Source organism: Nicotiana sylvestris, chromosome 2, assembly GCF_000393655.2.
Source record: "Nicotiana sylvestris chromosome 2, ASM39365v2, whole genome shotgun sequence".
Lineage (NCBI taxonomy): Eukaryota > Viridiplantae > Streptophyta > Magnoliopsida > Solanales > Solanaceae > Nicotiana > Nicotiana sylvestris.
The window spans coordinates 29,369,132-29,441,220 of NC_091058.1; the positions used below are offsets into that span (position 1 = coordinate 29,369,132).

General features: G+C 39.0%; 2 protein-coding genes across 3 annotated transcripts; both read right to left on the reverse strand.

Annotated features, from left to right (window-relative positions):
* Positions 1-19,589: 19,589 nt before the first annotated feature.
* Positions 19,590-20,687, reverse strand: LOC104231643 (F-box/kelch-repeat protein At1g16250-like). The gene has a single exon (XM_009784673.1). The coding sequence runs from the start codon at positions 20,685-20,687 to the stop codon at positions 19,590-19,592; it is 1,098 nt and encodes a 365-aa protein (XP_009782975.1).
* Positions 20,688-27,722: 7,035 nt separating this feature from the next.
* LOC104231642 (protein GID8 homolog) lies at positions 27,723-31,832 on the reverse strand. 2 transcript variants are annotated; one of them, XR_712122.2, is made up of 7 exons: positions 31,684-31,832; positions 31,176-31,335; positions 30,966-31,072; positions 28,816-28,947; positions 28,404-28,560; positions 27,966-28,141; positions 27,723-27,884 (listed from the first exon to the last, which is right to left on the reverse strand). XR_712122.2 is itself a non-coding variant. In XM_009784672.2 (6 exons), the coding sequence occupies exons 1-6, from the start codon at positions 31,735-31,737 to the stop codon at positions 28,020-28,022; spliced, it is 732 nt and encodes a 243-aa protein (XP_009782974.1). In that variant the 5' UTR covers positions 31,738-31,832; the 3' UTR covers positions 27,723-28,019. The 2 variants fall into 2 exon arrangements, 1 of the variants encoding a protein (XP_009782974.1); XM_009784672.2 differs by having other exon boundaries at positions 27,723-28,141.
* Between the last annotated feature and the right edge of the window lie 40,257 nt (positions 31,833-72,089).

Sequence of the window (72,089 nt, forward strand, 5' to 3'; positions counted from 1 at the left end):
ATAATACCGTATTTTAGGTAGAAAAGTAACCTTTCTTTACACCATAGAAATGTGTTTTGAGTCCAAAAAGTTGGCATTTAGGTTTCTGACTCACCATAGTATTTCTTAATTTCATATCAACTGTAAGAAAGAGGAAGAGAATCTTTTGCTTGAATTACGTGTGAATTTGTACAACTTCAAATTTGATTTCTTATTCACTGAATGTTTTGTCAGCAGGAATAACTATTAGCTTGTGCAGGCAGTATTGTTGCTGAAATAATTAATATTTATACTGTTATATTTTCCAACGGAGAAAATACTTATTCCCTCCCTATTTTATTTGTGTTGAAAGTCATTTTACGTTATTTTCTTTCAATTTCATTGAAAATGCTACAATTTATCTTGAACCAGCATAAAAATACAATATTTTACATATATTACTTTTCTTTTATAAAAACGCAATATTTTTCTTGAATGTTCCTACTTGAATTGCTACACATTTGTCTAATTTTATATATCTTCCAATCATACTCAAAATATAATTTAAGTATGATTACTCAAAGAAAACATTAACGTTTTTACTTAAAAGATTTGTGTCTTATTATGTTAACACAATGCTGTATATCTATATTTCAATTCGAAAATTAAAGATGATGATTTCAAAACCCATATTAAACTCAAGTCGTATGTTTTTTATTTTGGATATTATCACTTTTAGCCCGCGCCATAAACTATTTTCATCTGGTAGCTAAAAAAGTATATAAAATTTGTATAATTTTTGTATATAACATACAAAATGTATATATATACAAATTTTATATAATTTTTCAGTTATCATCTTTACTGCGGCTATCCAATGTCATTTTTCTTTTTAATTTTGAGGCGGAGGGAGTAAAAGAGATTGACATGTGATACAGATTAAAACAGCAAGGAAACTGAAAGGTACAAGCAATGGAACCGCAGAGTACAACGTTTCAGAGGAGGCCCATTAAATAAGCAGAGCAACTAGTAATGTCATGGGCCCTGGGCAGCTCCCTGGTTTGCTTTACTTTTTCCGAATAAAAACTGGGTCCAGCCCAATAACTCTTTTGCTTCTGTCTAATTTGGAATAGCCTCTTGTCTTGTCTTTCTTTATCTCAAAAAAAGTTTCACTATTCTTCTTGCAACTTTATACTTTTCAAAAGTAGTAAATTCTACCTAATATATATATATATATATTTAAATACTTCAGTTTTCATTTTCTTTTTTTAGGGTGTGGTTAGACTGTGATTAATTGAAGAGAAGGTAGAACAAAAGAATTCTGTCTATGTGAGTTCGATAATGATTTTGACCATTGTACTTCAATTACACAGTAAAGCTGTAACTTCAATCCTAGAATATATACTTCATTTCAGGGACAGAAACGAAAGTGGAGGGAATAAGGGGAAAGATGAAAGAGCTCTGACATAGAGATAGAGGTGTCTGCTTACAAATTTACAACATATTTAGCAGAGTTAGCCCTAATCTGTGTTAGTAAAAAGTAGTGGATTAATAATCTAATAAATGCTCAATAAATAAATTGACTCGAACACCATTGTTATCTTAGGGTCGTTAGGTTATAAGTGATAGAGATAATAATCTGGAGATAGAGTTTTAGATTATAGGTGTTAGCTAATTCCAAGATAAGTTTTACACAAAAATGATAAAATTAACCAAACGAACCGTACGTTATGGTATGTTGCATATAAAAATTAGTTATGAAAGAAAAGAATATATTTAGTGGAGAGGATGAGTTGTGGTATCATCACAAAATCTCATATATGAAGAAGACATGTCAGTGGTCCCTTATTGTGAATACCAAAAGCTTTCCTTTTGAATCTTCCACTACATGAAGATGACCTGCACCTCTGACTTGTATCAAATTATAGCCAAGAGAAAATTGAAAATTGAAAATTGAAAATTGTCATACTTACTGAATTTTCCAAAATTTTGTACTTCATTCTTGTTTTTATTATTATTGTTACCTTGCACATAGAAGCGCTAGACTATATTTTCACATTTATTTACCTTTCCCATGCAATGTCACACGGGGAGAAGAGTAGAAAAGTTAAATTTCTTATTTGTTCATCACATCGCTAAGACTCAATTAAAAACAAATTACAGTGAAATGTTAGATCATCTCTGTGGTCCCGGAAAAGCTTTTTTATCATACACGTCAGCAAAGGTTTTCCAGCTCATTATTCTTTATTTTCTGCTAACCTAGGGCCTAGCAGTAGCCGACATGTCAGCTCTAAAAATTGTCGGACTTGCCATATTTCCCACCAACAAAATGGGAGGCTCGCTGTCCCCACCTGTCAACGGCTACGATTTCATCTCATACTCTATTCGATTCTGTTTGTAGATATGATAATGTTGTAGTTAGATAAAATTATTAGAAAATGATATTAGGAAAAAGAAGATTTAAAAAAACGAGTTATAGTAAGTTTAAGTTTTTACTAATAACGAACATTAATATATGAGCTATAAATGAAATATTGATTTGAGTGTATATCTGAGGTGAGATGTAGATTTTCACAAACAAACTTTCTTCCTTAATATCCTTTTTAAGTCTCAATTTTAAAGTGTCAAATATTTTCCAAAAATATACTTAATTTTTTTATAATAATTTTGTGAAAGTAGAAAAAGGATTCATAAGTGTTAGAAAATTTGAACCACCAATGAATCAATAATATTGAGGTGCAGTTGAATCAATATATATTTGAAGTTGTCACGACCCAAATTTCCTACTGTCGGGATCGTGATGACGCCTAACCTTTCAGTTGCTAGGCAAGCCAACAATTAGAGATTAATACGCTAACTCTTAAACAGTTCAGTAAATAACAACGATTAAACCATAACAGATTTAAAGTAGTGTAGAATTTTATAATAACCCAAGTAATTATACACAACTACCCAGAATCCGGTATCACAATTCACAAACATTTAAGAGTCACTACAAATAACTGGTTGAAGGAAAGTACAACTATTTTCGAGTTAAAAGAAACATTAAACTGAAATAACTGGAAGGGGACTCTAGGGTCTGCGAACGCCGACAGATCTACCTTGGGTCTCCTGTGGGATTGAAGTCAGCAGCTCAACTCGGGTAAACACGGTCCAGTACCAAAATCTGCACAGAAAGTGCAGACTACAATAATAGTACAACCGACCCCATGTACTGGTAAGTGCCGAGCCTAACCTCGGCAAAGTAGTGACGAAGCTAGGACAAAACACATACATAAACATGTGCAGTTAAATAATATGCGAGCACAATAACAACTAATAGAAGCTAAACAAATAATAACGGGATGGGAAACATGCTGAGGGGATTACGAGATAAAGAATCACAGTTGTAGAGAAATTTAAACAGCTAGTACACATTGAGCCAGTAACAAAAAGTAAATACAGTAACGGAAAATGCACGACATCACTCTTCGTACTTTTACTCTCAACCTCACCATATAAACCAAATAAGAATGGCACGACATCACCCTTCGTGCTTTTACTCTCGACCTCACCATATGAATCAAATAAGAATGACACAGCATCACCCTTCGTGCTTTTATTCTCAATGATGTTCTAAACGTCAATACCACACAAGAGAGGGGGCGGTGATTTGTGTGGTACCCAATTTTCGCTCTAGAAGAACCTAGTTCTTCTAGGTGTTCTAACTACTACTGTTTGCGGAATAAAAAATACATAAAATAAAGAACACATAGATTTTTACGTGGAAAACACCTGGCTCAAAAGGTGAAAAAACCACGACCTACTACTCAGTAGGATTTTCCCAAACTTCCACTAAAATCACTGAGCCAAAACAGCATTTACAAAAACTCTTTGTAAACCTAAGGATTAACTTTAATCCCTTGTAGCACACAACCTCAATTGTTGCGACATCTTCAAGTTATCTTATAACTTGAACACTCAAAGTACCTAATACAATTGCTTCTATGAAAGCTGAAAGGTACAACTTTAAACCACCTACTACAATTGAACTAGAATAAGAAAAAACACAATGGACCTGGTTCTTCTATCTCATTCAAGTAGCTTCAGAAGTGCACACTTAAATCTCACAAAAATTGCTTGCAAAATCGTCTTGCTCTTTTGCTTTCAATTTAGTTTAACTTCTGCGTTTGTGCAATCCCTGTAAAAGAGAACAATCACTGTCATTTAATAGGTTAGAAATCAGAGTTTGATTGGGACTCAATTTATGATCTTCTATCGTAGTTGAGCCCTTGAAGATATCAAACTCTAACACTCTCTTTATCCGGATTGTGTTCTCTTCATGTAAGAAGACTTTCTCCCATTATCCAACATGCAACCTTTTCGATCAGATCAGGAGATATTGCTGCTTGATCAGTAGGACTTATCTTCTTCACGTGCATCTCACATGTGTAGGTTGATCATGACAGTGCTTCACAAGATGGACCTGGTCCATGACTGAGTTCATTTGTCATTCTTCAAAACTTCACCTGTTCTTGGGCCAACACTCAACCTCACCATATGAATCAAATAAGAATGGCACGGCATCACTCTTCATGCTTTTAACACTTTCCCTCACCAAAACAAGGAAAAATAATAATAGGAAGATAGAAATGACAACAACAAGTCTTATTTCAATAATTACTTCCACAATATCAACCTCAACTTTGAGTTAATACTCAATCATTAAAAAATCCGTACATATGATAAGAACAATCAACATAACAATAAACTAGTCTAAACATGGATAATATGATCACAGAAAGCTACAATTTTATGAATAAGACACACTAGCATGCTATGACTCAACAACAACGCATAGATACTCGTCACCTCACCTATGCGTTGTACTCAACATTCAAACACATAGAAAATAGGCAAATAAGACCTAATCCCTCAAGCTAAGGTTAACCACGGCACTAGCCTCGCTCCAATAGCCACTTCAACCACAGGAGACAGAAACTAGGAGTCCTAAGGCTTGGAGAAACTGGAGGGTTGAGTTTGGAGAAGATTCAACATGTTCTAAAGAATTCCATCATTCTTCTCCTTTTCTTTTGCAAGCTCAATTCTGAGATCATCCCTCTCAACTTCCACTTCAACCACATGAGCCTTGAGTCTAGAAATTTCAGCATCCTTAGTTGCACATTCCTGAACCAAAGTCCTAACCTTGCTGTTGATGGGTGTCCTCAAGGATGAACCAGGTTCAACTAGGATGGAATTGACTGGATAGTCACAAGCAAGAAGAGTTTTGATGCCAAAATGTTATTTGCTCGAGGCCATTTCCCATTTCTTCAGAGGCACATTGAGCCTGTCCAGAACTGTGGTTAGTATGAAGCCATATGGGGTAGCATGAGTCTTAAAACCATTTTTGACCATGTCTAGCAGTTTGACTATGAGGGCAGGCCAGTTCATTTGCTTTCCTCTCTCCAGGCATTCCATAAGAACCAGATCCATGTAGTTGGCAGTGTGCCTTCTCTCCTATCTTGGCAATAAGCACTTGTTGACAAACTCAAACACCACCTTGTGCTGAGGCCTCATCTCACATTTCTGCAGAGTTCTAGATTCATTCACATTCTCTGAATCACATAACCTTTTGGTAATTTCAAGGGCAGTGGGGAGGGAGTCCAGGCATGGCCACCTTTGCCTGGTATAGTCATCAAACCCTTTAGAGGGTATGTTCAGAATCTCTCCCAGTTCACAGCATCAAACTGCACTTGAACTCCCTTCACCTGGCTACTGACAACTCCATCCTTAACAACAACATTTGCCATAAATTCAATCAACTCATTTCTAGCTAGCCTACCTTCCATCTGAAGGACCATGTCCTTCCATCCCTGAGCAACCAGATAGTCTACCAATCTCATCATCCTTGGTTCCACCAGGTCCTTCAACAATCTACCTTTTAAGATTTTTCTTCTGCCAAAAATGGCAAGCTTATCTTGTTCCTTCTTCTTCTTCTTCCTCTTCTTCTTCTTCTCCACTCCAATCATCATCATCAGAAACTTTTGGTTTGTTTAGCTTTCACTGCAGATCTTGTCCTCTTGGCTAGTGTGGGTTCAACAGCTACAGACACAGAGGAGGACTTCTTGGAGGAAGTCTTAGATTTCTTAGACTTGGGTGTAGGAACCTCCATTGTTGTACCCCTCTCTTGATGGACCAGTTCCATCTCTTCTTCCTCAATAGCCTCTGATGATTCTGCAACCTTTCCCTTTCCCTTATCCTTTTTCCTTTTCTTGCTTTCTTCTAAAGCCTTTTGTAGATCAGCTTCACTCTGTTTTACCTTACTTCTCGTGGCTCTACCCCTAGGCACTGAAGAGGCAGTAGGTGTTGGGGATGAGGCTTTTATTTTTTTGGATGGCTTGGGAACATTTGGGGCTTTTGGTGTAGTAGCTTTGCGTTTCTTTGGGTCATAACTTGCCCTAACCTTTTTCAGTGGGTCAACCAAGATTTCTTTAGTAGATGAAACAGGTTCATCTCTTTGTTTGCTTAGATGAACCAACCCCTCAGCTGCTTTCCCAGAACCACTTCCCCTAACTTCATGCCACTCTCATCTAACCTATCTTGTGCAACCCCACATATAGCAAGAACTGCTCCCTTCCCTTTTCCCCTCTCTTCACCACATGCACCCTCTCTCTCTTTTTATTTTTAAGACTTCTTTTTACCTCCACTCCTACTCATCTCAAGCAACTCAACATCCCTAATGGGTCCAAACAGAACAAACCTAGTTTCTAAGTTTTCAACCACAGAAGAACTTACCTCAGAAGGAGATTCTAGAGTCTTTTCAGAGTTAGAAGACCCATGTCCATCTCCCTTAGTCGTGAATTAAAAGGATTCAGACTTAGAGCTAGAATCAGACTTTGAAACTGGGCTTTATTTCACTTGGCTAGCTTTCAACCTTTCATTTAAAACCTTCCTCAGAGCCTCAGATGCTATAGTTTTTCGAGCAAGCATTTTCTGCCTTCGAAACCTAGGTTTTGGAGATACACTAGGTGGAGTAGATGAGATGAATTTGAGGGAGATGGTGGTGGAGGAGTGTTAGGATGATCTTGTGGGTTAGACATGATTCTTCGTTTCTTGAGAGAATTTGGGAATTTTGGAGAAGAGGGCAATTAGAATTGAAGAGGAATTTTTGACGGTTTTAGAATTATGAAGAAGACTGGAGATGTGGTGTGTATTTAAAGCGAATTAGACATAAATAAGTAACAGAAGCCTTTTCAGGGGTCAAATAGAAGTCTAATCAAACTGAAGTTCCAGAATTTTAATGATAGATTTGGCTTCCCAAGATATTAGGCAAAAATTACGGTTTAGAGTTCTAGATGGACAGAACTGGTTCAATGCTCAACGGATAGAATTTTCTAGGAATTTGACAGGTATAGGACTTCTGCTCATGATTGAATTATTAATCTTTCTAATTGTGCAGAGTATAGAAAACATACCTGAGCTTTTATATGAACCCATAATGATGAACTAAGTTCTTCATATAGAACTCGCTTGAACAAGCTTCAAATGCCATAATAGAGAAAATGTTGTAAGAGATCAATGAGTCATATATACACATATCACAGGAGTATACTAATTAAAGTATGTTACTGAGTATGAATTAATCTAGATATTTACACAAGGTTAGAATTTCTAGCCAATTTTTTTTTCATTTTTTTGTGCATTCTTAGCTGGATCTATTAGGTGATCTTAATCATCCATAATTCCAACCTATTCCTCTCAAATTTTTCTCTACTCAGTGCTTTAGTGAAGATGTCAGCAATTTCCTTATCAATAGCACAGAATTCTATGGATATCAAACATTTCTCATAGTTGTCTCTTAGGAAATAGTGTCTAACGTCTATGTGCTTAGTCCTCTTATGATGAACATGGTTCTTTGTCATACTTATATCACTAGTGTTATCACAGAATATAGGAATGCAACTAACTTCAATGCTAAAGTCTACTAGCTGTTGTTTGATCCATAGCAATTGAGCACAACAAGAGGCAGCAACAACATACTCAGCTTCAGCAGTAGATAAGGTCATTGGATTTTGCTTTTTAGTAGCCCATGACACTAGACATGAACCAAAGAAGTGTGCCATACTTGAGGTACTCTTCCTATCCACTAGGAAACCTACATAATCAACATCAGAATATCCTACTAGATTGAATTACTACCTTTGGGGTACCAAAGACATAGATCAGTGATGCCTTTCAGATATCTTAGTATCCTCTTGACAACAGTCAAGTGAGACACTTTTGGATTTTCCTGAAAACGAGCACAAAGCCCTACACTGAAAACAATGTCAGGTCTGCTAGCAGTAAGATACAAAAGTGAACCAATCATACCCCTATACAACTTTTGATCAACTGATGAACCAGGTTCATCAATGTCTAATTTAGTGGAAGTTGCAATGGGTGTGTCTATTTCTTTTGATTCTTCCATTTTAAACTTTTTGATAAGCTCTTTTGCATATTTCTGCTGATGGATCATGGTTCCATTTGGACTTTGTTTGATCTGCAAGCCTAAGAAGAAGTTAAGCTCACCCATCATATTCATTTCAAACTCACTCCCCATTAATTTGGCAAAGTCCTTACTTAGCTTATCAGTGGTGGCCCCAAAGATTATGTCATCAACATATATTTTGTACCACAAGGAGATCCTTACCTTTTTCCCTTAAGAATAAGGTACTTTCAATTTTTACCTCTTTTGTAACCATGCTCCAGTAGGAATTTGGACAGTCATTCATACCATGCTCTTGGGGCCTGCTTGAGTCCATAGAGAACCTTGTCTAACTTGTACACATGCTCAGGACATTCTTTGCTCTCAAACCCAGGAGGTTGTTTTACAAACACTTCTTCTTTCAGGTAGCCATTCAGGAAGGCACTTTTAACATCCATCTGATGAAGAGTGAATTCCATGTGTGCTGCAAAGGCTATGAGGAGTCTGATTGCCTCTAGTTTTGCAACTGAAGCAAAAGTCTCATCATAATCTATGCCTTTCTCTTGACTGTAAGCTTGGACCACCAGTCTTGCCTTGTTTTTTGTAACTGTTCCATCTTCATCAAGGTTGTTTCTGAAGACCCATTTTGTACCAATAACTAATCTATCCTTAGGTCTTGGAACTAGATGCCAAACTTGGCTTCTCTCAAACTGATTGAGTTCATCTTGCATTGCATTCACCCAATATGCATCTTGCAAAGCCTCAACAACATTTTTAGGTTCAATAAGAGATAAAAAAGTATCAAAAACACACAGATTCTTTAATTGTGATCTAGTTTTGACTCTAGATGTTGGATCAGTGATAATGTTCTCAATAGGATGAGAACTTTGATACTTGTGAGGTTTTATAACCAACTGGTTTCTACTAGATGTTTCTCCCATGTTCTGTTGTTGAGGAATAGGGTTATGAACAGGTTCTTTTAGGGGATTTATTTCAATTCCTCTTTGATCAGTTCCCGATGTTAGGTTTCCCTGGATGGAAGAACCTGTTCCATCACCTGTTCCTTCTTTTGGTGCCACTTTGACTTGTGCTGAGGCTTCAGTCAAATCCTTTACCAATCCAATGACTTCATCTTCATGTTCCTGTCTCTCAGAAAGAATGTTAGTTTCATCAAATACTACATGTACACTTTCTTCTACACACAAATTTCTTTTGTTGAACACTTTATATGCTTTACTATGTGAAGAATATCCCAAGAATACTCCCTCATCACTTCTGAGATCAAACTTACCTAGGGAGTCTTTTCCATTATTGTGCACAAAACACTTGCATCCAAATGCCCTAAGATGGGATATATTTGGTTTTCTCCCTTTAAGTAACTCATAGGGACTCTTCTCTACAAGAGGTTTAATCATGCATCTATTGATAATGTAACATCCAGTGTTTACAGCCTCTGCCCAGAAGCTATGAGGCAGTTTACTAGAAAGAATCATACTCCTAGCCATGTCTTCAAGAGTCCTGTTCTTTCTTTCAACTACTCCATTTTGTTGAGGGGTCCTAGGGGCAGAGAAGTTATGAACTATACCATTTTCATCACAAAATTCAGCAAACTTAGCATTTTCAAATTCAGTTCCATGATCAGACCTAATTGATGCAAGTTGATTTCCTAATTATTTCTGAGTTTTTCTAACAAAGGTAGTAAACATGTCAAATGCTTCATCTTTAGATGTTAGAAATAGTACCCAGGTAAATCTAGAATAATCATCAACAAGTACCATTACATATTTCTTTCCTCCTCTTATCATGGTTCTCATTGGACCACAAAGATCCATATGGACCAGTTCCAACGACTTGGTTATGCTTACCATTTTCTTGTTTTTGAAAGATGATCTTACCTGCTTCCCCCCTGCACATGCCTCACAAACTTTGTCTTGTTTGAACTTGATGTTGGGTAACCCTATCACCAAGTCCTTAGAAACCAATTTGTTTAGCTGATTCAAACTGGCATGACCAAGTTTTTTATGCCACAGGAGGGGATCATTATCCAGCACACTTAGGCAGGTTAGTTCATTTTCTAAGAGAGTAGACAAATCTACAATGTAAATATTGTTAACACTTTTTCCCTGCAAAATAATCTTGTCAGTGGTAAGGTTAATCACAAAGCATTTAGTAGAGGTGAATGCTACAAGGTTACCTCTGTCACATAGTTGTGACACACTGATCAGGCTGTATTTCAAGCCATCTATCAAGTAGACATTCTCAATGGAGTGAGATTTTATCTTACCTACCTTTCCAACCCCAATGATCTCACCTTTCTTCCCATTTCCAAAGGAGACATTGCCTCCCCTTAAGTCCTCAAGTGAAATTGCTTCCAGTCATATGTTTTGAGCAACCACTATCTATGTATCATGTTTGGTTGCTTCCCTTCACTTGGACCTGCAAAAAGAAATCAGGGGTTAGTCTTAGGAACCCAAACTAGTTTGGGTCCCTTTATATGGGCAAAAAGATTAACCAGATTCCTTCTAGACCACCCAGGCAGCCTATTTTTTTTTTGAACAAAAGTTTTGTTCTTTTGACGGGCCTTTTATTTTGCATTACATTCATTTTTGTAATGGTCAGTCTTGCCACAGTGTGTGCAAATTTTGTTCTTAGGAAGAGTGAGGTACTTGCTTTTAGGATCCCACTTAGGTGCTTGATTCCCATAACCAAGTCCTCTTTTGTTGCTACTGTGATGTTCTTGTAGCCAGGAGAGTGCATCAGAAGCCTTGTTCCATTTGCAAGTTCTGTCTAGTTCATGTTTTACCTTCCCTAGATCTTCTTTTAATACTCTTATCTGCTCATCTTTCCTGTACAGCTCATCTTTCATTTATTCTAAGTTTTCTTCTAGGGTGAGATGTGTGTGATCAGCTTTCTTCTTTCATGTTCCTAGTTTCAGTTTTAAGTTCTCAGACCTAAGTTCTAGGACACTAGTGTCAAGTTCAAGAACCTGGTTCTTCAATTCAGTATTTTCACTTTCACTCTCATTAGCCCTAGACTCTAGATTTTTTCACTTGGCTTTTAGGATCATACATTCCCTAGACGACTCTTCCTTCTCATTGTTAATTATCTCAAACTCATCAATGAAGTCTAGCAGTAGCTCAGACAACCTTTCTTTAGACAAGAATTTAATCTTGTCTTTGAGATGAAGAATACTTACCTCTTGTTCATCATCTGATCCTCCGATGGCCATAAGTGCTTGTTCATCTCCAGCTTCATCTTCTGAGTCCTCATCTGATGTTTCTCCCCAGGCAGCAGCCATAGCCTTTGTTGATCTTTTGTTACTTTTTGGTTGAACCTGTTTCTTCTTCCTGTTCCTTTGTTCAGCTCTTTCCTTCTTCCACTCAATTTCCCATTGAGGGCAATTCTTAATCATGTGATCAGTCTTACCACACTTGTAGCAACCTTCATTGGTCTGTTTCTCAGGAGCCCTTGGTTTGTTGAAGATTTTACCTCTTGAAGAACTCTTTCCTCTCATCAGGTACTTTTTAAAATCTCGTGTGATCATAGCCATTTCATCATCCTCCAGATCCGAACCTTCAGCAATTCTGCAAGCTAGACTTCTTTCCTTCTTTGGTGCATCCATTTTCATGGTTTGCCTTCTCAGTTCATAGGCAGTAAGGTTTCCAATTAGTTCATCCGGCTTGAGGGTAGCAATGTTCTTTGATTCCTGAATAGCAGTGATTTTGCTTTCCCAAGAGACTGGCAGAACCCTTGTCAAAATCTTCTCAACTTTATCTTCTTCAAGAATAATCCTTCCAAGAGACTTAAGTTCATTTGTTAGTGTGGTGAACCTTGTATACATCTCTTGGATGATTTCTCCTTCCTTCATGGTAAAATTCTCATACTGAGAATACAACATTGTTCCTCTGGACCTCTTCACTTGAGGTGTTCCTTCATGAGCCACTTGCAAAGTGTCCTAGATTTCCTTAGCAGTGGTACAACTTTGAATTCTACTGTACTCATCTGGACCTAGTCCATACACAAGCCATTTCTTGGCCTTGGCATTCTTCTCCCACTTCTTCAGGTCTTCAGCAGTGCAGTCAGCTCTTGTCTTTGGCACATCTACTCCTTCAGCATTCTTCTTAGTAGTTACTAGAGGACTATCAATGACTATGTCCCAGAGTTCATAGTCTTCTCCTATGATGTGATCCCTCATCCTGTTCTTCCACCAAGAATAATACTGGCCATTGAAAAGTGGAGGCCTAGTAGTGGATTGCCCTTCCCAGTTCCCAGGTGGTGCACCCATGTTGATCTTTTCCTAAGGTGTTAACCTCTTCAAGGATAACCCGCTCTGATACCAATTGCTGTTCTAAATGTCAATACCATATAGGGGGGGGGGGGTAATTGTGTGGTACCCAATTTTTGCTCTAGAAGAACCTGGTTCTTCTAGGTGTTCTAACTACTACTGTTTGCAGAATAAAAAGTACATAAAATAAAGAACCGGTAGTCCTCTTTGTGAGTGATAAGAAGATATTTATCAAAAAATAACTGAGAGAACTGATCCCAAGTAAGATCCGGCGACCCAGTTGGTCTGGACAACATATAATCTCTCCACCATTTCTTGGCAGAACCCGACAGATGAAATGCAGCAAAGTCGATCCCATTGGTCTCCACTATCCCCATGTTCCGTAAAACCTCATGACAACTGTCCAAATAGTTCTGGGGATCCTCTGAAGATGTACCGCCATGTAAACTGGGAAAAGCTTGGTAAACCTATCCAATCTCCACAAAGCCTCAAAAGACATAGTTGATCCGTCACTGGTCTATGCTACAACACCTGGTAGAACTGCCCCAACTGGCTGAGCTACTGGAGTCTGAAACTGGGGAGCTATATGCTCCAGAGTATGAGTAGCGAGAGTCTGGACTCCTCCCCCAGCCCGAGAGACAGCTGGTGCTACAGGAAATGTGCCGGTCTGAGCAACACACTCCATAAGGCCCACTAGACGGACCAAAGCATCCTGAAGCACTAGGTGGCTATGAAACCCTCTATAACCTGAGCTGGTCCGGCAGGAACAGTCTAGGCTGGAACCTCATCATCAAACTCCACCTGAGGCTCCGCTACTGGTGTTGTTGCTCGAGCTCTAGGCTGAGTCCTGCCTCGTCCTCTAGCCCTGCCTCGGCCTGGACCTCTGCCCCTCCTTGGAGCTGTCACTAAGGGCTCTGGCTGCTGCTCAGCTGAAGATGCGGTGCATGTTCTCGCCATCTGCGAGAGAATAGAATAGAAGAGTTCAATTAGAATTGATAGAATAAAATCGCAAGACAGAGAAGAATAGAAGTGAAACTGTTCCTAACTCCATAGCTTCTGGAAGATTAAGTACATACGTCTCCGTACCGATCTTACAGACTCTACTAAGTTTGCTTGTGAATTGTGAGACCTAGGCAACCTAGTGCTCTGATACTAACTTGTCACGACCCGGATTTTCCACTGTCAGGACCGTGATGGCGCCTAACCTTACAGTTGCTAGGCAAGCCAACAATTAGAGATTAATATACTAACTCTTAAATAGTTTAGTAAATAACAACGATTAAACTATAACAGATTTAAAGGAGTGTAGAATTTTATAATAACCCAAGTAATTATACACAACTACTCAACATCTGGTGTCACAATTCACGAACTTCTAATAGTCACTACAAATAACTGGCTGAAGAAAAGTACAACTATTTTCGAGTTAAAAGAAATAATAAACTTAAATAACTAGAAGGGGACTCTAGGGTCTACAAACGCCGGCAGATCTACCTTGGGTCTCCTGTGGGATTGAAGTCAGCAGCTCAACTCGGGTCAACACGATCCAGTACCAAAACCTGCACAGAAAGTGTAGTGTGCAGTATTAGTACAACCAACCCCATGTACTGGTAAGTGTCGAGCCTAACATCGACGAAATAGTGACGAGGCTAGGACAAAACACATGCATAAACGTGTGCAGTTAAACAATTTACGAGCATAATAACAACTAATAGAAGCAAAACAGATAATAACGGGAGGGAAAACATGCCGAGGGGATTACGAGATAAAGAATCACAGTAGTAGTGAAATTTAAACATCTAGTACACCTTGAGCCAGTAACAACAAGTAAATATAGTAATGAAAAATACATGGCATCACCCTTCGTGCTTTTACTCTCAACCTCACCATATGAATGAAATAAGAATGGCATGGCATCACCCTTCGTGCTTTTTCTCTCAACCTCACCATATGAATCAAATAAGAATGACACGGCATCACCCTTCGTGCTTTTAATACTCTTCCTCACCAAAACAAGGAACAATAATAATATGGAGATAGAAATGACAATAACAAGTTTTATTTTAATAATTACTTCCAAAATATCAACCTCGACTTTGAGTCAATACTCAATCATTACCAAAATCCGTACATATGATAAGAACAATCAACATAACAATAAACTAGTCTAAGCATGGATAATATGATCACAGAAAACTATAATTTTATGAAAGACTCACTAGCATGCTATAACTCAACAACAACGCATAGATACTCGTCACTTCACCTATGCATTGTAGTCAACATTCAAACATATAGTAAATAAGCAAATAAGACCTAATCCCTCAAGCCAAGGTTAACCACGACATTTACCTCGCTCCAATGGCCAAACTCAAAGCACAATCACCGCCTTTCCCTTCACACAAGCCTCCGGACCAATAGAATCTAGCAAATTACCGACCAAACAATTTAATTTATGTCTTAGAAACTACCCACGATTGCAAAGAATTCAATTTAGGCCTTTTGAAAAAGTCAACAAAAGTAACACGCGGGCCCGCTTGGTCCAAACTCGCAATTCAGATCAAAACCCGATTACCCATTCACCCCCGAGCCCGGATATATAATTGGTTTTGGTATCCAACCTCAATTTGAGTTCTATATCCCTAAATTTCGAAATCTCTATTTTCTACTAAAAAATCCCCAATTCCACCATGAAAATCTTAGATTCTACGTTGAAATCTTGTAAATTGAAGTGAAATATTGAAAGAAATGAGTTAAGAATCACTTACCTATAATTTGGGAAAGAAGTGGTCTTTGGAAAATCGCCTGGAGGGTTTCTTGTTTTGAAAATTTTAAGAAATGAGCAAAAATTCCGTCTAAGTTAGGTTTTACACAGCTGCAGATGTCGCAATTGCGACCTGAGCTTCACAATTGCGAAGCTCGCAAATGCGAGAAAACCATCGTGTTTGTGAGGTCTCTTACACTCCTGCTTGCTTCGCAAAAGCGAAGAAATTCTCACAATTGTGAGCTGAGCTGATCGCAAATGTGATCGAATGGTCGCAAATGCGAAGTCTACCTTTCCCTTGTCCCCATCGCAAATGCGAAGGATTGTTCGCATTTGCGAACATAGGCTGACCCAGCTTCTCTTCGCATTTGCAATGAAATGCGAAGGATTGTTCGCATTTGCGAACATAGGCTGACCCAGCTTCTCTTCGCATTTGCAATGAAATGCGAAGAGAAGCTTGCAAATACGAACTAAACAATGGTCGCAAATGCAAAGCTTGACCTCGCATTTGCGAGGTCTGAGGCCTGCTACAAGACTAAACAACACCAGAAATTTTCTAAGTTTCAAATCACCCTGTGGCCTATCCGAAACTCAACGGAGCCCTCGAGGCTCCAAACCAAACATGCACACAAGTCTAAAAATTCATACAAACTTGCTCGTGAGATCAAATCGCCAAAATAACAACTAGAACTATGAATTTAGCATCAAATCGAATGAAATTCTCAAGAACACTTTGAAATTTCTTTTTCTCAAGCGGACGTCCAAATCACGTCAAACCAACTCCGTTTCTCACCAAATTTTACAGACATGACTTAAATATTATATTGAACCTGTACCGGGCTCCGAAACCAAAATACGGACCCGATACCAACACGATCATACATTAACCAAATTCTTAAAACCATTAGATTTTCAGATTTTTAATTTTCATCAAAAATTGATTTCTCAAGCTTGGGACCTCAGAATTCGATTCCGGGCATATGCCCAAGTCCCATATTTCGATACGGACCCACCAGGACTGTCAAGACGCGAGTCCGGGTCCGTTTACTCAAAATGTTGACCGAAGTCAACTAAATCAACTTTTAAAGGCAAAAATTATTATTTTCATCAACTTTCAACATTAAAGATTTCCTGAAACTCGCTCGAACTGCGCACGCAAATCGAGGAGGAATAAAATGAGGTTTCAAAGATCTCGGAACCCAGAATCGAGTTCTAAAACATATGATGACTCTACAGAAGTTGAAATTGATAAAAAGTTAGTGATTTTTTTTTTGTTTGGACATTAAATTCTGTAGAGGTTTATTAATAAAAATTAAAGATTTCACTTGAAATTAAATAGCATGTCCAAGCGAAGTTCGCAAATACACAAAAAATATCAAGTTGCAAAGGTGAATTTATCTTTTTCCTTTTGAAGTGAAATAGGTTGGTAAAGATTATAAGTTAAATGAGTCAAAAGAGCGAAGACGCATGCGCAAGAACAAGAGCACACGTGAGATAGCGTGCGGCAGTGAATAAAACTTTTACGTGCGCTTATATAAATTTCACCGATTGGGATGTGGTCAAACATCTCGTGGTACCAGTGGCTCGTGAGAGACTCAGCCAATGAGCTTTTAAGTCAGGGTTAAGTTGAATCTACTCCTTTTAGTGGTTGTGTTTACGGCTTGTTTGGATGGTCGTTATACGTGGTATTGTATCGTATTGTTACTTTAAATATAATATTTGTTTTGATTATTACTTTAAATACAATGTTTGTTTTGATTGTTACTTAAATTTTATTATATCGTATCGTTAAATTTATCGTTACATAACGACGAAATGTGCCAATTTATGTAACGACCGATTTGGTGTGATCGCGTTGTTACCTTGTCTTTTTCTCTCAATATCACCCTTTATTATTATTAAATTATTTTATTTTATCATTTACCCTACTTTTTTATATAGTAATTTTACCTTGTATCATAATTTTTCTTTATAATATTGCAAGCTTATTCTTCACATTGCTGGTGCGTGATATCATGAAATGATGGCAAACGACACAATTTATCCAAACATTGTATTTATCAAACGATACAGTACAATACAATACAATACAATACAATACAATACGATACGATACATTATGAAACGATGCGTAACAACCATCCAAACAAGCTGGGGGCAAAGGGAAAGTGTTACCTACGAGTTCAGACGAATTCAGTAGTTTGTTGCTTAGATATTACTCTCTTCGGTCCACAATAAATGATCAATTTTCTTTGGGCACACCAATTAAAGAAATACTAAATTCTAGACGAAAATAATTAGTGTGACTAAACTACCCTTAATTAAATATTGCATCATAGTTATAATAGCACTTATTTCTCTTCTCAAATGTGAGGATTGGACCAAAAGAAAAAAGCAAATGGTCACTTGTTGTGTACCGGATGAAGCATATTTGTATTAGAAAATCTATTAAATAAGTATAAATAATTAATTGCGAACCCAATAACTAACAAACTATGAGTTCAATTGCAAATTCTGAACCCATAAACTAAATTCTGCCTCCGCTTTTGATTGTGTTTTGATTTTTTTTCTTTTGGCGAAAAGTTATACAAAAAATTTATTTATTTTTCTTGAAGAAGTTCTTTTTTTCTTAAAAAAATTATTAATTTTTTGATGATATTATTGCCAGTTGAGGTCAGGAAACATGTCAAAACTGAATGAAAAACATTGTACATAGAGTATCTTAAAAAATGGTGATAGCTACAGCGCGAACGATTGGGAAAAATTCTCACTGTTTGTCCCTTGGCACCCTGGCAAGTGGTCATCGATTGGCCGATTCTGAGAAAAAAGGGATAAAATGCTTCAGTCTTTTCTCTTCTTTTAATGATGTTTTTGCTTTTTGAGTCAATTGCAACTCTCTTTGGATGCTGAAAGATAAAAGTAAAAAAGTTGGTCATTGTTTTGCATCTCTTTTTGATCCTATATAGGCCAATCTATGTCGGATCAATCATTCTCTTCGTTCGATTGTTGGAATTTGAAATATATAGACATTACTAATAAAATGATATACTTCGTCATAATGCTAAAAAATAAAAAATAAAACCTTCTTTAAAAAAAATTTGAGAATTTGGAGCTCACTGCACAGATACTGTTTGTGTTAAAGGGAAGAGAGAAGTAAAAAGGAAGCTGAACTTTAGTTTTATCCTTTTATACCTCTTCTTTAGGCAAGATCCATGAAAATAGGCAATTGGGGACATCATTGGTTCTTGGAAGACTAGTGAATTGATTGCAGACAAGCTGAAAAGCAGTTAATTGTATAGTTAACACTAATGAGTGTCGCCCAATCTTCTAATCTAGTACTAAGGCAAATCCCCAAAAAGAAATGAAAGAAAATGGTTGCCATGCTAGAGCCTTTTTATTTTAATTTTGTGGTCCTGAATGGTTTTTGGGATTTTGAAGAAAAAATCACTTCAATAAAAAAACCCTGCTTTATAAATTAAGGAGGACCATTGGTCCAGCAGCAACATCATTTATTGGCTAATAGAAATGCCATACAAAGCCTAAGATCTACTAGTGCAAGGAGCCTAGAAAGACAAACCAAATCATGTTTTTTTCCCTATTTTGAACAAACATAGTAGTAATATTTTTGATTTTTCCTCTAGTGAGGGGAAAAGCAATTTCCCCACGTTTTCTTGGAGATGATTAAAGAATTTATTGAAAAAGAAGAAAGAATCAAAGCGTTGAGTACGGTAGTTAAACTGTACTTTCCGGTCCAAAATAAGTGATTTTTTTGGTTATTTTCACACATATTAAGAAATTCATCTTTTAATATTATTTAGCAATAAAATTGACCATATTAACCTTTACTGTCTCTTCACATAAACACTTCTAACACGTACTCCAACATTAATTACTCCAAGGACAATGTAGGAAAAAATAATTAATTCATTCTTGAAATCTGGAAAAATTATTTATTTTGGACCATAAGAAAAAAGCCAATAGATCACTTATTTTGGACCGAAGGAAGTAATAGATTTATTATGCGCAATCTTACCTTATATTTCTACACTAAAAAAAAATCAAAAGTTGCGAGATAAGATTGTACAGTATCTAGATGGTCCAATATTTTGTCCCTTTGTTGCTTGGGCAAGTCTCAAACTCTAAGAGAGTTGGACAACACAACAATGACTACATAGCTCTCTTTCTCCTTCCTCTTGTATTGGCTCAAAGCTCTTCCATTCACCTCCTGTTGCTGACGTGTCAAATGCATAAACCACTGATGTAGTCATTGATGGATTATCGACCGTCCGATAACCAGCGAAGAAATACAAACGTGTCCCAAGTGGGACCATTGTTAAGTATAGTCGATGAATTGGTTGTCCATTTTCTTCAAAGGGAAAAATATTCTTTTGTGAACCTTCAACCATATACCATATATTAAGTTTCCCATCATAAACCTCAATATGACCTTTCCATGCATTAAGGCAATCCCCAGAGCTAAATAACCTACCATTTACCTCAACTATTTGATTAGCTGGCACATCCAATTGCCACATCCCTGCCACAAGGTCCCACTGTCCCCTTGACGTGTCATACAGCTCAGCCGAACAACGATCCACGTATTGCGAAAAACCTCCACCTTGGACAAATCCACCAACCACGTGGATTTTCCCTTGCCACGTCACACCTACACATTTGCATCTTGATCTATTCATATTTGGCAATTGAGTCCATTCATCAACTAAGGGATGATAAACTTCAGATAATGAAGTACCCCTAGCACTACCTAATGTTGATTGTCCTCCAGCTACATAAATCTTATTGTCTTTAACAACATATGCAAAACTGTAACGTGGTACATTGAGTTGTGCACATTTTGACCATTGATTAGAAGTAATGTCATAACGTAACACCGATGATAGTACGTTAATATCACTATCGAAAAACTCATCGTTTTCATATTGAGCATTTTGAGTTTTTTCTTTTCGACAAAGTCGACCACCTATAATGTAAATTGAGCTTGAAATTGAAACCATAGCGAAGTCCTTGAGCACATGGTTTTCGGGAAAATCGGGAATCGAAGTAACATAACTCCAAGTGTTGTTAGAAGGATCATAACATGCTATCCAGTTTGTAACAGTGACATCATTTGTTACGATAGTTGAAGAAAATGAGGCAAAAATAGAGTACCTTGATGTGGAATTTTCTGGCGATTGTGGTGCTGCTCGAGATGGGGAAGGGAAGGAAAGAGAACCCATAAGTTTGAAGGGAAAAAAACTTATCCGCACTCGGTGTTTTCAAATCAGAAGATGATAAGAGTGGTAGTAATTAACTAAGGTTATATTCAAAGGATGAGATATATGTTCAACTTCATATATGTAAGATTTTCAGTGATTAGGACGGATAACACAATGAAAAATTGTTTGTTAGCATTGTTAAGTATAGGTGTCCAATGTTTGCAATTGTATGTTATATCATCATGATTACTAGTTTTTAATGTTATAGAATTTATCGAAAATTTTGACTGTTTCTGATTGTTTGTTATTAATTACATGGCACAAGCCTAAGGCGGCTATCATTAATTAAGAGAATATTCTTAATAAGATCAAGTATACGAAGTCAAGGTTTTCTAGCAAATCTAAAAGAAGAAAACCTTGTGCTTTAATTTACATTGGTTTTGGTTTATGTAATCATAGCATCAACAATGAGAAACATCAAACAATTGCTTCACACGTAGCCTGTTAATCTTGTCTTTCATGAACTCTTTCGTGCCATATAATATGTGCATTAATGGAATTGCATTTCTGTTTCTAAAAAAGAAATTTAAAACCATGCTTATAAGAAATAAAAGAGAGTAAAATACAGGAAAAGGGGGAATCGAAATTTTCCCATAGCAATTATGCATCACTAAAGATGGGAAAAAATTTACTACTTATTAAATTTCTAGCTAGAAGTAGATGACTGAGATGATCATGGCATGCTTGTCGTCCATTATATTTTATATATTTATGCAATAAATCACGTACTAACAATAGGAGTATTTAATTATGTGTTTACAAAATTTGATTTTTTAGCATAATTAACCCCACAAGAAAATATATTTATTTTAGGTCTGGGACTATGAACTTTGGTGTGCATCCCACTCTGAAAAAGTTAGAAAAAGGTAAAAGGGAGCAAATCCAAATGAGATACTCTCTTTTATGTGAGTACCAATAAATAAATAAATCAGACTGGAAATGGGATAAGATATAGTAGCACTATTAGAGGGTGCAAATTACATCATGTGAGAATCTAGCAACACTGTAGTTGTCGAGCCAAGCATGAATTTAATTAGTGATTATATATTATATATTATACTACGCTTTGCGATTATCAAGAAAGAACTCCTTTCTTTACTCGTACTAGGAGTAATATTTTTTTCCATTCCTTTATTTAATATTCAATGAAGATCTTTTTCTTATCTTCTTTAGGCTCGCAGGCCTATTACTTTACTTATATAAACACAAGTATGTTTTCGAGGAACAGTTCATTAACAAAGATTTCAATTTAAATAAAACTTACCTAAGAAAAGAAGGGATAATATAATCTCCAAACTGGAAGAACCACAAAACAAATGCGAAATCAGAAATCAGTCTTCAAGCAAAATTTGAAACCCATGTGACAAGTTCTAAAGTTTACACAACCTCAATTTCTTCTTGTAGATTTCCATATCTCGAATAATTCGGGGGAATTTGTCACTTTTTCACGTATTTACAAATAAATAATGATTAAGGATTCGTTTGGACATAGATTTTTAAATATTTTTTGAAAAACTTGATTTGGGGTGAAGTTTGATGTGAAATTAAAAATATGTTTGGACATGAATTTTGGGAAAGTTTTGACATGTTAAAAATTCCTTTTCTTTTATTTTTTTCAGCTAAAATATCTCAAATGATCATGATTTGGACCAAAAAGATGTCTTAAGTTATATTTGGGATTTAAAATTTTGGTTTTCGAAATTATCCAAAACCTAGATTAATTCTATAAATAAACACATATTTGGAAGGAAAAAAAAACTTCCAAAACTTATGGCCAAACGCTTACTAACCCATTTGTCTCGTAATTTTAAACCGAATATTATGATGTATGGAAGCATCTATGAAAGAAAGGAAGGTAGTGACAATTTTTAGACGTTTGTAACACGTAAAATTGCAAAACGGTTTCTCTGAAACTAAATTACATGCACAATTACCTTCTGAAACCAAACCTAAAACCAATTCATAAAAATTCAAGCTCAAATTGAGCCGCACTCTATCCACAACCCGAAAACAACAGTAGAGACTCAAGACAATCCAACTCTCCAAAATAGCCAGATTTACAACTGATCGTTCAAAAATAACTTAGTTTTAACAGTAATTGAATTTTAGCCACTTTTCATGTAAAGATAAATCTGAGTGAAAACACTGTTTAAAATCCAGAAAATACGCCAGTATATTATACTGGAGTTCCAACATAAATATGCTTGAGTTCCAGGATAAGTATGCTGGAACTCCAGCATAATATGATGGAGTTTCAGCATAAGTACACTAGAACTCCAGCATAATATACTGGAGTTCCAGCAAGTATAATTGTCCAGTATATTATACTGGAGTCAACAACGTATACCGGTCCAACATAATATGCTGGAGTTCATACACAGGTGCATCGAACTCCAGTATACTATGCTGGACCGGTCTCTGTTGCAGCAAAATAGTGGATATTTTTCATTGACTTCATAAACGCTGGCTATTTTTGGATGACCAGTCCGAAAACTGGCTATACCGTGCTATTTTTACGAAATAATCTAATCGGACCCATACACTTTTTGGGAAAATATCAGCTATATTCATTTATAAGTAGCTTATTATAAAAATTAGCCAATTTACGAAATATTATTAATATTAGTTAATTAGCTAATTGTAGCTAAAAAAAAGTCAATTTTTTGCTTTCTTTTGGGTGGGTGTTATTAGAATAGATTGGGTACATCTAAAGAAGTTTGAATCTCAATTTTGGGATGATTTGGTGGAGTTTTGAGGTGGTTTGAATTGAAAATTTAAAGTAGAAGATGAACATGACAAAATGATATGTGTATCACTTGTGTATCATATATGTATCATATTGTGTCAAATGTGTATCACATGTATTTCCATGTATCCTTGCGTGCATGCGTGATACATGTTTGATACATGTGTCGCAGAAGAATTTTTTGGACTCGATTTTAACTACGAATTGATACCAATTTAATCCAAATTACCTCCAATCTTCCTCAAATTTTGTATATTGACTCTTCGATATGTTTTCAATGAATCTCAACCATACCCATTGAAAAAAGTCCTTTTTTGCTTTAATTTTTTGAATCTATATATATATATATATATATATATATATATATATATATATATATATATATATATATTGTATTTCATCACCTTATTTGCTACCTCATCCATGAAATTTCTTTTCCGTCTTGCATCTAATATTGCTAATCACGTTTAAAAATATGGAAAGAGATCTTTGTGTGTGATTCTTGAAGAGAAAAAACCTTATTTATTTGAGTTTTCAATTTTTATATGTACTTGACTAGTTATGGTAAGTCTATAATTAATGACTAGGGGTTGGTAAGTTGAAATTTTTTTGGGATATTTCTGTAAGACTCCCTTCATTTTGGGCTGCTATTCAATGTGAAAGATTATAGGTTCTGGCCAGGAAAGGGTTCTAGCCCAATTTCCCTTCCACATTGAACCCAATTTAGTGTAAAGGAATTTTTACATTTCTATACACTATATGAAACTATATTACCTTCTCTACTAAAGTTTTACTATAATTACATTTTATATACCCAATTACCATTTATGTATATTTTAAGGGAATTAATGATAATAATTAGTGTCCTAAAATTACTCTAACATATCTTCCACTCCCCACGTTTCTCTCTCCACATCCCATTCCCCTCCCACCCCCTCCCCCACGTATCTTGCACCCACCCACGATTCCACCGTTGACAACTATTAAAAATTTTTGAAGCTTTGAATTCGAATTTGGGTTTTCAAAAAATATTATTTGTTTGAATTGGATGTTGTTGCAAAGAATTGAGAATTCTCTCTACGTCTCTATCTATCTCCCAATCCCTAATTTCAGTAATGTAAAGCAAAGGAAAAGAGAGCAACAATTCCACCATTGACAGCCATTAAAAAGCTTTGAAACTATGAATTCGAATTTAGGTTCTCAAAAATCATTATTTGTTTGTATTGGGTGTTGTTGCTGACAATTTGGAATATGGTTTGGAGTTTATATCTCAATTTTGAGGGTTTTTGGTGAAGATTAGACTTGATTTTGGCTGAGTTTTAGATTGAAACTCGAAAAAGAAGAAGAAGAAGACATGATATAGATTATATTTACGAAATTGTAGTAAAATTGTATTATGTTGTTTATATATTTTTCTTTTATTTATTTAACTATTGTATGAAAGTTGAACAATATTGTATAAAAATTATATTTAAGTTGTATGATATTGTAGTCATATATAACTGAGTAGAAATAATGTATGAAAATTGTAGATAAGTTGTATAATATATAATTAGTTGTATGAAATTTGTTTTTACTATGTATAAATCAGATACAAAATATACAAAAGACATATTGTATAAAGTTTGTATTTAAGTTGTATGTTATTGTAGTTGTATTTAACTGGGTAGAATAATGTGTGAAAATTGTAGATAAGTTGTATAATATATAATTAGTTGTATGAAATTTATTTTTACTATGTATAAATCAGATGCAAAATATACAAAAGATATATTTTATAAAATTGTATAAAAATTGTATTTGTGTAATAAGGAATAGTGTCAAGGACAGAGAAGTGGTTGAGTTTGAAGCCATTTTCATCTATTTTATTATAAAGTTGAAACTTCTTTTGTAAACTTTTAAAAGGATGTATTGGTACTGATTTTTGACTTGTTTATTTATAGAGAAAATATGAAAATGTGAACAGACTAATTTTAAGTGTGAAATTGAGGCGCTGCAATGAAGAATATGTTAATAAAATTAGGCCTTTTCGGTAATATTTCTACACATTTTAACTTCCTCTGAAATTTTATGATCATGCGAATCACATTTATCAGAACTGAGAATTATTTTAATCAATAGGGTTTTGATCAAACTGCTTAACAAACTTGTCGATTTGACCGAGAAAGCTAAATTAGAATTTTGGATATGGTTAATCTGGATACAAAGGAAGTAAAAAGTTTCGACATAATGCGATATTGAACTTTTGGCAAAGTCAAAAAGGTAATAAGGAAGATTGAAGAAGAGAACAAAGAGTAAAAATTAGAAAATTGAAATAAAAGTAACACCAAAGAGAAAGCTAAATTAGGAGTTTTGACATAGTTAATCTGTTTGACATAATGTGATATTGAACTTTTGAAAATGTCAAAAAGGAAATAATGAAGATGAAGGGAAGAGCAAAAGGCAAAAAGTAAAAAATTGAAACAAAAAGTTTACACCCAATAAAATTGGGTAAGATCCACCGAATTGTGACATATGAGTGGAAACATAAGGAAAGAGAAGAGGAGAAAAAAAAGGAGAAAAATGTGTAACTAAATCCCTTAATTGAATGCACTAATAATGGAATGAGAGTCTTTTTAAAGTAGAATGTATATATTTTATAAACAAAACTTGTGTAGGTAGAGTAATTTACAAAACATGAACATTTAGGGTAATAAAGTTTCCAATAGTGTATGGAAATGAAAAAATCACAAAAATTGCACGGGGCGCCCTATTTGGTCGCCCCTATTTAACCTATACCCATTTTTTTAAAAAAGTTTTAACCTGTACCTAGTTTTTAAACAACTTCAGCCCCTTTCTCCTCTTCTTCTTCTTCTTCTTCTTCTTCTTCTTCTTCTTCTTCTTCTTCTTCTTCTATTAACAACTGAAAGACACTATGATTAATTCTCTAATACTACCACCATTCCATATGTTTGACCAATTAGGCTCAAACTTCCCAGCTTTACTTCAAATTTATCGCCGAGAAGGATACTGCTAGCTTGAACATCTCTTCAATCAGAAAATACAGAATATAATTAGCTTGGTATAGAACTTTACAATAACTTGAACTTAATAATGGTTCTGTTATAGACAAAAATCGTGTATATCATCATTTGAGGAGAAAATCAATAATGCGAAAAAGTGAAAGAAACAAATACCTATGAACAAGAGGAGGATTACACTCATGTTGTAAACAAGCTAAACCTTCTGCAGTTCCTATTGCAATTTTTAATCTCGTTATCCAATCCAAAGACTGTCGATTTTTAAGACAAATCAGAACTTCAGCTTATATAGTGCTGAAGTTTTTACAAATGAACCGAGTAACTTCAGCATCTTTTGTTGAAATTTTTGAAAAAGCTTATCCAGGACAAAAAATTTACAAATGAACTAAATAACTTTAGCATCTTCTGCTGAAGTTTTTGAAAAAGCTTTATGACAAAACTAATGAATCCATGACAAAAAAAGCTTCAGCTATTTTAGTGCTGAAGTTTTTACAAATGAACTAAATAACTTCAGCATCTTATCCGGGACAAAAAAACTTCAGCATCTTATCCGGGACAAAAAAAAACTTCAGCACTGCCTTTGCTACTTCAGGCCCGTCTACTAGAATGCTGAAGTTTTGCGTGATTGTCTTTGCTACTTCAGCCCTGTATGCTGAAGTTATGCGAAAAAGTGGGTACGCTTGTAATTTTTTTTGCAAAGCGGGCACAAGTTAAAACGTGACCCAAAAAGCAGGTATAGATGCAAATGCTCCAAAAAAATCCCATTAGTAAAATGCTAAATTGGGCCAGGGAAAACTCGACCTTCCACATTGAAATATGTTACTCCGAAAAATGGTTCTTGTATTAATCAGTCAAATTAGTATAATAAGTAAATAATCAGAACTAAAAAGGCAAAGAGGGAAAAGAAAGATATGTAGGAGTTACAACACCTCCATTAAGCTAGATCGCATTGACAACTTGAGTGTTACATTGGGCCTATTTATCTTCAATGATTCAGGCAGCAATAGCTTCAAAATTTTAAACAACTTTTTAATTTTTTGAAAGAGAAATATTTTTTCAACCAAACTACTGAAATTTTTTTCCTTTTGGTGTTTCATTAAAAAACATTTTTTTGTTGCAAAAATATGGAACATAAAAAATTGAGATACTTTTATTTATTTATTTATTTTTGCAAAAGCTCTTCTTTGAAATTTGAAGAAAATGCAAACTGAAAAAACAGTGGTACGCAAGTGGAACTAAATATGGTACATATTACACCAAATTCACAAGTTCTGAAAAATCACACAAATTCCAGTTTCCACACCACTAATGAAAAGGACAAATGGATTAAGGTGGGAAGGTCCAACTCGGCCTGTGTATAACTGCACATCCTGCTGCCAATCTAACATATGCCTAAGCAACAATAAAAATTGAAATAAAATGAATCTATCAGCAACAAGTGGTTTAAAGCAAAAGAGTACAAGGTCTTCTTGCCTTTAGCTCTATTAAGTTAGGCAATGTGAATCATGAAGGAACTTTGATCATCTTTCAGACAGCAGGATCTTCAAGTGATGCAGTAGAAAGATTGGTTATGCGAGGATATACTGCTTTTTCATCAAGCTGGTTTTGTGCCCATATCAACATCTTCAATAGGCTTGGAAGCTTTGGATCTGTTGTTTTAATCAACATGAATCACAAAAAAAGCATTTAATGCCATGAGCATCTTTAAAATGTTAAACAAACAACAACAACAAACCCAGCTTAATCCCGTACGTGGAGTCTGGGGAGGGTAGTGTGTACGCAGCCTTACCCCTACCCTATAAAGGCAGAGGGGCTGTTTCTGAATTAAGCTATAACAATAATTAGCGCTCCCCTTACAGAACTGTGTGGAGACCTATATCAACAATGATTTTTATTGGAAATGGGACTAACCTTTTTCATGACTTTGGCTGGTGAGAATTGCTGCATTTACCTCACTTGCGGTCTTTAGACGCTGTGATACATCAAGAAGCGCTCCAACTGGGCAGTTAGAAACATCTTCAAAAGCCAGTAATGCAACAGTCTTCTCCAGTTCTTCTAAGAAGGCTTGCTGTAGAGTTATTGAAATTTAGTTAATAGAAAAACCATGGAAACACTCCCCAGTCAATAGGTTTTAATGTTCAGAAAATATGAAGTTCAGCCAGATAAGATTCGAGATGCAGATGGTATATGAAATTAAACTGTGAGTTAGATTGAAGACTTGCTTTTCTCCTTCAATAATATAGATCGAGTGAAGATGTATGTAGCCTTGGAAAAAAGAAACTTACAGAAATTACAAAAATAGTTTCTAAAGACGAATAGTTACATTTTCTTCTCCCCTTGGAGCCAGTTCCTCTTGAGCAAACTCCAGAGCTTCTTCGACCTTTCCATTCCTTATCAACTCTATCAGCCTTTGCTGTTGGAGATGGAAAAAGAGTTGTGGATTTGTATCTAATATCTGCATTCAAGAAGGGAAACGTAAGATACAATCAACTCAAACTATCTAAAAGTCAGCACTCATTGCGATGTAGCTTGTAAGTATCAAGATTTTCTAGAGTGTTAAGCTCAGAAGATGACAAGAGAAAAGATACTAGAGACAAAGGCAAGGCATACATGTCCACAGAAACACCCCTGTTGCATAGAACGATAAACCAAAGAACCCAACATAATTTGGATTCTTCTGGAACATCACGTCTATGATCTGATATCAGCTATGGGGAACAATTGATATTGGCTACATCGAAGCAACATTAGATTATCTCTTAAATTTTGAGGGGAAAAAAGAAAAAAATATGAGGGCCTGGAACCAATTGCCATGCATAATAGCACAGGTTAGAAGATTCATCCAAGTAAGAAACTAGATCACGGTCCTTTTTGGTCTCATCTAAGACAACAAATTATAAACTCGTTTCCATGTCACCAACAAACTTTTTATATATATAAATAGGGAGGGTTCAAATGATCAAAGTCAGATTAGAAAATAATTTTTGTGCAGTTTGCATCAGGATGTTCCATCCTCAATTTTGTATTCCTTCAGCTCTATCCAGAAAATATTTCTTTAATCCGGAAGAGGCACAGGCTAGAGATGAAGTAGAAAAAGCAAAAAAAGAAAAAAGTCGAGGATAGCACAATGATAGAGCAAACTTCAAACAAGCATATGTTTGCTGGAGTCAAACTAACAAGATCCAAGAGCGAGCATCAAATGTCTTAATTGCTTGAGCTTCTACCTGAGCATACTAAAGAAAGATGCAGTGCCTATGTGTTTTCTTATATTCTTAAGGGTTTAACTGCAAATTTATGAAAGTTGCATTAAAAACACAAATCTTCCAGATGAAGAATTTTCTGACACAATATCGACCTCAAGGGGAAGAACTCTCCATTCCGTGCTATCTGCTTATATTAAAGAGCTTATCTGTGGTCATTTCAAAGTTCAAACAAAGACAATTTACTGTCCCCTAAGTTATATGTTCATACAAAAGCTTGCTCGAGCAGAGTCATGATCAAAAGACTCTTAAGATCCATAACCAAGCATAAAATTCTGTGACTAATAATTGACCTTGGAGTTTATGAAGAACTTCAGACAGAATTCAAGCTCATAAGAAGGTGATAGGACAGCTTTGTTTGGAAGTCTATAACAAGGGCCAAGCTACCACAGATTAGAAGACAGGTTAAGAAAAATGATTAATAGAGTCCACTTCCTGTTTGCACTAACTGATGGCATGTACCAGCAACAAAGGTTACTAGGAGATGACCATAATGGTTGATGCATGGTGTCAGTCTAGGTGGATTCGTCAAGGTGCACGCAAGAAACAGACAAAACCCGTGTCTAGGGAAAAGGAGAGGGGAAAAAAGGCAAAGAGGAACTACGATAAGTGCTTGATCACATCCACTCCATGATTTAACTAATTGAATGTCAGGTAACACAATTAGAACAAGACTTATACCTAGTGCACCTTCATTTTCCCTCTTCTACTCATTGATGAACAAACAGTTGAGAGTAAATTGAAAACACAAATGAACATTTGTCTACAGTGGGGCATCGAGACTCATAAATTGGATGTGCCTAATTGTTCCAGTAATCCTTTTCTTTTGCTGAGTCACAGGACAAAAGTGCCCTCCGCAGCTGATGTACTTTAATAATTCCTTATCATCTTCCGTTCTATTGACTTCCCTGTTTGCTGCCATTCTCTTGGAATTTCACTCTTAACGCATACAGCTAACATATCACCCATCTATCTATCAGAGACACACAAAGCAAAATAAAAGTTTTACTATGTTTTTCATAAAGAGTGGATCAGCATATAAGAATCAAAAGGAAACACATGCAAAGAGGAAGAAACTCTAAAATTAGTCGACTAAATTGAAAATGTGTTTATAATGTGAGATGCCATGCTAGTCACATGTTCATTATAATCAACAGAACAATAAAAGTAAAGAAATGCATTAGAAGCAGAAAGTGTAAAGGAGCAGGCGTACCTCAGGATTCAAATCATTAACCTTCTCAATTGCATCCTCTACATTACCGGACTGCACAGCCTTTTTAACAGCCATCCGGTCAGTGATGGTAGCAAGATCTATATCAGCTATTAATTCATAAGGAGAAACAAATCTTAAACGCACGCAAAAAATAACTTAAATGCTGGAATAAAACATAACATGAACATCCAAAAGATGACAAAAGGATACGATCTGTCCCAGATTCCATTTTGAACTTCTCCGCAGCTTCTACATAACCTTCTGTAACTAGAAAATTCATTACCAATCTATTCATATCTTCTTTTCTAATTTTTACATCATTCAGCCTTTTCTCCCAATCTTCTCTAGTGATTACTTTTTTTGATGTGGCCTGCAGAATGAAGACAAAAAGATAAAATAAATAGATTTCCTCACCTCTAAACAGAATCAAGTTCAACATCAGCAAAATTTGATCTCAATAATGATGAGGATAATTTATTAACAAGTTAAACCATATGCAGCTTCCTACCATACCATAAGCAAATACAACTAACTAATAATAATGACAACAATAATACGCGGTTAAAACAGCAAATAACTAAAACACAATATTCAACATAGAAGAACCTTATTGCTACTCTACTTTAATAGATTCACACATTCGAATTGGGGAAAAGTAAAATAATTTCTGAAAGGGAAATTCGAAATTGGGGAAAAACATAATAGATGAAAGAATTACCATGGCTTCTTCAAAATCAGCTAATTGGCGAATGACAATCCAGAACAATGACATCACTTTTCAACACTTCACCTTCATACCTATATAAACACTCCACCTTGATATGAATTGGGGAAGAACTGAATTCGATGGTCACTCAAATTACCAGAAATGCCCTCTATTAGAATAAAAAACATGAAGAAATTACTAGGGGCAGTAATGTTTATCTTATATTGTTATTATTACTACTCCCTCCGTCTCCAATAAAAATAATTGTGTCAAATTATTTGTCATTTTAGAAGTTCAGAACAAAATTAATTATTTCATCCAAATACTAATGAAGAAAGATTAAATATTAAGACATGAATAATAGTAAAGTAATCAAAATCTCATCCTAATTTAATTTTTTTAAGGGATATGTATAAAAGAATCATAACAGATTATTTGAGACGGAGGGAATAAATAATAAATTTTGTACACTTTATCAATATGAATATTTATAAGTTGTCAAAATGTTATAGAGATAAATTGTGTAAGATATTATGGAACATTTCGAAAAAGAAAAGGAATTCAGAGTTTAAATCGCATTAGAAGTTGTACCTAAAATGGTTGTGGAAAAAGACCAGACTTTTAATCTCTTAAAGACAAATTTTCACTAATGAATTTGGAACTCATGGAAATACAAATGAAATAAACTCCGTGTAACGCTTTTTTTCTGATATATAATCGTTTTGTATTTAGAAATTTCTTACTTTTACTTTAGTTTGCTCATGTATTATTCCACATCAATTAAAGATCCCTCAAATTTACTGACTTAGATGAACGTTTGTTTACTTAGGATTTTTGTTGTCTGCAATTGAGTTATATCATGAGAATGTTTGGTATAGTTTGCCTCTTTTTTTTTTTTTTTTTTCCCTCTTCCTGTTTACCTACGAGTAACAATTAAATTTTATTTGTAGTTTTAAAGATATGTAATTTAGTTAGTCAATACTAATTAATAATGAAGAACTATAACGTATAAATAAAAGAAATGAGTAAATCAAACCATTGTTGCTAGGCACTATCGACCTCGAGCCAAAGTGACCTCGAGATGGATCAAGAACAATAAAGCAAGAATAATACTTCATCCGGTTCACAATAAATGACCAGTTTACTTTTTCATTTTGTTTCAAAATAAGTGTCCAGTTAGATAATCAAGAAAAAATTCAATTTATTTTTACTCTTTTACCCTTATGTGCATATCCCTAAAAAGTATTCTCACTCCTCACTATAACTATGTGACCAATATTTAATAAGGGTAGTTTAGTCATACTAGTTTTTGTATAGGATTTGACATTTTCTTAATGGGCGTGCTAAAAGGAAACTAGTCACTTATTGTGAACCGGAGGGTGTAAAGCTAAAGGACAATTCTAATGAACAATGAGCGAGAAAGTAAAAGAGTATATTCTTTTTCAATGATTAGATGATGTTTACAAATGACTTGGGTCCCCTTTATATAATAGGGGAACCCTAAATAAGGTACATTTTTATTTATAGTAAAGAATTTTATTTGGACAGTTGTCTAACCGCCTAGTACGGATTCGTACAAATCTATTTTGGGATTTACGCCATGATCTTGGGGACGTGGCTGGAATCTTGCTCATTCTGTTACAAATCCATAACGGCATTATCTCGAGGCCAGTCACGTTAGACTCCGACATTCCTCGAACACTTGATTCTTCGAGCCTCGTACTCTGTCGTTGAGCTCGATCTTGGTCCCTCGAGCTCGAACTCGATTCATCCCGAACTCGGGCTTAAGGCGACCCCTCGAGCCTGGGAAATCGTGCATACTTGATTTCGACCGTATATAGATAGTCCCCGCGTTTCTTAGAGTAAAATGATAAGAAACGATTTGATCTTCGATCGACACCTCGATCACGATGTCAATCTTGTGATGTCAGCGGCTGAAGTGATTGAAAAGTCGCTTCCGCATAGTTCCCAAGGTCATTAATTGGAGGCGGCTGATGGTCGGTTATTTGGCTTCCCCAAAACGCTTAAGCGGCCTCTATAAATAGGCCAACTTCATAATTTTTGCAAACTTTACTTCTCAAATCATTCTTAAAATCTCTTTAGCTCATTCAACTTCGTTGAGTTCACCCTCTTCTCAATTTGCTCTTACTACAGCATCTACTCCTTCTCCTCTCTTGAATTTATAAACCGCAATGGCTAAAACATCTAAAACTGTTCCTCAGAAAGAAAAAGCTTCTTCATCATCGCGGCTGGCCAGAGGTAGAACGGTGCTACCACCTCATATCGAGGAGTGTATTCCCGGGCCGTGCGAACTAACTTTAGATTTTTAAATCGATAAACCTACTTCGACACCAGGACGATGTGAGCCCATGTCTCGATACATCTGCTTGATAACTGAAAGTGAGCTTGAGCAGGTGAAAAAGGACTGCAACTGGAAGAACAAAGATGTTGTGATCCCTTCCCCTGAAGAGGACATCACTACCCATAAAGCAGGGTACTTAAGCGTGTATACCTACCCATTCACGTTAGGTCATGTAGATCCAGTTCTGGGTTCCGTAGACCCAGTGATTCCTGATTTTTGCTAACAATACCAGGTGACGCTTGGCCAGATCTACCCTTCATTCTGGCGCATCATCAATCTGATCAGATATTTCTTGGGCCTTGTAATGATTTGGTTGGTCGTTTCATGAGTTACAACCCCGTTTCCCCCATTTTTGCTCCCTTGTGTGCTGTTCAATTGTATTTGATCATGCCGTGTTGGTTGTGTTGTGTTTAGAGTGGTTTTAGCATGGAATGAGACACTTAGTCTCTTAATTAGAAGCTTAAGTTGGAAAAGTCAACCGGATGTTGACTTATGAGTAGAAAGTGTGAGGTGGGGTGATTTTTGGACTTAAGAGCGGGTTCGTAAGGTAATTTGGAGGTTTGTGGTAGATTTAGGCTTGAATTGGAATGAAAATTTGGCATTTTTTTGTCGGCAGTGGAAATCTTGATATAGGGGTCATAATGGAATTCCAGAAATTGGAGTAGGTCCATTGTGTCATTTGTGACGTGTGTGCAAAATTTCAGGTCATTCAGACAAGGTTTGATAGGTTTTTGCATCGTTTGCAAAATTCGGAAGTTTTGGAATCCTTAGGCTTGAATCTGATGGTGATTTGGTGTTTCGTTGTTTTGAGTGTTCCGAAAGATTGGACTTGATTTTGAGCAGCTGAAGCTGCTACTTCTGTCATATCCGCACCTACGAGGCCGTAGGTGCGTGAGCAAGGACACAAATGCGTAAGATTGGAAGGTGAGGCAAGGTCACAGGTGCACACTAAGGACCGCACCTGCGGGACCGTATATGCGGGTGAAGGACCGCAGAAGCGAAATTTCATGGTTTAAGTGGACATCGCACTTGCGATGGATTTTCCGCAGGTGTGGCGTCGCAGAAGCGACTTGGAGGCCGCAAGTGCGGAAATTGCTGGCCAGAAACTATTTAAGCATCACTTCGCGAATTTCAGTCTTTTATCTACGAATTTTGGTCGAGTTGGAGCTTGGGGATTTCGATTTAAGGGGAGAATTTAAGTGTTTTTGAGTGAGGTAATCTACTTGGACCTTGTTCTTGTGTTTGTGGCAATTATTCCATTGTTTAATCATATTTTTAGTGGAAAAATTAGGGAAGAAATTGGAAGATTAGGGCTTGAAATTAGAGAGTTTAAATTGGTGATTTGAGGGGTCATTTGAGGTCCGATTTTGATGATTTTGGTATGTATAAACTCGTGAGAGGATAAGAATTCTAGTGATGTAATTTTTACCAGATTCCGAGATGTGGGCTCGGGGGTCGGGTTTGGCCAATTTTGAGAATTTTGATTAAATTTGATAATTTTCGCATGGGCTTTGTTCCTTTGGCATGTATTGATGTTATGATTCTGATTTTGGATAGATTCGGGGCGATTTGAGGCCGAGGTGAGAGGCAAGGGCATTGTGGAGTAGATTCTCATCCGGTTCGAGGTAAGTAACGATTTAAAATCTAGACCTGAGGGTATGAAACCCCGAAATTTCGTACTATTTTGACAAATGAGGTGGCGGGCGTGTGTGCATGCACCCATAGGGATTGTGACTTGGTCCGTCTCATGCAACTATAGAGTTGCATATTTTGACAAACTCTATATGATATCTATGTGTTTTAGAAATGATTCATTTAACTTGGGCTGGAAGCCATGTTTGGGGCCTCGTGCCGTACTGTTGGACTCTCAGGGGCATTTTACTGTTATCCTCGCATTATTTTTGATAGAAAGCATTATCCTCAGTAATAGTTTATACCTGTTTATTGTTAAATATTATTCCTCACTCTATTTCTAATATTTATGAAAGTGTTTTGGGTTGAGTTCCCTGAGTTTGCGCTGAGATGCCCGAGTGGCTTGTGAGGCTGATGAGTGAGTGCGGCCAAGGGCCAGATTGCGAGGATAGTTATGGATCAGGCTGCACGCCGCAGCATTATATATATATGAATTGGGCATCACGCCGCAACAATATATTGGATGTGTTGTACGCCGCAGCAATATATTGGACCGGGCTGCCCACCTCAACGATATAGCGCTTGGACTGTAGGAGCCCCTCCGGAGTCTGCACACCCCTAGTGAGCGCAGTCGACTATATACTTATGGATCGGGCTGCACGACGCAACGGTTATTATGAGATATCTATTGAGCGTGAGTGCTGAGTGTGAGTGTTGATTGATGATAGTTGAGTCACGAGTGACTGAGAGGCTTGCCCAAGGGGCTATATATATGAGTTACACGTTGTCCGAGGGGTTGGTTTTTATGGAAAATATTGTTTTTACTCTTCTTGTTACTGAGCCTCTATTGAGAAATGTTGAACAAATATTTTTAACGACTTTTCATTAAAACTGGAGTCTTTACTGAATGTTCAGAATTTATCTACTGATTTGATCTTCTTATTTCCTCTGAAATTTTTATGATATGATATGCTAGGGATTTTAAATGCTCGTCACTACACTCAACCTTTATTTATAATTATTACTTACTGAGTTGGCGTACTCACGTAACTCCTTGCACCTTGTGTGCACATCTAGGTATTAGGGCATCCAAGTGAGAGCTGATCTTTTCTTTCAGAGTATTTTCCGGAGATAGCAAGGTAACTGCACGATGTACGCATCCCTGTCTTTCTCCTTCCTATCTTTTAGTATTATATATTTCAGTCTTATCTTGTATTGAGTAGACAGTATCACACTATATTTTAGTGGCTCATGACTAGTGATACTAGGACCGGGTAGTGTTTGATGTTTCTGCGCATTTGTTTCCGCTTATCTTGAAATATTAAAATGAAAGATTTGTGATCATATTTGATTAATAAATGAATTAAGAAAAAGTCCTTTATGTTATAAGGGTTGAATTGGGTGGCCTAGTACTATGATAGGCACTATCACGACCGAGGTGGTTTGGGGTCGTGACAAGTTGGTATCAAAGCCTAGGTTGCATAGGTCTCACCAGTCATGAGCCGGTTTAGCAGAGTCTTGCGGATCGGTATGAAAACGTCTGTACTTATCTTCGAGAGGCAGCAGAACCTTTAGGAAAAATGTCACATTCTTGAATTTCTGTCGTGCGAATCTGTTGATTCTGGTAACTAAACTTCTGTTATTCTATTCTCTCATAAATGGTGAGGACACGTGCTACCAGATAGGACAAACGACCACCAGTACCACCAGTTGGGGCCACTATAGGTCGAGGTCGCGGACGAGGCCGTAGTAGGGGTAAGGGTGTAGCCCGCACAACAGCTAGGGTAGCACGTGCAGATCCACCAGTTGCCCCAGTTCACGATCAGGTCCCTGTTGCGAATTCTCCATCAGGACCAGCTCATGCACCGACTGTGCCTATTGTTATCACTGGTCTTCAGGAGACCTTGGCTCAGATCTTGACCGTGTGCACTAGTCTTGCTCAGGCGGTTGCAGTTTCTAGTACAGTAGGTACTTCTCAGGCCAGGGAGGCACTTAGACTCCCGCCGCCCGCACACCCGAGCAGGTTGTTCAGGGATTGCAGACATCGGAGGCACCACCAGCCCAGCCGGTTGCACCTGTTCAGAATTTGTAATACTAGTTATGCCTGAGGATGAGCAACGTCAATTGGAAAGGTTTGGTAGACTTCAGCCTTCAATTTTAAGCGGTGTAGAGGGCGAGGATGCCAAGGGTTTCTTGGATAAGTGTTAGAGAATTCTTTGTACAGTGGGTATTCTGGATACTAGTGGGGTTGCATTTACTACTTTTTAGTTTTCTGGAGTTGCCTTCACTTGGTGGGAAACTTATGAGAGGTGTAGGCCTGTTGGTGCAGTGCCCCTTTCCTTGCAGCAGTTCTCCGCTTTCTTTTTGGAGAAGTATATGCCACAGTCCCGTAGGGAGAAGTAGCGCAGGCAGTTTGAGCAGCTGCGTCAGGATGATATGACCGTGACGCAGTATGAGATGAGGTTCTCGGAGTTAGATCAACATGCTGTGTGGTTGGTTCTTACGGATAAAGAGAGGATCAGGAGGTTCGTTGATGGCCTCACCTATCTGCTTCAGATTCTCATGACCAGAGAGAGGGTGTGAGGTGCTACTTTTGAGAAGGTTGTTGATATTGCCTAAGAGATTGAGTCAGTCCATCGCCAGGAGCGAGATGAGAGGGAGGCCAAGATGCCTCAGGGATCTTGTATTTTTGGTGGTATTTCTTCGAGAGGTTAGTTTCAGCACGGCAGAGGCCGTCCATTCAGACATGCTCAGTCAGCTCGCCCAGTTCATCGTGAGGCATCATCGGGCCATATTTCTCTCAATTCTCATCAAGACCATTCATCACTTAGTGCCCTTCCAGCCCAAAGTTCGTCCCGTGCTCTATCAGTTCAGGGCTCTTCCATGCCAGGTCCTTCTACTAGTCAACCCGGTGCTAGGGGTTCCCTTCAGTCCCCGTTCCCTGCTCCAGGGAGTTGTTATGAGTGTGGAGAGTTTGGACATATGAGGAGATAGTGTCCTCGTCTTCTTGGGGGTCCATCTCAGCAGATGAGTCAGCCCTCGACTTCAGTTTCAGTTACTTCACCACCCGCCCAGGCAGCTAGGGGTGGGGGTCAGTCAGCTAGGGGTCGCCCCAAAGGGGGAGGTTGATCCGGTGGTGGTCAGGCTCGTTTCTATGCCCTCCCAACTAGACCAGATAGTGCTTCAGATGCCATGATTACATATATTGTCTCAATTTACCACAAAGATGCCTCTGTGTTATTTGATCCTGGTTCCACTTTTTCGTATGTGTCATCATATTTTGCTTGTTATTTGGATACGCCCCGTGGGTCTCTTATTTTATCTGTTCGTGTATCTAGTCCAGTGGATGATACTATTATTGTGGACCACGTATATCGGTCGTGTGTGGTAACTATTGGGGTTCTGGAGACCCGAGTGGACCTTTTATTGCTTTGTATGGTGGATTTTGATGTGATATTAGGAATGTATTGGCTATCTCTATGTCGTGCTATTTTGGACTGTCATGCTAAGACACTGACGTTGGCTATGCCGGGTGTTCCACGGATTGAGTGTCGAGGTTCGACTAATTTTGTCCCCAGTAGGGTGATTTCATTTTTGAAGGCCCAGCGGATGGTTGGGAAGGGTTGTCTTTCATACTTAGCCTTTGTGAGGGATGTCAGTGCAAAGACTCCTAGTATCAATTCTATTCCAGTAGTGAGGGACTTTCCCGATGTGTTTCCTACAAACCTGTCGAGCATGCTACCGGACAGAGATATTGACTTTGGTATTGATTTGGTGTCAGGCACTCAACCCATTTCTATTCCACCGTATCATATGGCACCGGCAGAGTTGAAGGAGTTGAAGGAGAAGCTTCAGGAACTCCTTGATAAGGGGTTTATTTGGCCTAGTGTGTCGCCTTGGGGTGTGCATGTTCTATTTGTGAAGAAGAAGGATAGCACGATAAGGATGTGCATTGATTACAGGCAGTTGAACAAAGTTACAATCAAGAACAAGTAAATTTTGCCTCGTATTGATGATTTATTTGACCAACTTCAGGGAGCGAGGGTGTTCTCCAAGATTGATCTCCGGTCAAGGTATCACCAGTTGAAGATCAGGGACTCGGATATTCTTAAGACGACTTTCAGGACCTGATATGATCATTATGAGTTCCTTGTGATGTTTTTTGGGCTAACCATTGCCCCAACAACGTTTAAGCATTTGATGAACAACATGTTTCAGCCTTATCTTGACTCGTTTATTATTGTATTCATTGATGATATTCTGGTATACTCGCATAGTCAGGAAGAGCACGCGAAGTATTTGAGAGTGGTATTGCAGCGTTTGAGGGAGGAGAAGCTTTATGCAAAATTCTCTAAGTGTGAGTTTTGGCTCAGTTCAATGGCTTTCTTGGGGCACATGGTGTCTAGTGAGGGTATTCAGGTTGATCCAAAGACGATAGGGGCAGTTCAGAGTTGGCCCAAACCATCCTCAGCCACAGAGATTCGCAACTTTCTTGGTTTGGCGGGTTATTACCGCTGGTTCGTTCGGGGATTTTCATCTATAGCATCACCCTTGACTAAATTGACTCAAAAGGGTGTGCCTTTCATGTGATCGGATGAGTGTTAGGTGAGCTTTCAGAAGCTCAAGACTGCCTTGACCACAGCTCTAGTGTTAGTTTTGCCATCAGCTTCTGGTTCATATACGATATATTATGATGCTTTTCGAGTCGGTATTGGGTGTCTGTTGATGCATGAGGGTATAGTTATTGCTTATGCTTCTCGATAGTTGAAGCCCCATGAGAAGAACTACCCTACTCATGATTTAAAGTTGTCTGCCATTGTTCACGCGTTGAAGATTTGAAGGCATTATCTTTATGGTTTGTCTTGTGAGGTGTTTACTGGTCATCGTAGCCTCTAGCACTTGTTCAAGCAGAAGGATCTTAATTTGAGGCAGCGAAGATGGTTGGAGCTGCTAAAGGACTATGATATCACTATCTTGTACCATTCGGGGAAGGCCAATATGGTGGATGATGCTTTGAGTAGGAAGGTAGTGAGTATGGGCAGTTTGGCATATATTCCTGTTGGGGAGAGACCTATTGCAGTTGATGTTCAGGCCTTGGCCTATCGGTTTGTGAGGTTGGATATTTCGGAGCCCAGTCGAGTCTTAGCTTGTGTGGTTTCTTAGTCTTCCTTGTTTGATCGGATCAGAGAGCGCCAATATGATGATCTTCATTTGCTTGTCCTCAAAGATAGAGTTTAGCAGGACGATGCCAAAGATGTGACTATTGGTGAGGATGTGGTATTGAGGACATAGGGACGGATATGTGTGCCTAATGTAGATGGGCTTCGGGATTGATCCTGGAGGAGGCCCACAGCTCGCGGTATTCCATCCATCCGAGTGTGCGAAGATGTATCAGGATTTGAGACAACATTATTAGTGAATAAGAATGAAGAAGGATATTGTGGGATTTGTAGCTTGGTTTCTCAATTTCAGCAGGTAAAATATGAGCATCAGAAATCGGGTGACTTGCTTTAGCGGTTAGATATTCTAGAGTGGAAGTGGGAGCGGATCACCATGGATTTTGTAGTTGGGCTGCCACGAACTTTGAGGAAGTTAAATGCTATTTGGGTGATTATGGATCAGCTGACCAAGTCTGCACACTTCATTCCTATGTGTATTACCTATTCTTCAGAGCAGATAGCAGAAATTTATATCCGAGAGATTGTTCGCCTGCATGGTGTCCCAGTTTCTATCATTTCAGATAGAGGTACTCAGTCCACTTCGCAGTTTTGGAGAGCCGTGCAACGAGAGTTGGGTACTTATGTTGAGTTGAGCACAACTATTCACTCTTAGAAGGACGGGCAGTCCGAGCGCACTATTCAGATATTAGAGGACATGTTGCGTGCTTGTGTTATTGATTTTGGGGGTTTATGGAATCAGTTTCTACCGCTCGCAGAGTTTGCATATAACAATAGTTGAGTATTCAGATGGATCCATATGAGGCTTTATATGGGATATGGTGTAGATCTCCAGTTGGTTGGTTTGAGCCCGGCCAGGCTAGGCTTTTGGGTACAGACTTGGTACAGGATGTTTTAGACAAGGTGAAAGTGATTCAGGATCGGCTTCGTACATCGCAATCGAGACATAAGAGTTATGCTGACAGGAAGGTTCGTGATGTGTCTTACATGGTTGGGAAGAGGTCCTACTTAAGGTTTCACCCATGAAGGGTGTTATGAGATTTGGGAAGAAGGGTAAATTGAGTCCTCGGTTCATTGGGCCTTTTGAGGTATTTCAGAGGATTGGGAAAATGGCTTATGAGCTGGCCTTGCCACCTATCATGTCGAGTGTACATCAGGTATTTCATGTTTCTATGCTCAGGAAGTATATTAGCGATCCGTCTCATGTTTTGGATTTCAGCACAGTTCAATTAGACGGTGATTTGACTTATATATAATGTGGAGCCAGTGGCTATTTTGGAGCTGCAGGTCCGAAAGTTGAGGTCAAAGGATATAGCTTCAGTCAAAATGCAGTGGAGAGGTCGGCCCGTAGAGGAGGCTACCTGAGAGACCGAGCGAGAGATGCAGAGTAGATATCCTCACCTATTTGAGGTTTTAGGTATATTTCTTGACTCATTCGAGGACAAACGTTTGTTTAAGAGGGGGAGGATGTAACGACGCGATGGTCATTTCATGAGTTACAACCCCGTTTATCCCATTTCTGCTCCCTTGTGTGTTGTTCATTGTATTTGATCATGTTGTGTTGGTTGTGTTGTGTTTAGAGTGGTTTTAGCGTGAAGTGAGACACTTAGTCTCTTATTTAGAAGTTTAAGTTGGAAAAGTCAACCAGATGTTGACTTATGAGTAGAAGGTCTCGGATGTGAATTCTGATGGTTCGGATAGCTTTGTTAGGTTATTTTGGACTTAAGAGCGGGTTCGGAAGGTAATTTGGAGGTCCGTGGTAGATTTAGGTTTGAATTGGCGAAAATAGAAATTTGGTGTTTTCCATTCGGCAGTGGAACTCTTGATATCGGGGTCAGAATGGAATTCCGGAAATTAAAGTAGGTCCGTTGTGTCATTTGTGATGTGTGCGCAAAATTTCAGGTCATTTGGACGAGGTTTGATAGGTTTTGCATCGTTTGCGGAATTCAGAAGTTTTGGAATCATTAGGCTTGAATCCGAGGGTGATTTGGTGTTTCGATGTTATTTTGAGTGTTATGAAGGTTGGTATAAGTTTGAATGATGTTATGTAACTCGTTGGTATTTTTGGTTGGGGCCCCAAAGGCCTCGAGATGAATTCCGAAGGTTATCTAAAAGATTGGACTTGATTTGGAGCAGCTGAAGCTGCTGTTTCTGTCATATCCGCACTTGCAGATTGGGGATAGCAGGTGCGAGGCCGCAGGTGCTTGAGCAAGGTCAAAAATGCGGAAGATTGGAAGCTGAGGCAAGGCCGCAGGTGCGCACTAAGGACGACACCTGCAGGACCGCAAATGTGGGTGAAGGACCGCAAAAGCGAAATTTCGTGGTTTAAGTGGAAGCCATACCATTTTTCGTGGTTTAAGTGGAAGCAGAAGTGGCCTGGAGACCGCAGGTGCGGAAATCGCTGGGCAGAAACTATATAAGCATCACTTCGCGAATTTCAGTCATTTATCCACCATTTTTGGTCGAGTTGGAGCTTGGAGATTTCTATTTCAAAGGAGAATTTAAGTGTTTTCAGTGAGGTAAGATACTTGGACCTTGTATCTTGTGTTTGTGGCAATTATTCCATTGTTTAATCATATTTTTAGTGGGAAAATTAGGGAAGAAATTGGGAGATTAGGGCTTGAAATTGGTGATTTGAGGGACCATTTGAGGTTCGATTTTGATGATTTTAGTATGTATAAACTCGTGAGAGGATAAGAATTCTAGTGATGTAATTTTTACCGGATTCCGAGCAGTGGGCCCGGGGGTCGAGTTCGACCAATTTTGGGAATTTTTATTAAATTTGATAATTTTTGCGTGGGCTTTGTTCCTTTGGCATGTATTGATGTTATGATTATGATTTTGGATAGATTCAGGGCGATTTGAGGCCGAGTCGAGAGGCAAGGGCATTGCGGAGTAGATTCTCATCCGATTCAAGGTAAGTAACGATTGTAAATTTAGACTTGAGGGTATGAAACCCCAGAATTTTGTACTATTTCGACAAATAAGGTGACACACATGCTAGGTGATGAGCGTGTGGGTGTGCACCCCGTAGGGATTGTGACTTGGTCCGTCCCGTGGCAACTGTAGAGTTGCATATTTTGATAAACTCTATATGATAAGAAATGATTCTGTTAACTTGGGCTGAAAGCCATGTTTGGGGCCTCAGGCTGTACTATTGGACTCTCAAGGGCATTTTACTATTATCCTCACATTATGTTTGATAGAAAGCATTATCCTCAGTAATGGTTTATACCTGTTTATTGTTAAATCTTGTTCCTCACTCTAGTTTTAATATTTATGAAAGTGTTTTGGGATGAGTTCCCTGAGTTTGCATTGAGATGCCCGAGTGGCTTGTGAGGCTGATGAGTGAGTGAGGCCGAGGGCCGGATTGCAAGGATAGTTATGGATCGGGTTGCACGCTGCACTGTTATATATATATATATATATATATAAAGATGGATCGGGCTGCACGCCGTGACGATATCGTGCTTGGGCTGTAGGAGCCCCTCCGGAGTTTGCACACCCCTAATGAGCGCAGTCGACTATATACTTATAGATCGAGTTGCATGCCGCAATAGTTATTATGAGATATATATTGAGCGTAAGTGCTGATTGATGATAGTTGAGTCACGAGTGACTGAGAGTCTTGCCCGATGGGCTATATATATTAGTGACACGCTGCCCGATAGGCTGGTTTTTATGGAAAATACTATTTTTACTCTTCTTATTACTGAGCCTCTATTGAGAAATGTTGAATAAATATTTTTAACGACTTTTCATTGAAACTGGAGTCTTTACTGAATGTTCAGAATTTATCTACTGATTTGATCTTCTTATTTCCACTGAGATTTTTATGATATGATATGCTCGTGATTTTAAATGTTCGTCACTGCACTCAGCCTTTATTTATAATTGTTACTTACTGAGTTGACGTACTCACATTACTCCCTGCATCTTGTGTGTAGATCCAGGTGCCAGGGCATCCCTGCCTTTATCCTTCGTATCTTTTAGTATTATATATTTCAGTCATATCTTGTGTTGATTAGACAGTATCAGACTGTATTTTAGTGGCTCATGACTAGTGACACGGGGATCGGGCAGTGTTTGATGTTTCTGCGTATTTGTTTCCGCTTATTTGAAATATTAAAACGAAATATTTGTGATCATATTTGATTAGTAAATAAATTAAGAAAAAAACCTTTATGTTATAAGTGTTGAATTGGCTGGCCTAGTACTGCGATAGACGCCATCATGATCGAGGTGGTTTAGGGTCGTGACAGGCTTGTCAAGGGGATGCCTTTTACCCTCGACCGCCTGATCAGGCTATACAGCCCTCGCCTTTATCGATGTAGTCTGATAAAGCTGCAATACCGATCTATGAAATCTCTCTTCTCCATCATCGATGAGGACAAAGAGCGAGGATGGATGAGCCGGTTTGTCCGAATCAGGACCTCCAATCTGATTCCTTCTAAGAGGATGCCATTCCCCGAGGAGTGGAACGTGAAACGTAAGTACATGTTTATCGATGGTGACTTAATATTCTGCTTTCCCTACTCTTTCTCGATCTAATCCCTTTTTGATGATGCATCTATTTTTTGGTTTCCTGGTGCAGTCCCGGACCTCGCAGGTTGGGTCTGGCAACTGGCCTCCACTTCTACATACGCATAATGCAGTTGGAGTGACATGGACAAGGGTCAATGGGAAGCTAAAAAATGGTGAGTTCTCTTGTTCGCATACTTATGTTTCTCATTGAAATACTCACTTTATCCTTACGCAAGCCTCGAAGAAGTTGTTGCTATGCAGCCGCCCCGCCCGATAAAGATGAAATCTCAAAGCCCACCAAGGAAAAGAAAGGAAAATTTGCTTGCAAATTCCCCAAAGCCAAAGAAAAGCAAGGCTCGAAAGCCCAAGGCCGATACCATGGCCTTATCTCCAGGAACGGCCCAATGCCTTCGGGATGAGGACGAAGAGGGAGAAGATGACGACTACCTATTGGTATCTCGAAAAAGAGGAAGCATTGACGCTTTGAAGGCCACTGAACCGATGGTGGCAGAAGCGGTTCTATCTCGAATCGAAGAGATTTCGGAAGGGAGCTCAAGCAAAGTCCCTAAGCCATCAGGTGGAAAAAGTGTACCTTGTCTCGGAGGACACTTGGTGGGCGAGCTCGAAGAGTCTCATTCCGAGTCCCTTCAAAGACAGGATAATATCCCAAGTGAATCACTTGGGATAATCAATGTATATGATTCGCCGCCGGGCCCGGTATTCTCTGAAGGGCAATTTTGAGATGCCTAGGCCATGAGGACTACTGATGTGGGAACGACCCGTAAAAGGAGTGACATTTTTTGGGAGTGTCTTGCGGGGATCGAGGATGGTCCTGATCCTGATGCCTCATTTATTTTTTATGAGGCCCAAAGGCTTCTCAAACAAGTAAGTTGTTGTCTTTATAATTACGCTCGAGTTTAATTCTCATATTTCTAAGTATAACTCCCTTTCTTTACATGAAGGCCGTGTCGCTTCACCGACAAGCATTTTCCAAATCTCGGGTTGAGATTGCTCGATGTGAAGCCGAACTCAAGAAGATGGTGGAAGATAGGGATGGACTTAAATGCCTTTATGTACAGAAAGAGGAGGAGGTTAGGGATCTCCGAGTAGAATTGGCAAAGGCTCGTCGAGAACAGACCGAGCTTATTGAAAAGGTAATATACTTTTTGAGGATTTGTTATGCATTTATCCAATTAGGTGACTAACACTTCAAATTTGCAGGACCTGCAGAAGGGCGAGCTGGTGAAGCAGCTTCGAGAAGAGCTCAAGATGAAAGAGGCCGAGACCCTAGGGTGGAAGCAACACATAGACCGTCTCGCCTTTGAGAAAGATATGCTTTGGGAACAACTGACCTCAGTCAAACGCCAGCTTCAAAATGCAAAGGAGGAAAGCTTGGCCTGCAGCTGCAAAGTCGAGGAGCTCGAAGCTAAATCAGCCGCCGAACTTGCAAAGTCCAAGTCTGAGGCAGAGGCATTAGTGTCCTCGTACCAAACTGACGCCGAAGCTGCTAACACTCGGGCATAGGATATCTCCATTGCGACTGAGGTTAAGTTATCATGTGCTCTCGACCATGCTAAGCGACAGTCCCAGAGAGAAACTCTCGAGGAGGTGCACGCTCGTGGCTTCGACCTCTCAGGTAATATTGAAAAAGCAAAAACTTTGGAGGAAGAGGCTGCCGCTTTGCTCTTCGATGATGAGGATTCCGCTAGTGGCTTCAAGAGCAGGGGAGATGAGAACAAAGTCCTCAAGGAGGAGATTCTGAAGATGTGGCTCCCGATGATGTGGCTCCCGGGGATGTGTCCCCAAAGTAGATTAGGTTCCTTTGATTTGTTTTTGTGTAAGGCCCTCTCGTGGGTGTTGTAAATAAATATAAAGAATTACTTTGCTTCATCTTCAGTTTGTATTGAATTTTGCATTGTCTTTATTTTGTGAAATTTTTTGATAACTTCAATGATCAAGTGAACATTGGCTCGGATTTTGAATATAACAACCCTTAGGTTAATTAGTGATCAATGGGCGATCTTCAAACTTTATAATAGAATACATATTAAGGTTTTTGTTAATCCTTGAGCTATGTTTAAGTCGATTTGATGCGAGCTCGGGATCATGGGACTCTTGAGTCCAAGTTGAGTGAGAGTAAGGTCTCGAACTCCGCATGCTTCGGCCCTTAGACTCTTTTATATTGGCCCTTAGGCTCTTTTAGGTCGGCCCTTAGGCTCTTTAAGTTGGTCCACTTAGGCCTCTAAGACGGCTATAATTTTCCCCTCTTTTTGGCTAAAACACTTAGTTAAAATTTCTTTATGCCCTAGCATGTATTTTTTGTACCCGTTGGGTTTTTCGAAGGTTCGATCGATCGGAACCTCATTTGTAATCCCTTTGTGTTACGATAATTGAATACCTCTTGAGGCTTTTTTTGAAAGCCGATTTAATCGAATTTAAATGATTCGAGGGCTGATTTTATCGAAGCCCTTTTTGCTTTTGCCGAGGGTAGCCTAGTTTAACCGATTTTTAAAAGTATTTAAAGGCCTTTAACTTATGGAGGAAATAGGACGTTTCCGAGCCGCATTATTTCGGCCGTAGCCTTTTTATATGACTGTAGTCTTTAATATGGCAATACCCTTTGGGTATGTTTCCCGATAACCCTTTGAACTTGTTCAAAAGGTTAGTCACCGAGTATGATGGCCTTGGCCTTTATGTCTAGGGGATGCCTCTTTGAGGTCTTATGAATTTGAGTTTAGATGACTCGAATGCGTCGACTGTCGATAACAGTCCGCGAGAATTTGAGGTGTATTTGTGTTTTGACCCTTGAGTTGTTTCTTGCAAAATCACAAGTATGACGTTTGTATAGTAGCAAATTTCTTTAAGACACAAAGTATTTTTGATATAGAAAGAATGCTTCTTTGAATAATTTGATACATGCGTACATGTTTTGCCGTCGGGGCTCAACTATTCTATATGGACATGGTTCATCTGACCATTCTGTCCATTACAAAGTTTACCTATCGAGGCCCTCTTTGGCGTGAAGTATTTTCCTAAAAAATATAACCTCCGAGGGTGATGCCCCCCAGTATTCGAGGTTGATTGAAAAGAAGCCTTGATACTTTTGAGTTCTCCTTAGGTAACATATAGTTGTTGCCTCGTTAAAAATCTCGCCGGTAAAATCCATTTGGGAAAAAATCCGATCTAAGGGAAAAAGAGCGCAACACGTGCTTTAAAACCCAAGGTCTTCATGTGGAAAGATTCCCTCGGCATCGATCGAACACCTGCAATGAGTTATCCTAAATTTAAATGAAAAAGGAGAAGGCCATAGCTTAGCAGTAATATTGCTTGAGTAATGATACATTCGAGTTGTTTGACAATTGCTCGCCTTCTATCGTGCTAAGTTTGTATGATCCTTTGCCGACAACTCCGATGACTCGGTATGGTCCTTCCCAATTCGGGCTTAGTTTCCCTTCATTCGGGTCTTGAGTATTGAGGGTGACTTTCCATAGAACTAAGTCCCCGATTCTGAAGTGTCGAAGGTTGGTCCTTCTATTATAGTATCTCTCGACTCTTTTCTTCTGTGCGGCCATTTGAACAAGTGCTGCTTCTCATTTTTCATCCAATAGCTCGAGGCTAGTATTCATAGCCTCGTGATTTGACTCCTCCGATGCATGTCGAAACCTGGCGCTGAGTTCTCTGACTTCGACCAGGATTAAAGCCTAAGAGCCGTATACTAAAGAGAATGGAGTAGCCCCCGTGCTGAACTTTGATGTCATTCGATATGCCCAAAGGACCTCGGGTAGAACTTCTCTCCATTTTCCTTTTGCATCGTCCAACCTTTAGATTTTAATGATAGTTTTGTTTGTTGACTCGGCCTATCCTTTCCCGGTTGGATGATATGGTGTTGATAAAATCCTTTTTATTTTGTGTGCGTCGAAGAAATCCGTTACCTTGCTGCCGATGAATTGCTTGCCATTATCGCACATAATTTCGATGGGTTTCCCCAATCGACACACGATGTGGTCCCAAATGAAGCCAATAACTTCTTTTTCTCTGACCTTCTCGAAGGCTTGTGCTTCCACCCATTTAGAAAAGTAGTTAGTTATAAACAAAATGAATTTAGCTTTACCTAGTGCCATTGGTAGAGGGCCGACTATGTCCATTCGCAAATTCATGAAAGGCCACGGGGATAGAACTGAGTGTAGTTGCTCTCCGGACCGGTGAATCATTGGTGAAAACCTTTGACATTTATCACATTGTTTAACAAACTCCTTGGTGTCTTTTTCCAAGTTATCCCAATAATACCCTGCTCTAATAATTTTGTGAACCAAAGACTCGGTGCCGGAGTGATTCCCACAAGTACCTTCATAGATTTCTCGTAGAACATAATCGGTGTCCCCCGACCCTAAACATACCGCTAGTGGTCCATCGAACATCCTCCTGTATAATGTTCCATATTCATCTAATGTGAACCTAGCAACCTTGGTTCGTAGGGCCCTTGATTCTTCGTGGTCCGATGGGAGTTTTTCATTTTTCAAATAATCGATATACTTATTCCTTCAATCCCAAGTCAAACTTGTAGAATTTATCTTAGCATGACCCTCTTCAATCACATGCTTCGATAATTGGACGATAGTCCCCGGGACGATATCATCTTCTTCAATCGATGACCCCAAATTAGCAAGTGCATCAGCCTCACTATTTTGTTCTCGAGGCACATGGTCTAGAGTCAACTCCTTGAAGCGGTGCAAAGTTACCTGCAGCTTATCCAAGTACCGTTGCATCATATCCTCTCGAACTTCAAAGGGTCTGTTTACTTGATCAACCACCAACAGTGAATCGCACCTGGCTTCAATGATTTCTGCCACCAAGCTTTTAACTAGCTCGAGACCTAAAATCATGGCCTCATATCGGCCTTATGATGTACCCTTTCACATTCGAGGCACTGTCTGTAAAAGGGTCCATACCCTTGATGATGTACCCGATTTTAGCAGAAGTTCCTTTTCTACTTCGGGTACGAGGGTCGGTGCAAAATCGGCTACGATGTCGGCTAAGATTTGAGACTATATGGCCGTTCGGGGTTTATATTCAATATCGTACCCGCCGAGTTCGACTGCCCATTTGGCTAATCAACCTGATAGTTCGGGCTTATGCAAAACATTTCGGAGAGGATAAGTGGTTAACACACATATGGGATGACACTGAAAATATGGCTTTAGCTTCCCAGATGCACTTATTAATGCAAGTGCTAACTTTTCTAAGTGAGGTATCTAGTTTCAGCATCTCATAGAGTTCGGCTTACATAATAAATAGGGAATTGCGTACCTTGCTCTTCTCGAACTAGTACCTCACTTACCACTATCTCGGATACTGCCAAATATAAGTAAAGATTTTCATCAACCTTCGAGGTGTGAAGCAATGGCGGGCTCGATAAGTATCATTTCAATTCTTCTAAGGCTTGCTAGCATTTCGGGGTCCATGCGAAATCCTTTTTCTTTTTAGCAAGGAAAAGAATCTATGACTTCGATCTGATGACCTCGAAATGAATCGACCCAAGGCAGCTATTCGTCATATTAGCCTTTGCACGACCTTCACACTATCCACGATTGTGATATCCTCGATAGCCTTGATCTTGTCGGGGTTGATTTAGATACCCCAATTCGATACCATGAAACCGAGGAACTTACCCGAGTCGATACTGAAGGCACATTTTTCCGAGTTAAGCTTCATTTTGTACTTCCACAAGATTTTGAATATTTCCTACAAATGAGTTAAATGGTCCTCTGTGCACAGGGACTTAACCAACATATCATCAATGTAAACTTCCTTCGATCTACCTATCTATTCCTAAAATATTTTGTTAACTAGACGTTGGTATGTAGCTCCTGCATTTTTTAGTCCGAAGGGCATTAGTTGTAACAATAGGTTCTAAACTTAGTGATAAATGAGGTCTTCTACTAGTCCCCCGGGTTCATCTGAATCTAATTGTACCCGAAGTAGGCATCGAGAAAGGTAAGGATCTCGTGGTCGGCCGTGGAATCGATCATTCAATCGATGTTAGGCAGTGGAAAAAAGTCTTTAGGGCATACTTTGTTTAAATCCTTATAATCTATGCACATTCTAAGTTTGTTTCCCTTTTTAGGAAATACAACTACGTTGGCTACCACTCAGGGTATTTTACCTCCCGAATAGACCCTATTTTAAGAAGTTTGGTTACCTCATCCTTTATGAATGCATGCTTCACCTCGGATTGGGGCCTCCTTTTTTGCTTTACTGGTTTGAACCTGGGGTCGATGCTTAGTCAGTGCATTGTTATTTCCGGTGGGATCCCTGTCATGTCTAAATGGGACCAAGAAAAACAATCCATATTATAGATAAGAAATTGAATGAGCTTTTTCCTAAGTTCGAGGGTTAATCACATTCCCAGGTATACTTTTTTCTCGAGCATGTACTCGATCAGTATGACCTGTTCTAGTTCCTCGACCGTTGACTTGGTTGCGTCCGACTCTTCAGGAACAACGAAAGTTCGAGGAGTAAAGAAATCCTCTTTTTCTTCTTCGATTACCTGTTCCTCCGGCTCGATCGGGACTGGAATCGGTGAATACTATTTGGTCACCTGTTTATCTTTGGCCCCCAATTTTCCCAAGGTCGAAGGCACTGGAATCGGTGTCACCTCATCGACTGCAAACATTTCCTTTGCAGCGTGTTGTTCTCCGTAGATCGTTTTCATGCCATCCACTGTTGGGAATTTCATCATCTGATGAAGGGTTGAAGGTACAACTCTCATGTTGTGGATCCATGGCCTCCCGAGAAGTGCATTATACCTCATGCCGCCTTCGATGATATGGAATTTCATATCTTGGTTGGTTCCGACCACGTTCACTAGTAGGATTATCTCTCCTTTTGTTATTTCACTCGTCACGTTGAAGCCATTTAGGACTCGGGATGCAGGTACAATTTGATCCTGTAGGTCGAGCTGCTCTACAACCCTCGAACTGATTATTTTTGTTGAGCTACCTTGATCCACTAGAACATGTTTAACTTGAATTTTATTTAACATGATAGAAATTACCAGGGCGTCATTGTGCGACTGAGATATGCCTTCCGCTTCCTCGTCATTAAACGATAGGACGCCCTCGGGCACATAGCTCCGAGTTCGTTTTTCTCTGGTGATCGACACCTTTGTGCATTTGAACAGAAGACCTTGTGAAACATTGACACCACCAACGATCATATGGATTACATGCTGCGGTTCTTCCTGCTCATTTTTTCTGGTTGCGTCTCTTTCCCTAAAGTGGTTCTTAGCTCGATCACTGAGAAATTCTTGAAGATGACCCTGTGAGCACGTGATTTTTGCCCTACGAGAACTACTCCCAAAAATTCAAAATAAAATGGTTTTGTGTTGTTTGTGATTTATTTGTATTTTGTCTGTGCATGTTTATTTCTACTTTAATTAAGAAAAATACAAAAATATGTGTTGCATGTGCATTTAGGATTTAATTTTATAATTAGGAATTAATTAAACAATATTTGGATTTGTGAGAATGAAAATCACAAAAATATGTACTTAGCATTTTTTGGCGTTTAATGTCAAATTGTATGGTTTTATATTAATTGGTATTTAATTGTGTGTGATGATTGTTATCAGGAATTAATTGGTATTTTTAATTTGGTTTATAATTTAAGTTAGGATTTAAGTTTTGAAAAATAAATTAAAAAGGGAAATAAAAGAAAAGAGGAAAAATGAAAAAAGAAGGAAAAGAAATCGGACCAGGCCCATACCAAAAACAGCCCAATACCCGCCCCAATCCAGTCCGTCTCAGAGACAAACCAAACGACGTCGTTTAGTAACGCTCAATCTGGGCCGTTGATTGTAGCTGATCAACGGTCCAGATCAACTCCTCCGTCACCCCACCCATTCCCATCCAAGACCGATCCGGTCTCAAGGGTAAACGAAACGACGTCGTTTCCGTTTATGAATGGATCCAAGCCATTGATCTCATCAGATCGAACGGCCTAGATTCATCCCACCCTTTCATATATATACTTCAAATCATACCCCACCCCCCAAACCAAACCCCCCTCGCCCCATCGTCTCTCTCAGACCCTTCAGAGATGACCCCCCAAACCCTAGCCGCCCCCGTTCCCTTCGCCTGAAAACCCGGCGACGCTGGCTCCGATGACCCTCAAATTCACACCCCTGAACCTTCTAACCACCCTCAACACAAATCCCTAATCCCTACCCCTTTAACCTCGAATCATCCCGGTTTGTTTCGAATCTTTAATCGAAGATTCGAGCAAAACCCTAGCTTACACAATAGCCCCCAAACTCACACCCTGTGATCTCCTGGACCCCCTCACCATGAATCCTTGATCAATTCTTTTCAAATCATCGTGGGGCAGCTCGGATTCCAGATCGAAGTTAGGCAGGCCAGGTTCCATGAATTTTGAGTCAGAGACTGACTTTAGCCATGCTGTTTTCCTTCGAAAACACATGGTTAAAGTCCGTCTCGGCTTGAAAGTGGGAATACCCTCGAGGTTTTTAATCGAGTTTTGATTCGGGTAAGTCTTTTACGTCTAGTTTTGATTGTTCACTCTTGCAGTTCTGTTTGTTTACTCTGTCCCTTCCTCTTCTATAAATTTGCATGAATATCCCGTTTGAATTATGGTCAGTAGTCTAAGTTCCAATTTGGGCCAGTTTGCGAGTTGAATTTATCAAGAACTGGTCTAATTTGTGTCCGGTTAGTTTGGTTTAAGGTCAGGCTACCAATTACTTTGTCATTGTGATTCCTTAATCAGTGATGTTGGCATGTACAATAGACCTAATGCTTAGGAAATGGTTCATGATTGTTTGAATCTAGACTTGTGCTATTAATCAGGTTTCTTTTCATGACACTTGCTTTGCCTCATCTCTAATTGCAGGCTCATGTTGAGAGTAGTTGGGTTTAGTCAAAACTGTTGTGAATTAAAACTTGTTCTATAGTGTGTGATTCCCTTTGTTTGCAATTCATACTGTCGATTACCTGCCTAGTTGGTCATCAGGAGGTCTACTGGTCTTTCAAATCTGAAGTTTTGTAATCTGTCCAGTTGAGTTAAGAGTCATTTGTTAGGAATTTGATAGTTTGAATTGGTTATAACTGAAGGGTTTGGTACAGATTGAAAGGGGTTCATGTAGGATAATAGTTTAGGGCATCAGGGGAGAGGGGTAATTTGGACTTTAAATTTGAAATTCTGACAGTAGGTACTAATGTGCCATTAAAATAAGGCATTTGTTTAATAATAGTGGGATGGGAAACATAACAGTATGGGGTTTAAAGGAAATGGATTAAGAAATAGGTGCCCATACCTATTTGAATTTAATAAAGAGAAGACAAGGGTTAATGAAAAAAAGGGGGACTCTAGTGGAGTTCTAGAGAATATCATGGGAAAAATGTTTATTTAATAGGTCTGAGTGCTCCTAAGAGCTGTAAAAGGGGTTGTAGTTTGCATATAAATAGGGAGAAGAGAAGGGAGGAGAAATGGAAAAAAAGAGGGAGTAAAAAGATAAAGGAAGAGAAACAGACAAGAAAAAATATTATCGTTCCATTAAGGAAGTTTTCTGATTCTAGTTCATCTAGGATTAAATAGCTTAAATTTTCTCAGTATTGTTGAGTAACTAAAGCATGAAAGGTACAAGAATAGGATTTCAAGTTGAATCTGGTTTGTTTCGACTGAGTTGATTGGTTATTTGCTTGGGTTTATTGATTGCTGGGTTGATTCTTGGATTCTCTGGTGTCATTTGTTTTCTGAAAATTCTCCTATTGTCATTATTGAACCCTGCTGGATTGGTCATTTGCTACTGCTGTTGCTGTTTGACTGACCCCCTCATTTTTGGTTTATACTTCAACTTCCAGGTACACGACTCAAGACTCTATGGCTGTAGCTTCACATGATTGAAACATAAAATCAATGAAGATTGACCAAATGTCTTCTGTTTTTTTTTTAAAAAAAATTGATTCGTTGTCTGTGATTTGAACTTGGACTCTAGTTCAATTGTGTGGAACAAAAATTAATTTTGTAATCATATGAACCAGATTCGAACAGGGTTGTTGTATAATTTGAACTGCAATTGGATTGTGTTAACTATCATTTGTCACACCTCCTTTTTCGCCCGCGCCGCCTCAAAAGGGCGCGGAAGGGAGTTTTTTCCAATTAAAGGACAATCGAAACGGGATTTATTTATTTATTTCAGAGTCGCCACTTGGGAGATTTATGGTGTCCCAAGTCACCGGTTGAATCCCGAATCGAGGAAAATATTGACTCTGTTTAACAATCTGCGCGCCAGAAATCCGGATAAGGAATTCTGTTAACCCGGGAGAAGGTGTTAGGCATTCCTGAGTTCCGTGGTCTAGCACGGTCGCTCAACTGTCATATTCGGCTTGATTATCTGATATAATACATGTTGAACATATGTGCAAATTTTAACTTTTAACCGCTTTTATCATTATTATTATTTTAACAGAGAATTGCAACATCGTGAAAATATATCTCGAACCACGTCACATCAATGTACCCGTGGTTATCGACATATTTCGACTCTGTTGAGATTTGGATTTGGGTCACATAAATGTGCACCCGAGTTTAAGAAAATAAATTGTTAAAGGCGCGCCTAAAGCGACTAGCGTATCATTATTTTGGGTAAGGCCGTGAAATTTGCTAAACGACCGATCCCGAAGTCTATACAATTATTAACCATTTATTGAGGGCCCCGCAACTTGTGCATTTTATTGGGTGAGGCTCATCTCATTTATTTTAAAAGGATAATCCTAAAGTGCCTACATTTTTCTATTAAATTTGTCTCTAAAAAATGAAAGAGAAAAGGTCCTAATTTATTTACATGCTTACGAGTTGTTATAGTCGGGTTCCGAATGCAATTTGTTAAATTAGAATGTAAGCACAATATGGACAGCCCGTTGGTCAACGTGGACCCAGGCCCAACGTGTATGGCACAAAACTGGACCTGGGCCATCTCATTCACATGTTACTACCTAGTTACATTATACTAGGCATGCTCACAGTTTGTCATATTAAAAAAACACTTGGCAATCTAATTTTAATCCTAAACCATTTACATGCTGAAATTAACCAATAGTATCGAGCTAAACAATATTCCTACAAGTTCCGAAGCGGTCTATTCGTTTAATGAGCTAGCTGTTGAATGTTTAAGAATAGTCTAAATCAGCTAACATGCTTTCTGAGATATGATAATCATCAAACAATAACGAATTATCTGAACAGAGTTACTACACCATTTTTTTAGCAATACATAGACAGTTCGTCCACTAAGCTACTGTCAGATGTTCCATTATATATTAAACAACTACATGATTCTGATTAGAGGAAACTAAATAATGTATATACACAACTAAAATTCAGAATATAACTAGGATAAATTCAGAACTTCAACTCTTCATTTCATATTCATGCTTCATGTTTCAGCTTACAGTAACCAGCGTGTCAGTTGTGTACCTGATATTAGAAGTAAAAGAAGAGGAAGATCAGCAGAAATGCAGTAGCATATAACAACAACAACAGCAGTAGCAAATTGAACACCCAGGGACAAATCTTAAAACCAACAGAGATGATTCCACAACCAGTAACAGATTCAAGAATAACCCAACAACAAACAATACCAGAAACCCAAGCTGAAACCCAAGAATTCAATGAAGCAGCACTCCAGAACCAAAAGAAAACCCAAGAAGACCAATATGAAAATCAGTAGTACCAAATGCAAACCACAGAAGCAGTAACAATATTCTGATTCTCAGTAGTAAAGAAAGGCTTTACTTTCAGTTTTTAATTCTCAAAGATTGAATTTTTTAAGTTCTGACAAATCAGTTTTCTTTTCAACTTAAGCTCTGAATTTATGATGATCAAATTCCCCTCCTTAATTATATCCAAGTCTGCTCTATTTATGCCTCATAATAGACCCCTTAACAAATAATTAAACCATCCACTTTCTCTTACCAAACCCACTACTACATAAAAAATGCAATTGTTGTTTTATTTAATCAATTTTTCTTGAGCCCCGTAATCCCACTATGTCTTGTTCCCCATTATTGATTAAACAAATGCATTATTCCCCACTATCACATGTCTTGTCCCCCACTACGTATTATTTTATACATTATTTTAATATATTAGCACTTAGTGGACAGAACACTCGGATTAAATAATTGTTCAAATTTTCAATCCCAAAAATGCCCCTCTAAAATTAGTGAATTACCATTTTACCCATGAAAATACTGCAATTTACCATTCTACCCCATCAGTTATAACCAATTCACCTAATCAATTCTAACCAACATACAACAGCTATAACCAATTCCTAATCAAATTTCATGAACAAATTTAGGCTAGAAACTCAATATTTTTGACTGAACAATATTTTTAACAGCAAACATACTTTCGGATTCAATAACAGTAACAAATTGAACATAACAAACAAGTAGATTCAAATCACTAAACTCAATAATCAATTGAACTTTAAATTAAATCTAACAACATGATTAAACTAAACACTTTTATATTAAAACTAAACAAGAACATAAAACAAACTGAAGAAATAATCAAGAAATGATAACAACGAACAAGAAAAGAATCAAACATATACTGATTTTAAATCCAAGAATATCAAACAAAATACGGACAAAAATGAAACTTAAACCAACTGACCGGAAATGACCACCGACGAACTCGAACGGAAATGGCAAACTCAAATCAAGACTGCCAACGACCTAACGGATCTCGACTTCAATGAAAACCCACCTTCTCTTTTAACCTTGACGAACTCCGACTGGACCTCACTGAACGACGAACAACAACGGATTCAGACAAAACCAAATGAAACCTTGATAGAACTTCGCCGGACTTTAACCGGACTGCCTCGCTTTTCCTCCGTGTGTGTGCGTGAGTTGAGCAGATGTTTGACGAGAGAGGAGATGAAGTAGCAACAGCTATGTGTTTGGATGTGAGCAGCAACTCACGTCGAGGAATGGGGAGGAGAAGGGACGACGAGGAGGGCAGTTCGGATGGCAAGGTCGTTTGGGCTGTTCGTTGGTTGCATGGAAGATGGACGACGAAGACGACCACGAACTGGACGACGAAGAATGACCACGAACTGGACAGAAGAGATCCGGAGTTCGCCGGACTGCTGCTGGGCGTGAGGAGCAGATGTGTTGCTGCTTTGGTGGTTATTTTGGAGGGTTGACGACGAAGAAGAAGAAGGAGCAGCAGCCATGGGAGGTCGACGGACTGGTGAAGACAAAGCAGATGAAGCAGCGGCCATGGTTGCCGGAGATGGAGCTTGTTTTGGACTGGAGGTTGACGTCGAAGAACGACGATGATGATGAGGCTGGTTTTAGTGGTCAGTTGGATGTGAGGTGAGGCAGATAAAGAAATGCAACCATGGGAGGTCGTTGAAGACGAAGCAACGAGGGACAATGGGGAGGGCAGCGACAATGGTGGTTTGGGTGGTGTTCATGGCTGGTGGTTGCTCAGAAGCTATGGGGCTGGCTGGCTGCGTCGCTGGTCCGCTGTTCGTGAGGGACGATGGGGATAGGGTGGTCGTTTGGATGCATACGAAGGAGGAGGAAGCCATGGGAGCTTGAAGGGTTGTTTGGAGAAGAAGAAGATGAGGGGGGCGGGTGTTTTAGGGTTTAGGGGTAAAAATGGAAATGGAAAATGGAAGAAAAAAGGGGGGGGGGTGTTTGTTTGGGCTGTGAGGCAAACCGGGTCGGGTCGACCAGGTGGGGGTTTGGTTCTTTGGGTGTGGTTTTAAAATTGAAGAAAAGGCCCAATCCGATTTTCTTCCTCTTTTATTGTTTTTTTTCTTTTTTTTTATTTTTCTTTAAATAAAACTAAAATTCTAAAAATCCTAAATTAGCCTATAAAACTAAATTAATTTATAAAAATGCTAATTAACTCTTAATAACAATTAACACATAATTAAATAGCAATTACGATAAAATCACACAATTTGGACATTAAATGCTAAAAATGCAACGTACATTATTTTTATGATTTTTTGTTCTTGTAAAAACAAACTCAATTACTCCTAATTGTAGAATTAAATCCTAAATGCAAATGCGACATATTTTGTATTTTTTATTAATTTAACAAATAAACATGCTTGGACAAATACAAATAATTATCCAAAAATGCAAATAATACAAGGAAAATAACAGAAAATTCCCAACAATTGCACACAAAAAGAAAATTGTTTTATTTTGAATTTTCTGGGAGTAATTCTCATATAGGGCAAAAAATCACGTGCTCACATCATTTGGTACAGATTGTTAGGTAGTATGAGAACTTGTGTTCCTTATTAACTGGGGAATTGCATGTTCGATAGCTGTTATTTTGAAAGTTTTTCTGTGATCCGTTTATTGTGCAGTAGATGTTAGTTGCATTTTGAGGGCTGAAATAGGGATTGCTGTAGTTAAGGTAGTTGTACTGGGCTGCACCAATTGGGTGAACCATTTGAATTGGTCATATGTAATCTGGTTGTTAATATGAATACAGGTTGATGCACTTTCACCTAAAGCCAAAGCTTGTAGTAGTTATATCAATTAACCACTTAGTTAATTATTACCTCATATGATTAATTACCTTGAGCATCAACTGATATATTTGCTTGAAGTAGTATTTTCAAATTAGTACAAGAATGTTAGTAAACATCAGAATGTGCGCGTCTATTAGATTTATCCATTAAACCTGACAAGTTTCACTTAGTTATTAAGATGTTAATCTGATCAGCAACATCTGAATAATGCATCAGAATAATTGTTAACTAGTCATTTGCTCAATTTGAACTATCATGTTTGGCTTAATCACGTGGGCTTAACCATTCTTTTCCCCCAAGAGGTGTAATCTCCCGATTGATAAACGTGCAGCCCAGGTCCCGTTTTATGACCGTATGCGCTTGGACTTGGGCTGAGATATACGGATGGCCAGTTTCGAAGCCCGATGTTTGGCTTTGGTACATCATCACCAATTAGTCTGCTCCAACCCCGAAACAAATCGATTAAGACCTGCACTTGTTTATTTATTACAGATCAACAAAAATAGAAATCATAGTTACCTTAGGATTTTCCCTTTAAAATAAATAATAGATGAGATGAGCCTCGCCAAATAGACGCATAAATTGCGGTGTCCTCAATAAATGGTTAAAATGAAACATTTAGAATTCAGGATGGGCCGTTTAGTGAATTTCATGGCCCTCCACAAAGATAATAATGTGCTAGTCATTCTAGATGCGCTTATAATAATTTACTTTCTTAAACTCGGGTGCACATTTATGTGACCCAAATCCAAATCTCAACAGAGTTGAAATGTGTCAATAACCACGGGTGCATTGATGTGACATGGTTCGAGATGTGTTTTCACGACGTTGCAATTCTCGTTAAAAAAAATAATAATAAAAGCGATAAAAAGTTAAAATTTGCACATAGGTTCAACATGTATTAAAATCAGATAAATAAGCCGAATATGACAGTTGAGCGACCGTACTAGAACCACGGAACTCGGGAATGCCTAACACCTTCTCCCGGGTTAACATAATTCCTTATCCGGATTTCTGGTTCGCGGACTGTAATACAGAGTCATTCTTTTCCTCGATTCAGGATTAAACCGGTGACTTGGGACACCATAAATCTCCCAAGTGGCGACTTTGAATCTTTAAATAAAATCCCGTTTCGATTGTCCGTTAATTGGAAAAACTCCCTTACGCCCCTGCGGGCGTATGTAAAAAGGAGGTGTGACAACTCTGGCGACTCTGCTGGGGAGCGAACCCAGAATCTCTGGTTCAGGGTTCAGAATTCGAGCTTAGATGAATTGTTATATTTGGCTTTATTTATTATCTGATTTTATTCACATGTTTGGGCCTAATGTGCTAAATGCTACTTTTATCGCTTTGATATTATCTGAACTGTATATAAACTGCTACGAAACCCTTATGTTCTCACCTTCGGGGATGTGCTCGTTGGTCGAGACTCCCTATTCTGTTAGTGTCATACCTTGAAATAAGAAAGAGGCTCGGACAAGTTACTAAGCCGGATGGCCTTTTGGTTCCCGGTAAGTAGCCCCCTCCTCGACTCGAGTTGTCCGCTCGGGTACACAGTCTAGAACAAATATCCAGGTTATAAACCTAGAATGACTCAGGTTCATGCCGGATCCCTAGTAGGAACGTTGTTTGCATCACGTGCATTTGACTTTGGAGGCTCAACACAGGGGTTGGGTCTGTCTAGGACAGGTGTACCAAAAATGACAAAAAACCATCCTGATGCATCTTACTTGCTACTGGTGCATTTGTTTGCTTCGGACTTGCATGCTGACCGGCTTTTGAATATTTTGAGGAAAAAGATATAGAGGTACAATGGTTAAAGAGAGTTCCTCGCCTGTTTTTGAAAAAAAAAATCGAAGTTTGTTTTATCGGCAAAAAAATAGTTTTATTTGCCAATAAAAAGAGTCTTGTTTTCAAAAGAAGTTTGTTTTATCGGCCCGAACTACGCCAGTTTGATTCTCACAGGGTGTGAGATACGTAGGCAACCCCCATCGGGTCCAACTTCGCTTTTTGAGAAATTAGCCAAATTTTATTTAAAAATAATTAGGGTGATGCCATTCTGGCTAGAAATAGCTGAATGTCCCTAAAAGGGCACCGGAAGGCTATTTTTGCAAGAACATCCGCATGTGGTCATTTTTTAGGCTTTCACCGGTTAGCCGACACAGCCTTAAAATCTTCGACCCCGAGGTACTGAAAGGCCGTACTGGCAAAATCGGGTTTTATTTTAAATAAAAAAAAGTAGAGAAAAGTGTCCATGTTATCTCTGAGTCAATTGAATCGTGATTTTTGCTTAACCACCCTAATAAATGTGCAGAATGAGCACAAGTCAAAATTTGCACGTAACAATTGTGAACAAGATCCCTTTGGAGTTGCACATGTGGTGGGATGACTTGGGCGAGTCAGGGCGCGACACAGTCAATCTATACCTGGGAGGCCTCACTGGGTTGCTGAAGATTAATCCTAGGGGGGATATCATAAAGGCCTTGGTCGCATTCTGGAACCCGGCTCACAACGTATTTTACTTCTCGGATTTTGAACTTACCCCAACATTGGAAGAAATAGACGGATACATCAGAAGTCCCAAAGTTCCTCTGAGACACCAGTACCTGATTGCTCCAAGGGCCGTAGCCGTACACAGGTTCCTAGACTCGTTGAAAATAAGCAGGGGGTCCACAATCCAGACTTGGCAACATGTTTTTGTACTTTGCGGTTTATATACAACAGATATGGCCACATAGGGGGGTTCAACAAGCCGGAAAACAAAATCTGTAGCAAAGGAAATCGCCTTAAGTGGGAAGAACATAGGTGTTTTGCATTCATGGTAGCCTTTTTGGGACTCCTGGTGTTTCCTAGAAAAGACGGGAACATTGACACACGAGTATCTGGAGTTGTCAGCACTTTACTTACTTAGGCCAATAGTACCCTCGCACCCATGATAGTAGCTGAAATCTTCCGCGCTTTCACAGCCTGCAAAGCCGGACGAGACTTTTTTGAGGGGTGCAACGCGTTACTGCAGATGTGGATGATCGAACACCTATGTCGTCGTCCTCAATTTATGAGTTATGGGTCGACAGAAAAAACAGGCATAGAGGAATTTCCTACGAGGGTTGACGGAATCAGCTTACCAGAAGGGGTCACAGAGTGGACAGCGCGCCTCCGTTCTGTCATTGCGAGCCAAATAGAGTGGACATTTGGATGGCTACCTGTGGATGAAATCGTATATATGCCAGCCACTGGACCCCATTTCCTTTTGATGGGGCTCAGGAATATCCAGCCCTATACCCCTTATCGAGTTTTGAGGTAGTTGGGGAGATGCCAAATAGTTCCAAAAGATGAAGATCTTAGTGGCCAAATAGTCGAGATCGGGCCCAACTGACAATTTGCTGAAGTAGCAGTCCGCCAAATTTGGAGCGAGTGTCAATACTTAACGGCAAATACGTGTGTACGTGATCGGTCCAAAGGTGAAGTTTTGCCGGGATACCTTGCTTGGTATAAGAGAGAAATCGAGTTTGGGAGGCCAGCCAAAAGACCCCATCTCTAGGAGTTCGTCGAGGCATCGCAAGAACAGTGAGATTGGTTGGTTAAAGAAGAGAGTTACAGGACAGAAATAGGCAAGGTGGAGCAACAAATTAGAGACCTGGAATTTGAAAATAGTCTGCAAGTTGACACCGATCAAGGAGAAAAGAACAAATTGGCCCAAGAAAATGAGGCGCTGAAAGCCCAAATCCGACAAATAAGGATAGATGCTGACAACCAACAAAGGAGTCGATCGGATGAGTGGTTAATAAAAGGGTTGAAAAAAGAAATCAGCGAGTGCCAGAATGATTTGAAGAAATCTGAGGGTACCATAGCATAGCTCCAGGCACAATGGGCAAAAAGAACAAAAGAGCGCACACAGTACTTACAGCAGGCAAGGAAAGATTATGAAAAGACCATTGTCAGTCTAAAAAAGAAGGTGACCACCCTAGATAGCAAGGCGGCTAAACAAGCCAAGGCTTTTGAAACCGAAATTAAACACTGCTATAATCTAATGGCCTCGATGGAAGATGAAATACAACAGTTACGGAAACAACATCTGCATGATTCTCGGGTTTTGAAGGCTAGAGGGGATCAGATAGAACGCCTACTCCTAGAGAAAGACCGAACCAGGGACAAGATTTTGAGTATTGCTCATGCTATTACCAGGAAATGTCGGGTGTGTGAAAACATGACCCACACTACTTTCTTCTCGGCGGTGATGATATTTGTGAAGCAAATCATGTATGAATTGGAACAACTAGAAAGGGGCCTTACACCTAAGCCCGCAACAAGGCTGAATGACGCCCCGCAGGCACCCAAATTTAAAACTTTAATGTGTTCATAGTTCGAGTCTGTCTGAAGTTATTAAGTTCGTACTTGGTTTGGTTTCGAGTCTGCTATTTTCCTTTCCCAAAAGCGTCTGGTTTGTAATAGAATGTTTATTAATGAAAAATCAAAATTTCCAAAAAATTGTCTCTTTGCTTTTCGCACTTATGAGCCAGAACAACGCATAGTCTGATTCATGCGGGGACATGATACGTAGGCAATCTCTATAGGATTTGACCACCACTAAAAAAAGAAAAAGGGAAAAAATGAAAAATAAATAAAGAAGGATAGAATAAAGGAAGCTTAAAAGAAGGGGCACAATTATGAGAGGCCGGAATGATGCACGCAACCGAAGCAAATGCATGATAGAAAATGGTTAATTGCCTAGGTGCATTGCATCCCAACATGTAATTGCATATGCGTTTAACTCTAAAAACTAACAAGTTTGTTGATTTCCAGAGAATTCAAGCAGTTAGTTTATTTAGAGGATACTGGCACATTATCATTACCAAACCATATCGAAGGGACCAATACCAGAAATCATGTCTATCCCAGATGTCGACACTAGTGTTGAGGTAGAGGAGTTGGACGTCTATAAAATGATAGAAGAGATGCTCAAGCTTAAGCAACAGATGGCTGAAATATACCAGGCTTGGTCCAAAGGGCAATCACCGCCAGCTTACCCTGCTAACCCGACTTTTACCCCACCATTAGCTCAGTCTCAGGATCATCCCGCCACCGATCCAGGTTTTCCCATTTATCAGCACTACCATGACACTACTTCTCATACGCCACAAGCTCCACCCCCAAAATCAATTCCATACCCTCATCTGCCAATCACCCTTGTCTTTGTGGCACCTCAACCAGCTGCACTCCATAAATCCCCAAGTGAACCTGTGTTCCAAGTGCGGGACAACCAGTATTATCCCCCGGAGCTTACCTTCAAAGCGCCTGAAGCCTATCCACATGATCCACATTCTGACCTACCAGGGAAAGCAGAAAAACCGGCCAGAAATCCTGAACAGGAAGAGATGTTCAGAAAAATGAAAAGCATAGAACAATCCTTCATGGATATGAGAGGGTTAGGAGGTCAGGTGAGTGTAGCTTACAAAGACCTGTGTTTGTTCCCAAATGTACAACTACCGGCTGGGTTCAAAATGCCCAAATTCGACTTGTACAACGGACACGGTGATCCGGTGGCTCATTTGAGAGGTTTTTGCAGTAAGATGAGGGGAGCCGGAGGAAAGTATGAATTGCTAATGGCTTACTTCATTCAGAGTTTGAGCGGAGCAGCATTGGAGTGGTACACCCGCCAAGATCACGGAAGATGGTACACATGGGATGATCTGGCACAAGCATTCGCTTGTCACTTTCAGTATAATCTTGAGATCATTCCAGACCGACTATCTTTGACTAAACTAGAGAAGAAGCACAGTGAAAGCTTTAGAGAATATGGTTTCCGGTGGAGGGAGAAAGCAGCAAGGGTAGATCCCCCAATGAAAAAAAGCGAGATGGTCAATTACTTTTTGCAGGCTCTGGAGCCAACTTACTTTGGTCATTTGGTGTCCGAAATTGGCAAGTCTTTTAATGAGGTTGTAAAAATGGGAGGCATGGTCGAGGAGGGGCTTAAGTCCAACAAAATCATGAGCTATTCAGTGATTAACGCAACCACTTAGACCATCCAAAGCGGCATCGGGGGTGTACTTGGGAAGAAGAAGAAAGAAGATGTCACGACTGTTAAGTCCGGAGCCTGGTTCGGATCTAGAGGACCGTCACCCTACTATAGCCAACCACGACCCTACCACCAAAATTACCCCCATACTCCATATAGCCCTCCACAACATTACTACCTACTGACAGACCCCCATTTTTTCGTCCATCATGCACAAACCAATACCCAAACTCCGGCACACACACAATGGCGTGCGCCATCTCCACAAAATCCATACCCAGCTCCGCAAAACACGTATCCACCCCCAAGGGCCTACAGAAATCCCCCCGGGATAGGTTTCTGACCAAACCCAGCCCTCAAGAATGAGAGGTCACAGAAGCAAAAGACTTTCACTCCACTGGGGGAATCATATACCAGTCTTTTCCACAGATTGAGGCAGTTGGGCATGTTGAATCCAATTGAGCCTAAAATGCCAAATCCTCCCCCTAGAAATCATGACCACTCGGTGAGTTGTGAGTACTGTTCAGGGGTCCCTGGGCATGATACAGAGAAGTGTTGGAAACTAAAAACAATTGTACAAGAGCTTATCGATACTCATCGGATCGAGGTTCAAGCCCTAGAAACACCAAATATTAATCAGAATCCACTGCCAGCTCACTATGAGACACACATGATTGAGTTGATACACAAAGAGGGGGAGCCCAGGAAGCCCTCACAGACGGTAATGATGATCCGTTCCAGTGAAACCAGCTCAAAGGAAAAAGTAACCAGTGGGAAATCAGTGGTCCGGTTGAAAGGGGTAGATAATAAGCCAGCTATGGTAGCCGAGAGAGGGTCGTCAAGCATTGTTGCAGTGAAACCAGAGAAAGTTAAAGTGGTAGTACCGAGGGTCGCAAGTAAACCTGTTGTGGTCATGAAGGGTGCTCGCACAGAGCCTATTATTATAAAACCGGTAACTCAACTTCCAGCGATCAACAACAAGGCTGTTCCTTGGAATTATGAACGGGTGACGGTGATTTACAAAGGGAAAGAAGTCAAAGGAGAAGTGTGTGAAGCCCAAGGTCTAACTTGTTCGGGAAGGTGTTTTTCTCTCGCAGAGTTAAGAAGGGCCAATTCAATAGCGAAAAAGAATCCAGTTACCGAGGAATAGGCGGAAGAATTTTTAAAGAAAATGAAGGCGCAAGATTACTCCATTATGTAGTAGTTGAGGAAGACTCCAACACAGATCTTATTGTTATCCTTGTTGATCCATTCAGATGAGCACCGTCGGGTATTGATGAAAATTCTGAACGAAGCCCACGTTCCGTATAAGATCTCTGTGAACCATCTAGAGAAAATAGCAAACAAGATTTTCGAAGTCAAAAGGGTCATTTTTTCAGACGATGAGTTGCCCGTGGAGGGTACAGAACATAATAGAGCCCTCTATTTGACCGTGAAGTGTGAAGATTCAGTAGTCACTCGAGTACTGATTGATAATGGGTCCAGTGCCAATATCTGTCCTTTGACCACGTTGAACAAACTGAAGGTCGATGGTGACAGAATTCACAAGAACAACATCTATGTTCGAGGGTTTGATGGAGGTGGTACAGACACAGTGGGTGACATCATACTTGAATTAACAATTGGTCCGGTCGAGTTCACCATGTAGTTTCAAGTGTTGGACGTGGCAGTGTCATATAATCTTCTGTTGGGGCGACCCTGGATCCACGCCGCCAAAGTAGTGCCTTCTACATTACATCAGATGGTCAAATTCGAGTGGGATAAGCAAGAGATCGTAGTACATGAGGAAGACAATGCAAGCGCCGTAAGTGATGCCATCGTACCATTCATAGAGGCTGACGATGACAAGGGGCCCTAGGTTTACCAGGTCTTCGATACGGTTTCTGTGGACAAAGTTCCCGAGGGTGAAAGCATCCCACTTCCCAAAATAGCAGCTGCAACTGTCATGGTAGCCTCGGAGATGTTGAAAAACGGGTTTGTGCCAGGCAAAGGTTTAGGGGTTGATCTTCAGGGTATTGTTCAACCGATTTCTTTGCCCAAAAATCTGGATACCTTTGGGCTGGGGTTCAAGCCTACAGTGGCGGATGTGAGACGGGCCCGCAAGTTGAAGAAAAGAGTCTGGGTCCTTCCCAAGCCAATCCCGCTCCTGTCCAGATCTTTTGTCAGGCCGAGCATCAAAAAGCAATTGTTGTCCAAGGTTACAGGGCCATTGATTGGTGCAGATGGACTTAATGAAGGCTTTGAAAGATTATTCACCGAAATCAACATGGTAGAAGTTGGGGAGGGGTCCAGCAAGGCGGATGTGCAGTTTGTGGGGCCAAAGGCAAAAATCAACAATTGGATGGCTACTCCTTTTCCCATTCGGAGGGAGTCTTGGTAGTTGGCTCTGATTTTTCTTCATGTTTTCTGGATTATTCCAGGGTTGTAGTCCAGATTTCTTTTATTTTGTTGTGTTCATCAAAGCGTGAAACCTTGTTATCTCGTAATTCAATAAAATAAAAAGTTTCTTCTTCATTCCTTATTTTATTTTAATTTTGTTTTCTTCTTTTCTTTTTCTATACAGTTCTCTTTATACTGGTCTTAATGACATGGCGTGCATAAGGAATCCTCAGCCCAGTCTTAACAATCAATCTGATTCCAAAATGATAGTTCAAGAAGTAGATTGTGATTACGAATCAGAATATGATGATGAGGATGAAGCCTTCGAAGAAATTAGTAAGAAGTTAATTCACTTCGAAGAAAAACCCAAACCCAATTTGAATGACACAGAAGCCATTAATTTAGGGGACACAGATAACGTCCGAGAGACTAAAATAAGTGTCCACCTCGAGCCAAAAATCTGGGAGGAGTTAATCAAAATGCTCATTGAGTACAAAGATGTTTTTGCGTGGTCATATGACGACATGCCAGGTTTAAGCACTGATTTAGTGGTCAACAAATTGCCCACTGATCCAGCGTTCCCTCCCGTCAAGCAAAAGTTGAGGAAATTCAAAACTGATATGAGTGTGAAGATTAAAGAAGAAGTTACCAAGCAGTTGGATGCAAAGGTTATTCGGGTCACTCGATATCCTGTCTGGTTGGCTAATGTCGTGCCTGTACCGAAGAAGGACGACAAGATCAGAGTATGCGTCGATTACTGCAATCTCAACAAAGAAAGTCCGAAGGATAACTTCCCACTACCCAATATCCACATTTTGATCGATAATTGTGCCAAGCATGAGATCGGATCTTTTGTGGATTGCTATGCCGGGTATCATTAGATTCTAATGGATGAAGAAGATGCAGAAAAGACGACATTAATCACACCCTGGGGAACTTATTGCTACCGGTTAATGCCATTTGGTTTGAAGAATGCTGGGGCAACTTATATGAGGCGATGACTACTGTATTTCATAATATTATACACAAGGAGATTGAGGTATACGTAGATGATGTGATCATAAAATCAAAGAATCAGGCCGACCACGTCAGGGATTTGACGAAATTCTTCCAGAGGATTCGCAGGTACAACCTCAAGCTTAACCCCGCCAAGTGTGCATTTGGTGTTCCATCCGGAAAACTATTGGTATTCATAGTCAGCCGGCGAGGCATCAAGTTGGACCCATCAAAGATCAAAGCCATACAAGAATTGCCACCTCCGAGGAACAAGACTGAAGTGATGAGTCTGTTAGGAAGGCTGAACTACATCAGCAGGTTTATTGGTCAGCTCACAACAACTTGTGAGCCTATTTTCAAGTTGTTGAGGAAGGACGCTGCGATCAAGTGGACTGATGAGTGTCAAGAAGCATTTGATAAGATAAAGGGTTACTTGACAAACCCACCTGTGCTGGTCCCGCCAGAGCCATGGAGACCTTTGATTCTTTACTTGACAGTCTTGGAAAATTCATTTGGTTGTGTACTGGGGCAGCATGACGTCACCGGCAGGAAAGAACAAGCCATCTATTATCTTAGCAAGAAGTTCACAACTTATGAGGTTAAGTACACTCACCTGGAAGGGACATGTTGCGCCCTAACTTGGGTGGCAAAGAAATTGAAACATTATTTGGCATCCTACACTACTTACCTCATTTCGTGTTTGGATCCGTTGAAGTATATCTTTCAAAAGTCTATGCCGACAGGAAGACTCGCAAAATGGCAGATTTTGCTCACAGAGTTTGACATAATCTATGTGACTCAGACTGCGATGAAAGCCCAAGCATTGGCTGATCATTTGGCCGAGAACCGGGTCGATGAAGAGTATGAGCCACTGAGGACTTATTTTCCTGATGAAGAGGTGATGCATATTGATGAACTAGAACAGGCCGAAAAACCAAGCTGGAAACTTTTCTTTGATGGGGCTGCTAACATGAAAGGAGTCGGAATATGAGCTGTGCTTATTTCTAAAACATGGCATCACTATCTTGTTACGGCTCAACTTCGTTTTTATTGTACCAACAATATGGCTGAGTACGAAGCATGCATTTTGGGTTTAAGGTTAGCTGCGTACATGGATGTCCAGGAAGTCTTGGTCTTGGGAGACTCGGACCTTCTGGTACATCAAATTCAAGGAGAATGGGAAACACGAGATCTGAAGCTCATACCATACCGACAATGCTTACATGATCTTTGCCAACGGTTTAGATCAGTGGAGTTCAGGCATGTTCCAAGGGTCCATAATGAGGTCGTCGATGATTTGGCTACCCTAGCATCAATACTGCACCATCCGGACAAAGCTTATGTCGATCCTTTGCATATTCAAGTCCGAGATCAGCATGCTTATTGTAACATGATTGAAGAAGAACTGGATGGCGAACCATGGTTCCACGATATCAAGGAATACATCAGAATGAGGATATACCCAGTGCAAGCCACGGGGGATCAAAAGAGAACAATTCGACTGTTGGCAAGTGGATTTTTCTTGAGTGGAGGAGTTCTGTATAAAAGAACACCAGACCTGGTATTGTTAAGATGCATAGATGCTAGACAGGCTATGACTGTCATGTCCGAAGTACATTCAGGAGTCTGCGGACCACATATGAGCGGATATGTGCTGGCGAAGAAATTTCTCCGAGCAGGTTATTATTGGCTCACCATGGAGCGAGATTGTATTAGTTTTGTGCGCAAATGTCATCAGTGCCAGATACACAGAGATTTGATTCATTCTCCACCATCGGAATTGCACACAATGTCAGCGCCATGGCCCTTCGTCGCTTGGGGCATGGATATCATTGGACCAATTGAGTCAGCAACATCCAACGGGCATAGGTTCATTCTGGTAGCCATTGATTATTGTAAGCACGTGATTTTTTGACCCTCCCCGAGAATTTTCACATTTTTAGCATGAATATGTGAAATTGGGTCTAGTATAGCTATTTTAACTATTTTACTTTATTTCGTTGCAAAAAAAGAAAAAATTCAAAAATATATATATAAATTTTAGTTTATGTATCTCTCATAAATTTGAAAAATACAAAAATTGTACTTTATTTTGGTACTTTATATAAATTCGAAAATTACAAAAAAAATATAGTTCTATCAATGTTTGCAGTCATTATAATTTTGAAAAATACAAAAATATTACGTCATATTTTTGTCTTTATTAAAGAACGAAAATTACAAAAAAATAGTTTTATTAATATTCTATAGTCATTTTTAACTTGGAAAAAATACAAAAATATTACCTCATATTTTATCTTAATATTTAAAACGAAAATTACAAAAAAATAGTTTTATTAATATTTTGTAGCTATTTTAAAAAAATCTTGAAAAAATATTTAAAAATATATAGTTTTGTTTAAATACTAGTCTTATTTTTGGTAGTTATTTTGCTTACATAGGACTAGTTAAGCAACGTGTTCCTATTTCTCGGGTCCGGGCAAAAGAATAATATTCGGGTTCAAACTACCCGGTTTTAGGCCTAATTTTCGGACCTAGCCCATAATAAACCGTGTCCAGGACACGTGGGGAACCCCACCACGCGTGGGGGACATATGCCTCGAACCCCACCACGCGTGGGGCTCATTTTCATGGGCATTATGTTACAAAACACGGGGACCAACGAAAAGGACGGGGGAATTTGAAAAAGAAGGGACTTTGGAAATTTTAAAGAAAAGAAAAACGGACAGACTTGGGGGGATTTTGAGA

What these genes read in the sequence shown, in the direction of transcription:
- LOC104231642 (XM_009784672.2), bottom strand. Translation starts at nt 31,737, where the DNA reads ATGTCATTGTTCTGGATTGTCATTCGCCAATTAGCTGATTTTGAAGAA. An exon ending in CTGATTTTGAAGAAGCCATG is followed by an intron (nt 31,336 to 31,683) that starts GTAATTCTTTCA and finishes TTCATTCTGCAG; the next exon opens with GCCACATCAAAAAAAGTAAT. An exon ending in TTAATGATTTGAATCCTGAG is followed by an intron (nt 28,948 to 30,965) that starts GTACGCCTGCTC and finishes TCTTGAATGCAG; the next exon opens with ATATTAGATACAAATCCACA.
- LOC104231643 (XM_009784673.1), bottom strand. Translation starts at nt 20,687, where the DNA reads ATGGGTTCTCTTTCCTTCCCTTCCCCATCTCGAGCAGCACCACAATCG.